The sequence below is a fragment of the Prinia subflava genome, chromosome 27 (assembly GCF_021018805.1).
Source record: "Prinia subflava isolate CZ2003 ecotype Zambia chromosome 27, Cam_Psub_1.2, whole genome shotgun sequence".
Taxonomy (NCBI): Eukaryota; Metazoa; Chordata; class Aves; order Passeriformes; family Cisticolidae; genus Prinia; species Prinia subflava.
The window spans coordinates 1,700,377-1,770,279 of NC_086273.1; the positions used below are offsets into that span (position 1 = coordinate 1,700,377).

Consider the following 69,903-nt stretch of genomic DNA (forward strand, 5'->3'; position numbering starts at 1 on the left):
AAAGAACTGTCCTTCTTCTCAAGGCACCCATGGCCTCAAGCACGAGATCACTATACAGGGACAAAGGAGCTCTGTGCTCAATGGAGTGGAGTTTGGGGACAAGAGACGAGAGACCTGGGAGTGCTCGAAGGGTGGTTTTAGAGATGGTGGATCCTTTGACATAGTAGAGAACAGCTAGAGAAAGAAAATATTAATGACAAGAGCACCTGGGGAAGCCCAGACTAGGAACAAAAAAAAAAGGAATTTCCCTCCCAAAGCAGGGCTGTGGTGCAACACATCCCCCAGCAGGAGTCTGGAGCAGCCCAAGGCTCTGTGTGCCCAGGCAGAGGCAGGCAGGACGCAGAGCTGTCAGCAAAGGAAGGGCCCAGCCAGGTGGGGCAGCCGGGGGATGACGACAGCCTGCAGGGACAGAGGCACAGGGCATGGACACCGTAGCACAGCCTGGGCTGCACAGGGCACAGCCATGGGCAGCAGCTGAAAGGCCCTGACACAGCCAACTCCTGCAGCACTTGGGCCATGGCTGCTGGCCCTGGGCCTGAGGCATCAGGAGGGGACAAGTGACCCTTGCAGGCCTGGGGCCTCATTGCCTCCTTGTCCCTGCTCAGCAGCCTGGCAGGGGCCGCGCCATGGTGCTGCCCTTGGCATTGCACATCCCCACATCCCAGTGGCCCGGGAAGAGCCCTGAGCAAGGAGGGAGGGACAGGATCTGCCTTGGCAGGGGCTGAGGCTGAAGCCTCGGCCCTTGGCATTCCTGAAACACATCCAGGTTTGGTCAGCATCAGAGACACCTTTGCCTTGTTTGCCCCACCTGTCCTCACTGCCTGCAGTGTTCTGCTCTAGCTGGAACCTGGGGAAACTTTCTTAGTTGTGTTTCTCTGTGGGGCCCATTAAAACCTCAAGAAATGTTAGTATTTCAATTTAATTTTACGTTCTTGAGAAATTTTTTGAACACTCTCTCAGGGACTGAGTCTGATGTAAACAACACCAAACCTCAAGAGACTCATTAAATTCCTTGTGCTGTGTCTGTGCTGCTGAGCTGGAATGGACTCCTAGCACAGACGCAGCTCCTGGAAACCAAGAGGAGCTTTAAAAAGACATTTCTCCTGAGGAGCAGCTCCTCTCCCAGCCCAGCAGGGCTGAGGTGCTGCCTGCAGGTACTTGAGAGCAGTGAAGGAGACAGAGGGTCAAAGCAGCTAGAAGGACAATTCTGAGCTCATTCATGGAGAACTCTTCACCACTTCTGACAGGGTAAGTGTGTGGCTGCAGGGTTCTCCTCAAGCTGAGCCAGGACAGCACTGAGGTGACTGTAAGGATGGCTCTGCTGCCCTTGCTGCTTTGGGGGAGGATGTGCTCCAGAGCGGGGCTGCCCTGGGCACCGTCAGAGGGACAGGGCAGGACGGCTCCTGCTGCCAGGGACGGCTGCAGGGGCTGAAGCTGGGGCTGCAGCCAGGGCTGCCCAGGGCTGTGGTGCAGAGCAGGTGCTGCAGCCCTGAGGGCTCTTGGCCAGCCCAGGGCATCTGCCACCTGCCAGGGGCAGCTCTCAGCCTGCCTGGGAGCTCCCATGGACTGTGGGGAGAAGTTGGAGGTGGAAGGAGCCACCCCCATCAGGGCAGATTCCTGCTGCTGTGGAGATGGTGCTGCATGGCCAGGGCTGCTCTCAGCTTTCTCAGGAAGGAAAGGGAAAGGGGCTGTCAGGGTTGTCTGTGTCACTGACACTCCTGCACTGTCAGCCTGGGGATCAGCAGATGTGCCTCAGATCTCCCTCAGAAAGTGCCTCCTCACCCTCCTCTAGCTACAGACAGCAGCAGCAGCACCTTGGCTTGCAGCATCTCTGTTTGTGTGAGCTGCCCTTAAGGCCCTGGTGCCAGGGAGATGCCCCTGGGCAGTGCCGTGAGCTGGGAGGGGTGTGCAGGGCAGAGCTGAGCCCCCAGGGCTGGGCTGGGCTGTGGGAGCAGTGGCAGGGACAAGGCTTGGTTAGAGAGGAACAGCTCCCAGTAGGCACAACTCCAGGCAGCAGAGAGCCAGACCAACCCTTGATATCCCTTCCTGTCCAGCAAGACAGAAAAATAAGGAGAGAAAAACTTAGGGAAATTTTTTTTAAAATTGCAGCTTTCAGATAGTTCACTTTTTTTTTCAAGCATGTTTTAAGTGTGATCACCCAGTAACAGAGGGAGGTGTACTTAGTAAAGGGAGCCTGTGGGAGGCCAGCAGGTCTGACTGCACTAGTGCACAGGGAGCTGTTTTCCCTTTGGGCTCCCCAGTGTTCTGGCCGAGAGTGATGCTGAAGATGAACCAGGAACTCAGAAACAGCAGATACCCAAACTTAGAAAAAAATAGCAAAGTTCCCTTACAAGAAGAGAAGTGATTTTGAGGGGACTCCAAATAAAATACTGTTGACTCAAAGAAGTTGGTCCCAGCTAATCAATGTGTTCTTTCAACAGTCCACCATGCCCAGAGTGAAGAAATGTCCAACAGCAGCTCCATCAGCCACTTCCTCCTGCTGCCATTGGCAGACACGCGGCAGCTGCAGCTCCTGCACTTCTGCCTCTTCCTGGCCATCTCCCTGGCTGCCCTCCTGGCCAACGGCCTCATCATCAGCGCCGTAGCCTGCGGCCACCTCCTGCACAGCCCCATGTTCTTCTTCCTGCTCAACCTGGCCCTCAGCGACCTGGGCTCCATCCTCACCACTGTCCCCAAAGCCATGCACAATTCCCTCTGGGACACCAGGAACATCTCCTATGAAGGATGTGCTGCACAGCTATTTATGTTTTTATTTTTCGTGTCAGCAGAGTATTTCCTGCTGACCATCATGTGCTACGACCGCTACGTGTCCATCTGCAAACCCCTGCACTACGGGACCCTCCTGGCCAGCAGAGCTTGTGCCCACATGGCAGCAGCTGCCTGGGCCAGTGCCTTTCTCACTGCTCTGCTGCACACCGCCAATACATTTTCCCTGCCCCTGTGCCATGGCAATGCCCTGGGCCAGTTCTTCTGTGAAATCCCACACATCCTCAAGCTCTCCTGCTCCAAATCCTACCTCAGGGAATTTGGGGTTTCCGTTTTCACTACCTCCTTTGCACTTGGCTGTTTTGTGTTCATTGTTTTCTCCTATGTGCAGATCTTCAGGGCCGTGCTGAGGATCCCCTCTGAGCAGGGACAGACAGCACAAAGCCTTTTCCACCTGCCTCCCTCACCTGGCTGTGGTCTCCCTGTTTGTAAGCACAGGGACATTTGCCAACCTGAAGCCCCCCTCCATCTCCTCCCCATCCCTGGATCTGTCACTGTCAGTTCTGTACTCAGTTGTGCCTCCTGCCCTGAACCCCCTGTAAGAGTCGGTCCGAAAATCCCTCATTTCTGCCTCACGACTGTCAGAGGCTGAGACCCCCCCTGGACCCTGGGCCACAGCACAGGAGAGATCCAAGCTTCTCCCTGCAGCTGCACCCACTGGACCAAGACGCCCTCCTCAGGGACCCGTGCAGGAACAATGGACACTGTCACGGTTCCTGGGCCGTGTTTGCAGAGGCCGTGTTTGCTTTGACTGACTGTGCTGTACCTGCTGCAGAGCCCAGACCTGCTTGCCCCAAACCTGCCTGATCTGAATGGTTGCACCTGATTCCCAGAGCAACGGGGCTCCTCACAATGACTCTTGGGTGCTCCCCCCACGCTGGCCAGGTGCCCCCCACTTCTGCCTGCATTGGCCAGGTGCCCCCTGCTTCTGCAATGACTTATAAAGCTTCCCCCTGCGACTCACATTTTGAGGCCTCCCCTTTGGACGACGGCTCCATTGACCTACGTGCCACGGAGACTGCGAAGGTGGTCTGTTGGCAACGACGTCACGAGGACTCCTGTCTGTCAGTTGGTAGCTATACCCTTTCTTTACCCCCCTTTCTCTCCCTCTCTCTCTCCCTCTCTTCTTTCCCCTTCTTTTCTATCGCATAACTGTGTGTATCAATAAAGATACAATTGATTTCACTTGAATTAAGTTATCACTGCCTCTTTTTGCACTCTGAAATCAAAACGAACCATCACGACCATCCTTTGGCTCGTGACATTAAATTGGCGTCACCGTGACAGGGTCCTGATTGACAGAGGGGTTGCAGGTTGTCTATAGTCTGTACTAGGAAGAGGAAGATTTGCCTCAGCCGCACCTAGCCCGTCACTTCAGTGAACGAAGCTAGAAAGCAAGGGGGGCTTTTCTGATTCTTCACACACTGTAGACACCTAGGTGAAAAGCATCCCTATACTCTATTGAGGTGTATCTGTCTTCAGGATTTCACAAAAGATCTCCTAGTGCAAAAAGAGAAACTGTTTTTTGTGTGTGAACTGTCTTGTTGAGAGAAGGGACACCTTGACGTAACTAAACAGTGCCTCAGCAGACAGATTTTGTCCCTTCACCCACCCCAGGGAAAGAGGGGAGACGCAGCGTAGCTGTGTGTGTGTACAACCAAGCATTACCTCCCTGTAGTGGTTTTCTGATCCCCTGTACAAAATGACTAATGATTTTATACATAAAACTGAATTTTATGCTCTACTAGCTAAACACAATGCCAGACCCTCTCCAGAGGTGGAATTTTGGGCTAATAATAACTGGTCTAATTTGGAAAGTGTGGTTGATAAAGTATGTTCTTTACAACATGAAACAAAATTTAAACTGGGCAAAAATAAAACCATACTGTGCTCAGTTCTGGGAGCCTGCCTTACCGCAGCTGTAGAAACTCGCTTTAAGCGAAGAAGTGAAGAAAATGCAATAATAGACTCCCTTCAAAATTTAGTTGAAATTTTGCAAAATGAAAATCATTTGCTGCGAGATGAAAATAATTTGCTACGGACTGCCTTGGGAGATGAATATTCTAAAAATTTAGAGAATGCTGACTTCCCAAAAAAGGCAGAAGAAAAAGAAACTCCTCACATTTATCAGATTTACCCCCAGAAAGAATTAGTGTTAGTAAAAAATTGTGAGGAACACTGCTGCCCTAACACAACACCTCTAGTTAAAACAGAATGCAACTATATTGATGAAAATTCAGACCCACAAATAATCACTAAAGAAATCCCAGACACCACCACTGAATTATCTAAGCTAAAAGGAGAGTACTCGCGGTTCCCTCATGAATCAGAGACAGGACATGTTTCCCGAGTTTCTCTCGGTGGTGGAGATCAAATTAAATTGACAGAACAAGAAGTTAGTGGGTATTGGGGACATGGAGTTTCCTTAAAACATAATTCATGGTCCCTGATTCAATGCTCAGCTCACTGGGCAGAGGGGTATAACCCCTTGGAAAAGGGAAACCATTTAACTTTAATTGGTACTCCCGAACAGCCCATGGAAAACATTCACCAAGCTGCCTGCCTGCAAATGATACATGATGACTCTCCAATGCAATTGCCTGTAAAGCCTGAAATTATGATTCCTTTAATTCAAAAGCCTTTGGAATTACTTAAACCTATAGCAATTGTTTTAAGTTCTGTAGAAAAGCTAGATAGATCCCTCGGAAACCCAAGTGAACCAACCGGATCTACAGATCGTGGTTTCAGTCCTTATCCTACCCCCTCCCAGCCCCCAGCCCCTCAATCTAATTCACCTGCTGGTGATCGTAATGTCTATGTATTAAGTGAAATTGCAGTAGAAGTGACCAACTATGTTAAAACTCCTAGTAGTGAAAAACCAGAGAAAAGTAAACAAATCACTAGCCGCCAACACTTGTTGCTATTAGATATTAAAAAAGGGGTCCCCAAACAAAACCCAAATTTGCCAGGGCAACCCCTCCCTAAAAAGTCACAGCAAATTACACACCTTTCTTCTGAGAATCTGGGCAGTGAGCCCAGAAACAGTCTAACAATCCAACCCCCCCCACCCTCCCCCTCTCAGCACCCAGGCAAGGAGCCAAAGCAAAGCCTTCCTTCTCAAGGGAACCGACATTCACCCACCCGTGCCCACCCTGCTTTGGCCCAAGAGTTAGAAAAAATACCCATAGCTGACAATGTAGCTGTTTACCAATGCATCGATGATATTTTTGTGGGTAGGGATGAAATAGAAGTGGAAGATCCTCAACAGAAAATAATCTCCAACTTAGAAAGCTTTGATCTACAAATTTCCCCTGAAAGTAAAATTTCTGGGAATTTGATGGAAAAGAAGCATGATACGCATTTGATAACCTCCTTCAATCAAATTAAAATGCCAGAATCTACGAAGGAACTGCAACAAGTTTCAGAATTACTAGTGCTTTGCAGAAAACACATCCCTGATTTTTCTATAATTGCCAGAACCCTTTACAGCCTGCTGAGAAAAGGAAAAATTTGGGAATGGGGTGATTCTCATCATGAGGCTTTAAAATTGTTAATTTTTGAGGCAACCGCCCACCAAACACTTGGTCCTACTTATCCTACAGATCCTTTCCACATGGAATGGTGTTTTGCTTTTTCAGGATTGTCAGTACAACAACCTGTTGTCCTGAGAGGCCCTTCTCCATATGCAACCCCCCCACCTGACGGGGTGGCCGAAGGAGCCTCATTTGGAGCTGTAAAAAATCTGACAATGAACTTGGATGGTAACCCATACAAACCTGCCTCAGTCACTGGAACAGCCCCTCCCTTTTGCCCCAAGCAGTCTCACTTTTCTGCAGAAATTGTCCCAGATTGGGCAAAACGTGAAAAGATCAAATGGGCTTCTCATACCTGTTATGGATGGGAGGCTAACAAATGTTCCAAAATCACTGCTTTTTGCCCGGCAGTTCCAAGCATAAACACACCCTGGATAATTCCTTCATACTAACTTTTCTGCCTTTGAAGGCAGATTCTGTTGTGTTTACTTTTCACAGGAGAACTCCGATGGACATAAAGACCACATAAAACCATGATAAAACTGGTGATATTTTAAACATTATTTGTGTTATAGGAACAAAATTAAGAATTTTAAACAGTATTGATTTAGAAATATTCGTTAATAAATTGGTTGTTACAATTAAGAATTTGACACCTTTTACGGTCGTCCTTATTGGCTTTGGGAACGACTCAGTGGCTATTATCAAACATATTATCAAACTGAGAACTGGTAAATGTGAATGATTATAAATTGATAATTGATCGCAAAACTAAATCTTTTAGCTCTTAGCTGCCTCCAGTCTCAGTAGTGGATGCAGTTAGTGGCTGCCTCAATTATAAAAGATGGCAGCTTTTTCTACTGAAATTTGGAAAGTAATTTGGAACAATGCCAATGATTTCAAAAGAGATTTTCAATTCTAGTTGAACTTAGTGAATTTTATTTATGACTCTTTTATAAACACAGCCACAGCTTTTGTATTGACCATATGTAATGCTTTGATACATTTGATATTCCCTATTATTGTGTTAAGATTAAAACATGATGGAGCTATTCTCTATCTTTTCCAGTATAGGGAGTGGGCCCGTCAAGTCGATAAAAAATGGCAAACTGTTAACTTAGAATCCTGCATAGTCCGAGAACAACAAGGCTTTATTTGTGAAAGTAATAAAATTACATTTGTTTAGACATAGAACAAAATATTTGTCATTTTAAAGTTTATCCTAACGAGACTCCTGAAACAGTGCTTTTATATGTAGGCAATGGATGTGTATGCTTTAGGACTGCTTGTGATGTTGTAACTGTAGAAAATGTTATACTAGAAACCAAAAATCACTCGAACTTTTGTGCTTGTAACTTTACTAAAATTACAGCTTTTGATTTTTCTTTTTCAGCTCCAGTTACTTCTTACCAGCTTTTACAATCTAATTACACACTGATCCACAAGCTACGGCCTACTCTGATTGGGATGAACCTCACTTTGGTAAAGTAATTGTTGCTCCATCAGGATCTAAGTGAAATTTTAGATAAAACCAAGACCTTGATAACAAATTATGTCATCCCATCGTTGTTCTTTTAACTTTATTTTGATTGGCTTTTGTTTTGCAGCAATCTCATTCTTTACTTAGAAACAATAGATATACTTAGAGATGTTGACACAAGACAAACTTTACAAGTAGGCCATAGCCGCGGACTGTGAAATGGATTTTGCCTAAGTAATACATATATTTTAAGAAAATTATGTATTTTGATTTTTGTGATTTGTGTTAATCATTTTTAAATTTGTTCATGCTACTTGAAAATTGTTTTGCAATAATTTTTTGCCTTGATTGAAAATTGTTTTAACTAATATTTTACTTAATATTGTTAAGATTTTGTCTTGATTATTTGATTTTATGAATCATTTATCATCATGATTTGTTTAAGAGTTTTATTAATCAACAATTATTTGTTTTGAAATTTTAATGTCATTGGATTTGTTTTGTCATAATGATTTGTTTTGAGATATTAACAATCAATATTAATCATTATGATGTCTCTTGTTTTTCCTTTTTCCTTCTATATTTCCTTTTTCCCCTCTCTCTTTCTCTCGACTCTATTTTCCGGGGTATACCACTGACACTGACAATGAGTCCTGAAGACTTCAGAACAACGCAACGAACTCAACTGATGGAGCTCTCCTGCCGACCAGTCGTGAGTCACGGGGTGGTGTAAGAGTCGGTCCGAAAATCCCTCATTTCTGCCTCACGACTGTCAGAGGCTGAGACCCCCCCTGGACCCTGGGCCACAGCACAGGAGAGATCCAAGCTTCTCCCTGCAGCTGCACCCACTGGACCAAGACGCCCTCCTCAGGGACCCGTGCAGGAACAATGGACACTGTCACGGTTCCTGGGCCGTGTTTGCAGAGGCCGTGTTTGCTTTGACTGACTGTGCTGTACCTGCTGCAGAGCCCAGACCTGCTTGCCCCAAACCTGCCTGATCTGAATGGTTGCACCTGATTCCCAGAGCAACGGGGCTCCTCACAATGACTCTTGGGTGCTCCCCCCACGCTGGCCAGGTGCCCCCCACTTCTGCCTGCATTGGCCAGGTGCCCCCTGCTTCTGCAATGACTTATAAAGCTTCCCCCTGCGACTCACACTTTGAGGCCTCCCCTTCGGACGACGGCTCCATTGACCTACGTGCCACGGAGACTGCGAAGGTGGTCTGTTGGCAACGACGTCACGAGGACTCCCGTCTGTCAGTTGGTAGCTATACCCTTTCTTTACCCCCCTTTCTCTCCCTCTCTCTCTCCCTCTCTTCTTTCCCCTTCTTTTCTATCGCATAACTGTGTGTATCAATAAAGATACAATTGATTTCACTTGAATTAAGTTATCACTGCCTCTTTTTGCACTCTGAAATCAAAACGAACCATCACGACCATCCTTTGGCTCGTGACACCCCCTCATCTACAGCCTGAGGAACCAGGAGCTCAAGGCTGCACTGTGGACACTGATGACTAGACAATTTCAGAAACATTAATATGCTCACCAATTTCTGCAAATTGATTATAATAAAAGTCATCTTTGATAGTTCTTGTCGGTTCGGTTGTAGAGTTTTATTTCATGTGTTTTAGTTTTTCAATGTATCCCACAAGTGACAAGTTTTTGTCCCATTTCTCATTTTGATTCTCTCCACCTTTGCTCTGACCCCAGACTGTGTCAATGAGGAGCTGTGCTCTTGGTAGCTTTAAATGAACTAAAGGCTCTCCCAGCAAAGTTTTCACTGGCAATCCTCCCTTTTGTTCTTTTCTCTGCAGATGCAGCAGCAATGTCTGTGTGCAGGGCTGGGGACAAACCAGGGGTGGCACAGGAGCTCTGCTCCTGCTCCACACCATTCCTGATCCAGGCCAGGAGCCATTGGCCTTCTTGCCCACCTGCCCACACTGCTGCCTCATGTCCAGCCTGCTGTCCAGCACTGCCCCACGTCCCTTTCTGCCTGCCCACTGTCCAGCCACTCTGTCCCCAGCCTGCAGCACTGCAGGGGTTGTTGTGGCCAAAGTGCAGCACCCGGCCCTTGGTCTTGTTCAGCCTTACCCTGTTGGATTTGGGCCCTGGATCCAGCCTGTGCAGGGCCCTGTGCACAGCCCTCCTACCCTCCAGCACATCCACACTCACACCCAGCTTGGTGTCACCTGCAAATTTGCTGATGCTGGACTCAGTCCCCTCCTGCAGATCCTCAGTGCAGATATTGCAATCCACACTGGCTGCCTCTGATCCCTGGGCCATCCTGGGGGTGCCCTGGGATGGCTCTCAAGGGGATCTGTTCCATCCCCTTGCTGGGCACCCAGGGCAGGCTGACAGGCCTGCAGTTCCCCACATCATCCTTGCAGCCCTTCTTGGGGATGGGCTCCCATTGGCACCTCCAGGCCTCTGGGACCTCCTTGCTGAGCCAGGACTGAGGAGAAATGATGGAGAGCACCTTGGGGAGCTCATCCAGCAGTTCATTCATGCCCCTAGGATGGATCCCATCTGGTCCCAGAGACACCTGTGGGCATCTGAGTGGCTCAGCAGGTCCCCAGCTGCTTTCTCCTGGATTGCAGGGGGGCTCTTCTGCTCCCTGTGCCCATCTACCAACTCAGGAGATCACCCTTCCAGAGGACAACCTCTCTTCTTGTTTAAAACTGAGGCAAAGAAGGGATTAAGTCCCTCAGCCTTTTCCTTATCTTTGGAAACACTGTACCCCCCCAATAAAGAATGGATTTTTTCTTTACCCCTCTTTTTACCATTAATATATTGATAAAATGATTTTTGTTATCCTTCACAGAAGCAGCCTGGTTAATCCCTAATTGAGCTTTCACCTCTCTAATTTTTTTTTCTGCATGAGCTACCAACATCCTTTTACACTTCCTGAGTTTCCCGCCCCTCTGTCCAAAGGTGATGCACCCGCTTCTTTTCCCCCCAAGTTCCTGGAACAGCTCCATGCGCAGCCAGGCCAGTCATTTTCCTCTCTGGGTCATCTTTCAGCATGAGTGACAGCCTGCTCTTGCTCTTTCAAGATTTCTTTCTTGAAGAATGTCTATCTTTCCTGGTCTCCTTTGTTTTTACAGGTTTTTTCCCCTAAAAACATCAGTACCTGTTTCCATATTCATCAAATCTGCATCCTGAATAGGTCAAAGGCTGCTCTCTATAAGTTCAGTGTGGAAGTTTTGTTAATGCCCCTTGTGAAAAATGCTGTTCACTTTCCTGGTAATATTAAAAATCAGTTTAATAAAAAATATAAGACAATTAGGGGAAGGAAATCGAGCAAACGATTAATGGCCATGTTACTTGGCATTTAGCCAAGTGACACTTGCTATTTTAGAGACATTCTTTAAATACCCTTTCTATTGCATCTGTCTATTGCATATTCAAACTTCTCCACAAACTAGTTTCCCTATTCCAGAAACTGTTTACCATGGTTCCCTTTTGTGTCTGCCTTTTTAGAGCTAGGTGTTTCTTGGCTGTGGTTTTAGTATCACCTCCAGTTTGGGCTGTGCTCCATACTTTCTTCAGGTGGCAGGTGCTGATAGGTTGGAATATCAATAGCAGGGTCTTCTTCACATGTTCATTGTGAAATGAACAGGGCATATGCCTTTATTACTATTCAGCTCTTTATTAAAGTGATCAGCTCTTTATTAAAGTCATCAGCTGGGTGGTAGGGTCCAACAGGAGTTTTTCACGCTGCTGTAGCAATCCGGAGGAGCAGAAACTGTCCCAGTTCATCGCTCAGCTGCCAGCAGTAGGTGCCAAATCCTTGTTCCCATGGGAACAGCTAGAAGCTCTCTCCGGTCAACCATCAGAAGGCAGAGCAATGGAGGTCTGTCACTGAAGTGTGGAGTAGCATATGTCAGATCTTTGCCCTCATGGAAAAACTTCTAGAGTTTCCTGCTCTCTGTCTCTGTCCTTTGAGCTGGCCCAGTCCCCACGCCCATCAGACCTTAGTAGATCATGGCGAGTTCTCAAACCAGGTCAGGGGGTGCATCCACCTCCTCCTTGGTGAGAGCATTACCTGGATCTTTTACCGTGTCCAGTCTTCCATTTTTGGGGTGCCTTTCATCCCCAAAGAACTCTCTCCCAGAGTGCTGTGTGTTTGTTGTATTTGCATATGCCCTCCCCAAGTAGGCACCATGTGGGAGGGCTAGGTGATCTCCGATTAAAGTAGGCACAGCTAGGACAATCAACTCGCTTTAACCATGCTAATTCAGAAATGCAGGACCAGCAGGATGGCTGCCCAGCCCCACCAGGCACGGGGGTCACCAGTCTCTGATGCTCCGGGGCACCGGCACCTCCCATTGCCCCCTCCAGAGCCCCACAGAACCACGCTCAGCACTCGCCCCGTTCCCAGCCGGCTGGCGGGGCCGCCGCTTCCCGGGGCCGGGGGCCGCCACACCAGCAGCCGCAGCGGCTCCGGCGGCCGCCAAGGCATCTCCCCAGGGCAGGGCCCTGCCTATGGCGGCAGGGGTCCGGCAGTGGATCTGTCAGGGCTGGGGGCGGCGGCAGCCATCTCAGGAGTTCTGGAGACACAACCCCGCCACACCTCAGGCTACTGCAGCTACACAGGGACAGCCTTTGGAGCATCCACACTCACTGAGAATTCGTTCATAACACCCTGTGTGTCCAAGATGCTTCCTCAGGCCTTCTCTGTCTCTGCAGGGGCAGTGCCTGTGAGCAGAGGTGCAGGGAAGAGACTCCCAGCACAGCAGCACAGCCAGGGACAATGGCCCTGCCTCTTCCCACAGCTGCTCTTCCCAGCTGCAGCCTTTCCTTGCCAGCCCTTGTGTGGCTGTAAGGCCCCAGGGCTGTGGCAGCTTGGTCACTGTCCTGCTGCGTGTCCCTGCTGTGCCCACAGGCAGGGACAGGCCATGGGCACTGCTGGGACACAGCTGGGACACAGCACAGCAGCTGCAGCAGCAAAGGGCATCTCCTGAGGGCAGGCCAGGAAGGCTTTGCTCTCCTCCAGAGCTGCTGTCAGCAATGTGCTCCAGGAATGGCCTGGCAAAGCACAGCCCAGTGCCTGGGGCAGAGGGGGAGTGTGCAGGGGGGCACACAGCAGTGTCCTGGCACAGCCAGAGCTGCTGGCATGGAGCTGAGGGAGCAGCAGAGCAGGGCCTGGGCTGTGTCTTTGTTTTGGGCACAGCCTGGGAAGGTGCCCCAGGGCAATTGTCCCACACCAGCCCCTGCAACCACCACTGCCAGCACAGGCATCTCACCTGTACCTGCAGGAGGTTGTTTGTCCCTGCATGGAGGGACACCAAGGCACCAGGCCAGCAGTCCATGTTTGCTGTGTGCTGAGGAGATTTCAGCAGTGCCTCGTGTGTGTGTGGGGAGATGAAGCCCAGGGAGCACAAACACCATCAGCAGCACTCGGGGTGGCACAATGCCAGTGGCACAAACAGTGCCTTGAGGCGCCTTCACTCTGAGAGTAACATCCTCTGGGAAACCACCTGAATTCTTTACTGGGCTGTGCTCAGGACTGCACAGAGAGAAACATCCAGGGCAGGGAGGCTCCAGGGAAAATGCTCAGGACAGCCAAGGAGTGCACAGAGAGACCACTGGGGTGGGGCTCTGTGTGGAGAAATCACAGCTGCCTTCCTTCTGAAACCACTCTGAGGACCTGGACAGGGCTGTGCTGTGTTCTGGGCACTGACCTGGAACTGTGGGATATGGAAAAGGCCTTTGGTGTCAGGGATGTTGAGAAGGCTGGGCAGGGTCACTGTGGGACCTCTCTCAAAGCCCTTGGAAAGGGAAGAGCCATCCCAGAGGGTCTTGGGCACTTGGGAAGGGCAGAGCTGGAACCAGTCTGCAAAGCGGGCAGGGAGGGGCACTGGAAAGGGGATGTTGTGTGCCCATCAATGTCATTGATGTACTGCAGGTGTTCTGGAGCCTCCCCCTTTTCCAGTGCAGTCTCAATCAATCCATGGCAGGTGGTGGGACTGTGCTTCCACCCCTGGGGCAGTGGGTTCCAGGTGTACTGCACTCCCCTCCACGGGAAGGCAAACTGAGGCCTGCATTCTGCTGCCACAGGAATGGAGAAAAATGCCTTGGCAATGTCAATAGCACCACTTGGCTGCCTTGGACTCCAGCTCCTACTGGAGCTCCAACATGTCTGGCACAGCAGAGCTCAATGGTGGAGTCACTTCATTCAAGGCATGTTGTAGTTTAAATTTTAGGGGGGTCCCCAGGGAGGGTCCCCCGGGAGACACCCGGGTCCTTGGGTTGCGGGTGTTCACTTGCTGGCAGGCAAAGAGACTTCAGATGCTGGTGGGGCGCTGATGAGATGAGGGTTTATTCAGAGTCTCACTCCGGGCAGGGAGCATGGTCCTGCGGGAGAGGGGGAAGGGAAGGGGAGAGGGGGAAGGGGGGAGAAGGAAGGGGAGTGTCTCGAGACCTCCAGGGGGAAGAGGGGCAAAGAGAGCAAGTCCCCTGCATTTGCATTCTTGACACAGAGGTTCAAAGTGGGCGCGGTAACATTCTCCAGCCAATGAGGTTACAGATACACGATAGTGCAGGGAGGGTACAGACTTGGGAGAAACCATACATTTTCCAGGGGTGAACAAGAGCAAACCATTTCCATAAAATGGAATTCCACAAAGGCACCACAGTCCACAGTCAATCTCCATTCTCTGTCAGATTTGCACACAGGCCAGATGGGGCTGTTGAAGGGTGAGTGTGTTTTGCTGACCACCCCTTGGCTCTCCAGCTCTGGGATCATCTTGTGCATGGGCATCACAGCATGTTCTGTACTGTTGTGCTGGTTTGAAAGCAAAACCAGTGAGAGACTCCAAGTCAGAAATCTGATTTAAGAGGAGAGAGAGTGAAAAAAGTAAAATAAAAGAAAAGCAGTAGCACAAATAAAACTACTGACAGAGTCAGATATATAACCTGACACCCTGTTAGTTAGGGTGGTGGTAGCAGTCCAGATGAAGCGGTCTTGGTGAAGCAGTGATCCTGTAGAAAGGTCTGGTACCCCTTGTCCTCTGGAAATCCAGTGGGTAAGGCCTGCTGTGCTGTCCCAAATCCCAGATTATATCCAGGTGGGAATGCTTGGCTCCTCACCCTGGGTAGAGCATCTCACAATGGAATGGTTTCATTCTATGAGTCATGCAGTGGGTCCTTGATTGCCCATTAAACATGGAGAGCTCCCAGAGGGAGTTACCTATGAGTCATGGGACAAGGCCTCGAGGGCCCATTAACAGAAGATAGTCTGGAGGGAAGGGGCAAGGGAAACACTGCCCCACCTAGTTTTAACAGCTCCTGAAGATGGTGATAGAATACATACTTGGGGCAATCTTATATTGTAACCTAGGACAACTGTCAGTGATGCACTGCTGAAGTGGCAATTGGCACTTCTTCCTCTTTCCCCTTCAGGAGTCCTACTGCAGATGGGTTCTCTGATAGTCCAGGCAAGGTGTTCAATTGCTTAACACCCTCTGTCTCTACAGCTGCTATCCCAAACACCCACTGGAGTCCCTTTGGGTCTTTGTAATATCCATTTTGGAGGAAGTCTATGCCCAAAATGCATGGGGCCTCAGGGCCAGTCACAATAGGGTGTTTCCTCCCCTCATTTCCAGTCAGGCTCACATCAGCTTCCACCAAAGGAAAATCCTGGGATCCCCCTCTCACACCAGCAACAGAAACAGATTCTGTCCCTACAGGCCTGGATGGGATTAATGTGCCCTGAACGCCAGTGTCAACCAAGGCCTCATATTTTTGAGGTTCTGATGTGACAGGTCATGAATCCACACAATCTAAAAAACAGTTTTTTCCTAGCCTCTACCTGGTTAGAGGCAGGGCCCCTCTAAGCCTGGTTATCCTTCTTTCCCTGGGTAACTGGAACAGCTTCCTTCTTGTTGGAACTTCTTCTCTGGGTCTTACCTTCCAACCATTCATGTAGCCTGTGTTTTAGAGCAGCAGTAGATTTTCCATCCCATCTCCTCATGTCATCCCCAGAACCATGCAGGAGAGACCACAATTCAGCTCATGGGGTGCCCCTTCTATACCTGTCTGGAAAAGGTCTGTTAGGTGCCAGAACCTCTGATCTGTACTGCAGAGATTTGGAGAATGTCCTCTTTCATCTCCTCCCTGAGTTTCTTGTGACTCTCTTCTCTCTTGTCTTCTAATTTTTGCAGACGTGTTTCCACAGCTGCCATTCCTGCATGTGTTGGGCCATGCACAGCATCTGCAGATGCTCAGAGCTTCTTCTCCATATCCAGCATGGTCTCCTCTGTGTCATCCCCCTTCATTCTTGCTAAAGCAGAAGAGTGTTCTTGTGGCCCAAGTCGTACAAGTTTTCACCACATCACAGGTGTCCATGGTACCAAGTCTGGGTTCCTGGTGTTTAGGTCATCTGAGAAGACAATCTCTGCCACTGCCATTTCTCTCAAGCCTTGAATCCCTTGTTCTCTGGTCTTCCACTGGGTTTGCTGCATCTAGAGATGGTCTGCACACAGATATCTTTGTGCCACCCTTGCCAGGACCCGTTCCCAGAGACTGCAAGGGTGAGCCTCCCTCATCATTCCTTGGTTGATAACGGGATCCTGTGACAGGGATCCCAAATGCCTCGTTTCAGTGCCCTCCAGAATTGTAGCCTGGCCTGCAGCATCCCAAAGATGGACTAACCAAGTAATTATAGATTCATCAGGTCATGGAGTGTAATCCTTCCTTAGGCCACAAAGGTCCTTCAGAGAAAAGGACTCAGTAGTGGCTTCTGATCTTCTGCCATTTCACTGGGTCTCTGATTTTTCTGCCAGTTGGTTCAGCTTGTCCTTTTGTGTCAGTTGGTTTGGCCTGTGATTGGGTTTTGGAAAACCTTGAGGGTCCTTCACCTTGATCACTGTCCATTGCCATAAGCATATGCCAGGGCCCAGCTTATTGCAATGAGCTTTTTCTTTTTAGAGTCTTCATGGCAGTTCTCTTCCAAATATTTCCCCACCTTGTCTGGGTTCTGAATTTGTTCACATCAAAATTCCCTGGCTGGAGGATCAGAAAATTCCTTCAATGTTCAGGTCATTCTCTGCCATTCTCCGCACCACTCAGGATTCTCCACACCTGGGTCTACTTCTGGGTCAGGGGTCCCATCAGCTCCTCTGGAAATCTCAGCCCTCACTCTAGAGTAGCTGCAAACCATATAGAGGAAGCTCACCAGATGAAATACCATGAAGGTGGACTGTTAAATAATCAGGGGAAACTGAACATTCACAAAAAAAAAAAAAAAAAGTAAGAGATTCAAAAGGGAATAGGGAAAGGAAAGGCTGCAAATCTTCATCCCCTACTCTTCCTTCATCCCCTATTCTTCCTCTAACAAACTGGGTGCAATTACTAATAAATCCTCAAAACATGCTGCTGGAACTAGGATGCAGGGTAGGACAAAGAAACTGTCAATCAAACATAGCTGGCACAAACTCCAGTACCTTTATAAACTTTCTATCAATCATTATTATTCAGCCCAAAAGGACAGCTATTTTAATTTGTGCACCTGAACCTTAAAAGCAATGTTTTAGGGAAAGAACTGGAGCAATAAGAAAAGAAATCTAGAGACCAGAAAGGTATTAAAACCTCAAAAAAGCCTAAGGAACAGAAACACAGGAAGGACTCCACCCCAAGGGACATTATGAATTCAAAGAGCAACGTGGCTACTGCCTGCTTTATCCCCACACAAAGTACAACCAAAATGCAACCAGTACAAGTTTTTCCACTTCCTCAAGTCCCCCGGCTCTCCGCCTGCTCGGTGCTGATGTCGGCAATGTCAAGGATGTCCCACAAGTGCTGCAGCTCCTGTGGGGACACCCCCGGGGTGACACCGCTGCCACCCACATCCCCACAAGGGGAGACCTGTGCCACAACCACCACCAGCACCTTGCAGCTGCCTGGGACAGGAGGCAGAGGTGTGTGGCGGGGTGTCCCCAGGGATGTCAGGCTGTGCAGGGGCTGCCAGGCTGTCTCAGCAATGCAGGGCTGTCCCTGTGGGTGTCCCAGTGTCCCCTTGGGTGCCAGGCTGTCCAGTGGCTGCCAGGCTGTCCCCAGTTATCCTGGGCTGTCCCTGTGGGTACCAGGCTGCCCTGACAGGTTCCAAGCTGTCCTGAGGGCTGTCAGGCTGTCTCAGGGGTGTGACACAGTGCCCATCTCGGCAATCTGGGGTACCCCGTGCCCACTGTGGGATGGCCATGATGAGCTGCAGGTGAGTCAGGGAAGAGGATCCACGTCCCGCAGGCAATGGTGGGCACTGGATGAGGAGGAGGAGGTGGAGAAGAAGGAGGAAGAGGTGGAAGGGGAGAAGGAGGAAGCAGCATGGCAGGGCTCACCTGGGCTAAAAGGGTAATCAGTGACAGGTGGGGTACTACAAGACAGGGCTGGCCTGGTTGTTCAGCAGCTGGAAATGGTGGGACTGTCCCAGTCTGCAGCAGCTGGGGAAGAAGAACCTGACAGGGACAGCAGAGGGGTCTCAGTGCTGCATCTCCAAGAGAGCACAACCCCAATCAGCCATCAGAGCCAGGCTGGGGCTGTACCTGATCCTGGACATCACCACCTGGCAGCAGGACTTGTTGATGGTGCAGCAGTGGCTGGGGGAAACAAGCAACTAAGATACTCTGTGGACAGGATGAAGAGAAGGTGGCACATGGACCAGATGCCTGGGGACTGAGAGTGGAGCTGGGACCCCCAGCAAAGATGGACAAGGAACACTGAGCCCACAGCCAGGACCTCAAGCCCAAAGCTGATACCTCAAACTCACAGCCAGGATCCCAAACCACAGATGAGATCCAGAGCTCATGGCCAGGACCCCTGCTGAAGACAAGCACAGGATCCCCTCCTTGCTGGAGCCACCACTGCTCCCAACCAGGTACCAGATACTCTGGCAACCACGAGGCAGTTGGGTGGGAGGACGTCTGGGTCCCCTTGCATCCTGCTCCCTTCAGCACCCCCGAGCCAGTGGGATTGAGCGGCTTCCAAAGGGTTTTGGAATCTCCCTGGGGCCCTGCCCCTTCTGCAGCCCCCTCCCTCCACACTCCATGCTCTGCCTGGTCCTTGACATCTCAGAGATGACCACAGGGCTGCCAGGGCTGTTCCTGGGCTGTGCCTCCAGCAGGACCCTCAGGTGAGGACAGGGGTCACCCCATGCCAGGGGACCCTGGGGAGGGGATGCAGCCCCTGCCCCACAGATCTGGGGCTGACGGGGCCCTGTGCCCAGCACAGCCTCCACCTCCATCAGCACCGTGGCCACCGGCACCGCTCAGGACTTGGTGAAGCCACGGCTGCCGGCGCTGTCCCCGTGGGAGCTGACACTCATCTCCAAGGGGATCTGGGAGTGCCACCGAGCCGGGACGTGCCAGGCTGTGCCATCCAACCAGTGACACACCATTCCACCCCCCTCTCTGATCCAAGAATTGCTGCTGCTCCCTGTTGTGAGACAAAAGTTGGAAGTTGATTTTCTCCCAGTGGCACTGGCCAAGCCCTGAGGCAGGGGCAGGACCTTTCCCTGGAGCTCTGAGGGCACTGGGTTTGTTCAGCTGCAGCAGAGCAGACGCAGCTCAGAGCTCCCCGGGGGCTGCGGCTCCTCCCGAGGGGCAGCGTGGGGGCAGCTCCGACCTCTGCCCCGGGGGAGCAGGGACAGCACCCGAGGGAACGGCTGGGGCTGGGCCAGGGCAGGGCTGGGCTGGAGAGCAGCAAAAGCTTCTTCCCCCACAGGGGTTCAGGCACTGACCAGGCTCCCCAGGGAATGCTCACAGCCCCAAAGCTGCCAGAGCTCCAGGAGCCTTTGGACACCGCTCCCAGGGATGCACAGGCTGGGATTGTTGGGCTGTCCTGGACAGGGCCAGGGCTTGGACTCCCTGATCCCCGTGGCTCCCTCCCAGCTCAGCCCATTCTGCAATTCTCACCCTTTGGCTCAGCCTTTGTGTCCCCTGCAGGCGCTGGCAGAGCTGTTGGCTGGGGCAGGAGCAGGGCAGCCCCAGCGTTCCCGTCTGTGTGACACAACAGGGACAGCCCCAACATTCCATCCCTGGAGACGCTCCAAGGGAAGTGTCCACACCCGTGTCCAGTCCACAGAACTGACCGGCCACTGACCCTGAGTGACCACGGCCCTGCCAGCCCGGAGGCACCGCTGGGGCAGCTGCATCTCAGCCGTGTCCCAGCTCCTGCAGCCCCTCCTCTGCCCTGAACCCTCCTGCACCACAGGGAGGGGCTCATTTCAGTGCCCCTCAGGGGTCTCCTCTTGGGGTTGGAGAACACCTGGCAATGGAACCTTGGGGTGAAAAGTAGAGATTTTGGTCCTCCTAGCAAGGCCAGAAGTGAAACTTTGTTCCTTTTGCCTTGGTGCCTTGGAGGCCCCCGGGTGTTTTCTGCACTGAGTTCCAGCCCCCAGCACTCGCTGAAGGGGCTCCCTGCAAATGTCACACTGCCAGTGCCCTGTGCTTGTGTCACCTGCTGTGGCTGGGCATGAACAGAGCTCCTGGACTTGCATTTCCAAGTGGAGACCAAAACTGAGGCACTGGGGATGCTTGAATGCAAAAACTGGAATGGGAGCATCTTTTGAGGGGGACATCTCCCTGTCCTGTGCCTGCCCATGTGAACTCTGGAATTCTCTTCTGCTGAGGAACTGAAGGTGTCTGGCGTGCAAGAAAGGTGAGCCTGAGACAGGCATTTTCCTTTTGTTATAAATAAAGGTCCCAAAACCATCCAAATTTTATTTTAGCAACAATTTTTTATTGAGATGAGTATAATCATGTTAAATGCGTACAAGTATATTTAGAATAAGGTCCTGATAAGGAATAAGCAAAGCTGTTTGGGGTACGGAGTGGGACAATTTTTCTTCTCAAAGACAAAGCAAGACCATCAAATCTTGAGTTTATATGTCATAGGCTGATGCATATGGATTTTTTTTTCCTATAGAACTCCTTCTATTTCCAATTCTTGAAATCTACCTGGGCGCATACTCCCCTTGTTGATAGGGGATCTTCTCTCATTCTGGTGGTCTTTTTCAGATGAAGGCTTGCAGTCATCCTCTTTGTCCTTCAAAAAACCTGACAGGTTGCATGTGCATATAAAGCGTTGTGTTACAGAAGTAAGCATAATGTTTCAAAAATTATTTTTGGTGATCAGTAAATCAAGCTACAACTTTAGAAGCCATTTCAACTTGGTTAATCTCAATGACAAACCTTGGGCTAACTCCGTTTCTTGGAACATTACTGATCTCAAACTCCATCCCGCACCGTATTTTAAAATATAACACCTTCAAAGAAGCCTATTTGCTTTGTAGCCTAATTTACCTTATTGCTTTGTAACAGTTATTTTCTAAAATTTTGCTATAGTTACAATTATCATCAGGACAGATTATAATCCATTTATAACACTTTGCAAAAAGAAAGCCTCAGCACAGAAAGAACATTTTGCCCTTGGCAAGGAGGGATTGTGCTAAAAGAGCTGTCACATCCCTGCTGGGTTAGACATGGAAAGTTGTGGTGCCATCCTTTCCTTCCCTGCAGCCCTCAGCTGGAACTTGGATTGAACAGGGACATGAGGAGAAAGGAATTTCCCTGCCAGGGCAGGGCTGAGGTGCAACACATCCCCCAGCAGGAGTCTGTGTCAGCCCAAGGCTCTGTGTGCCCAGGCAGAGGCAGGCAGGACGCAGAGCTGTCAGCAAAGGAAGGGGCCAGCCAGGTGGGGCAGCCGGGGGATGACGACAGCCTGCAGGGACAGAGGCGCAGGCCATGGACACCGTAGCACAGCCTGGGCTGCACAGGGCACAGGCATGGGCAGCAGCTGAAAGGCCCTGACACAGCCAACTCCTGCAGCACTTGGGCCATGGCTGCTGGCCCTGGGCCTGAGGCATCAGGAGGGGACAAGTGACCCTTGCAGGCCTGGGGCCTCATTGCCTCCTTGTCCCTGCTCAGCAGCCTGGCAGGGGCCGCCCCATGGTGCTGCCCTTGGCATTGCACATCCCCACATCCCAGTGGCCCGGGAAGAGCCCTGAGCAAGGAGGGAGGGACAGGATCTGCCTTGGCAGGGGCTGGGCCTCAGGCCTTGGCCCTTGGCATTCCTGAAACACATCCAGGTTTGTTCAGCATCAGAGACACCTTTGCCTTGTTTGTCCCCACCTGTCATCACTGCCTGCACTGTTCTGCTCACACTGGAACATGGAGAAACTTCATTAGTTGTGTTTCTCTGTGGGGCCCATTAAAACTTGAAGAAATTTCAGTATTTCTCTTTAATTTTGAGTTCTTGAGAAGTTTTTTGAACGCTCTCTCAGGGACTGAGTCTGATGTAAACAACACCAAACCTCAAGAGACTCATTAAAGTCCTTGTGCTGTGTCTGTGCTGCTGAGCTGGGATGGGCTCCTGGAACAGGGTCAGCTCCTGGCAACCAAGAAGAGCTTTAAAAAGACATTTCTCCTGAGGAGCAGCTCCTCTCCCAGCCCAGCAGGGCTGAGGGTGGTGCCTGCAGGTACCTGAGAGCAGTGAAGCAGACACAGGATCAAAGCAACATGAAGGACATTTCTGAGTTTCTTCATGGAGAAATGTTCCCCACTTGTGACAGGGTAAGTGTGTGGCTGCAGGGATCTCCTGAAGCTGAGCCAGGACAGCACTGAGGTGACTGTAAGGATGGCTCTGCTGCCCTTGCTGCTTTGGGGGAGGATGTGCTCCAGAGCGGGGCTGCCCTGGGCACCGTCAGAGGGACAGGGCAGGACGGCTCCTGCTGCCAGGGACGGCTGCAGGGGCTGAAGCTGGGGCTGCAGCCAGGGCTGCCCAGGGCTGTGGTGCAGAGCAGGTGCTGCAGCCCTGAGGGCTCTTGGCCAGCCCAGGGCATCTGCCACCTGCCAGGGGCAGCTCTCAGCCTGCCTGGGAGCTCCCATGGACTGTGGGGAGAAGTTGGAGGTGGAAGGAGCCACCCCCATCGGGGCAGATTCCTGCTGCTGTGGAGATGGTGCTGCATGGCCAGGGCTGCTCTCAGCTTTCTCAGGAAGGAAAGGGAAAGGGGCTGTCAGGGTTGTTTGTGTCACTGACACTCCTGCACTGTCAGCCTGGGGATCAGCAGATGTGCCTCAGATCTCCCTCAGAAAGTGCCTCCTCACCCTCCTCTAGCTACAGACAGCAGCAGCAGCACCTTGGCTTGCAGCATCTCTGTTTGTGTGAGCTGCCCTTAAGGCCCTGGTGCCAGGGAGATGCCCCTGGGCAGTGCCCTGTGCTGGGAGGGGTGTGCAGGGCAGAGCTGAGCCCCCAGGGCTGGGCTGGGCTTAGGGAGCAATGGCAGGGACAAGCCCTGGAAAGAGACAAAGTCTCTTCTCTCACAGTAGGCACAGCTGCAGGTAGCATAAAGGCAGATCAGTTCTGGATATACTTTCCTGTGCAGGAATCCAAATATAAAATTTTAAAAAAATAAAATAAATAAATAAAAAATAAAACCAATTAAAGCACAGAGAGAGAGAGAGAATGATAAGAGTTTAGGAAAATTTACTTTGAAATTGGAGCTTTCAGAAAGTCCCCTTTTTTCCAAGCACGTTTTAAGTGTTATCACCCTGAAATAAAAACAGTTGTAATGAATAAAGGGGACCTCTCTGGGACCAGGAGATCTGACTGCAGTGAGACACAGGGAGCCCTGTTTTCCCTCTGGACTCCCCAGTGTTCAGGCTGAGATCAGTGCTGAAGATGAGGCAGGAACTCAGCAGCACAAACCCGAACTCCTGAAGTCAAAAAAGTTTAGAAATATTCCTGCTCAAAAAGTGATTTTGATGGGAATCCAAATACATTATATAGGATTGACACAAGGAAGATGGTCCCAGCTTGTCAATGTCATCTTTCAACAGTGCACGATGACCAGAGTGAAGCAATGTTCAACAGCAGCTCCATCAGCCACTTCCTCCTGCTGCCATTGGCAGACACGCGGCAGCTGCAGCTCCTGCACTTCTGCCTCTTCCTGGCCATCTCCCTGGCTGCCCTCCTGGCCAACGGCCTCATCATCAGCGCCGTAGCCTGCGGCCACCTCCTGCACAGCCCCATGTTCTTCTTCCTGCTCAACCTGGCCCTCAGCGACCTGGGCTCCATCTGCACCACTGTCCCCAAAGCCATGCACAATTCCCTCTGGGACACCACGAACATCTCCTATGAAGGATGTACTGCACAGCTGTTTTTCTTTTTATTTTTCATTTCAGCAGAGTTTGCCCTTCTCACCATTATGTGCTATGACCGCTACGTGTCCATCTGCAAACCCCTGCACTATGGGACCCTCCTGGGCAGCAGAGCTTGTGCCCACATGGCAGCAGCTGCCTGGGCCAGTGCCTTTCTCACTGCTCTGCTGCACACAGCCAATACATTTTCCCTGCCCCTGTGCCATGGCAATGCCCTGGACCAGTTCTTCTGTGAAATCCCACACATCCTCAAGCTCTCCTGCTCCAAATCCTACCTCAGAGAACTTGGGCTTCTTGCTGTTAGTGCCTGTTTAGCTTTTGGTTGTTTTGTGTTCATTGTTTTCTCGTATGTGCAGATCTTCAGGGCTGTGCTGAGGATCCCCTCTGAGCAGGGACGGCACAAAGCCTTTTCCACCTGCCTCCCTCACCTGGCCGTGGTCTCCCTCTTTGTCAGCACTGGCATTTTTGCCTACCTGAAGCCCCCCTCCATCTCCTCCCCATTCCTGGATCTGGCAGTGTCAGTTCTTTACTCGGTGGTGCCTCCAGCCCTGAACCCCCTCATCTACAGCCTGAGGAACCAGGAGCTCAAGGCTGCACTGTGGAGAAGGATCACTGGATCATTTCAGAAACATTAAACTGCTGGCCAGTTTCTGCAATCTCTTCCAATAAAATACATATTTTATAGCAGTTGTTGATTTGGTTTTGGGTTTTTTCGGCTATTTTAGTTTTCATTGATGTTCACAAAGCAAGGCCATTGTTTTTGCACTTTCTTGTTTTGATTCTCTCCATGTTTTCTCTAGCCCCAGACTGTGTCAATGATGAGCTGTGATCATGGTGGATTTGAAACAAATTAAAGGTTCTCCCAGCAGTGTTTTCTGAGGAGCTCCTCCTTTTGTTCCCTTCTCTGTGGCTGCAGCAGCAATGTCTGTGTGCAGAGCTGGGGCAGATCAGTGCTGGCACAGCAGCTGTGCCCAGCAGCAGCAGCACTTGGTGTTGCCAGTGCTGCTGCCGTGGCCCTGCCCCGCTGCCCTCCTGGCCCTGCTGTTGCTGTAGGGCCTGAGTGCTCTCGGGGCCGGGCACAGGGCTGGGGGTGGCAGTGCCGGGGCTGCAGCAGGGACAGGCCATGGGCACTGCTGGGGCAGCGCTGACGCCTCAGGCCAGGGCCTGGGGGCTGCAGGCTCCTTGCCCAGGCTCTCTCCACAACACGGCCAGGCCAATGCTCAGCACAGAAAAGCCCCGTCAGCAGCCCCAGGCTGGCCGTGGGCAGGCTGGGGGCAAACAGCATCACACCATGGGAACATCCCTTGGGGAGCAGGATCATCCTCCAAGTGCTTCAGGAATTGTCTGCAGGCTCCTGCAGGGCCTCCTGCTGCTCCCTTGCCAGAGGCACCACAGGCCAGGGGGGCACATCTGCCCTGCTGTGTCTGCCTGTGGGGCTCCCTGCTCTGGGCAATGAGGAGGGGCTGCAGAGGCTCTGCAGGACTGACAGGATGGGCTTTGGGGCTGTGAGGAGAAGCTGAGGGACCTGGGCTGCTGCACCTTCTCAAGAGGAGGCCCAGGGCTCATCCTGCAACTGCTGCAAGGGTGGTTTCAGAGAATCACAGAATCAGACAGGTTGGAAAAGACCTTGGAGATCATCAAGTCCAACCTATGCCCTGACACCACCTTGTCTCTCCTGAGCCTCCTCTTCTCCAGGATAAACAACCCCAGCTCCCTCAGCCACTCCTCACAGGACTTGTGTTCCAAAACCCCTCACCAGCCTTGTTGCCCTTCTCTGGACACGCTCCAGCCCCTCCATGTCCTTCCTAAATTGGGGGCCCAGAACTGGACACAGCACTCGAGGTGCAGCCTCACCAGTGCCCAGCACAGGGGAAGAATCCCTGCCCTGCTCCTGCTGCCCACACCATTCCTGATCCAGGCCAGGAGCCATTGGCCTTCTTGCCCACCTGCCCACACTGCTGCCTCATGTCCAGCCTGCTGTCCAGCACTGCCCCACGTCCCTTTCTGCCTGCCCACTGTCCAGCCACTCTGTCCCCAGCCTGGAGCACTGCAGGGCTTGTTGTGGCCAAAGTGCAGGACCCGGCCCTTGGTCTTGTTCAGCCTCAGCCTGTTGGATTTGGGCCCTGGATCCAGCCTGTGCAGGGCCCTGTGCACAGCCCTCCTACCCTCCAGCACATCCACACTCACACCCAGCTTGGTGTCACCTGCAAATTTGCTGATGCTGGACTCAATCCCCTCCTGCAGATCCTCAGTGCAGATATTGCAATCCCCGCTGGCTGCCTCTGATCCCTGGGCCATCCTGGGGGTGCCCTGGGATGGCTCTCAAGGGGATCTGTTCCATCCCCTTGCTGGGCACCCAGGGCAGGCTGACAGGCCTGCAGTTCCCCACATCCTCCTTGCAGCCCTTCTTGGGAATGGGCTCCCATTGGCACCTCCAGGCCTCTGGGACCTCCCTGCTCTAGCCAGGACTGAGGAGAAATGATGGAGAGCAGCTTGGGGGGCTCATCCAGCACCTCCCTCATGGCCCTAGCATGGATCCCATCTGGTCCCAGAGACACCTGTGAGCATCTGAGGGGCTCAGCAGGTCCCCAGCTGCTTCCTGCTGGATTCTAGGGGGGCTGTTGTGCTCCCTGTGCCCATCTACCAGCTCAGGAGAACACTTGTCCTTAGGACAACCTGTCTTCTTGTTGAAAACTGAGGCAAAGAAGGGGTTAAGTACTGAGTTGTGGAAAAGGTCTTTACAATTTGAAATTCTCAAGCAGGTAGAGTATATTTTATTCCAGCTGGGATACTTAAGGTATATCTTCACCTGTTATGGTACGGGGTTGAGGCAGGTTCTGGGTTTAAATAATCATAGATCCCACAAAATCACACTTCCCTTCCTGCCCATTCCCCGTCAACTCTCCACCTTCTTGCACTTTAAATCATAATTAGTTTTTGGTGGTGCCATGGCTCCTGGTGGTTGCAGGCAGGGGTCTTCTGATGAAGTAAGAAGTCTCTCTCCATCTATGAGCAGGCGCAGTGGAAGTTTGGGTAATTCCCAGGTCAGTTTGTCCTGGCCAAAACCAGGAGCTTGGTTCTTGCTGGTTTCCTAATCAACTCATTCTGCTGTGTTTGGTCTTCACAATGCCTAAGTCCTGCTTTAGTGAGTTTTAACAATAAACATCTCTAAGACCTTTACCTAGCAACTCAATTCCTATGTGTTCTGTTAGTTGTTTCTACCTAACAAATGACACTCCTATGTGTTCTGCTACAAGTTGCTTCTCTACTTTTACAAAATTGCTAAATTAGCCATATATATTTCTGTTCTCCCCATCACCTGTTCTAGCATATTATATGCTTCTAAAATTCTGAATTTTCATATGCATCTATGTTTCCTATATTAATTACCCACTTTTCTTTTAAGGGATGAAAATTCTTTTGCTTCCTCAGGTACCTTTCATATTCTCTATGACTATCTTTAACTAGTTGATTAAAAACCACAATAGACCATTGTGGCCATTCTTCTGATTAGATTTAAATTTTAAAAAAATCATAACCAAGAAAACCACAAATTTAAACCAACTAGAATTAATAAAACTATTTTAGGATGAACCAATCAATTCAGAAGCCCTGTTGCAGTAGGAAACCTTTGAAAAAATACATCCCACAACTGGTGAGATATGTCTTTTTTCATCTTACCAACGACTCTCCTTAGAGTCTCTGTGTTATGGTGTATTGTAATTTTTAACACCTGCCTCAGAGATTTACAAGGGTCCCATGCAGTTTGCTCTCTGATCTTGATTGCAGTGAAGGAGGTGAGGAGCACTCGCAATGGTCTTTCCCACTGTGCTTCCAAAGTCTTTTCTACAAGAGACTTTACACAGACATAATCTCCAGGTTACACATTATGTACTGGTCTGTGCAGTCCCCTACACTGTGTTCCCAAGACATGTTTTTTAATATTGTTGAGTTGTTTTCCTAGGGCTAGTATATATTCTGTTATAGCTCCTTCCTCTCCTTGTGAGGATGTTCCCTTCTGCACCTCACAGGGTCGCCCATACAGGATCTCAAAGGGACTCAGTCCTTCCTTTGCCCTTGGCTTAGTTCATGTGTGTAAGAGAGCTAAAGGGAGAGACTGAGGCCAAGGCAGGTTGGCCTCCTGTCCTCATTTCACCATTTGCTGTTTGATCAGGTGCTTCATCTTTGCCACTTGTCCCCTTGATTGGGGACTCTATGGGGTGTGTCATTGCCAGTCTATACCCAGAGTATTGCTAATCTGTTGTACAACCTTTGAAATAAAAGGGGCTCTTCTGTCTGAGGAGGTGATGGCCGGAACCCCAAATCGTGGTACAATTTCTTTGATCAATACCTTGACCACCTCTCGAGCCTCAGCAGTTCTAGTGGGAAAAGCCTCAGGCCATCCTCAGAAGGTATCAGTTAATACCAATACATAACAAACCCCCGTGTTCTTGGGAGTTCTGAAACATCAATTTGCCATTGTTGGCCAGGTCCATTCCCTCTCCCAGTCTGACCCATTTCTGGCTTTGGAGTGTTTTTGGGCTTAGTCTGGAGGCAGAGATCACACTGTTGGGTTACCCGCCTTACTGTAGTGTGTCACTTTCTAGCTATGATGTCCCAAGTGCTTATGCAGGGCCTCTGTTCCCCAGAGCCTCTTCTTATGCTCCTCCTTTCCTATAGACCATATCAGATGGCTGGGTATGATTGCCTTTCCTTCTGGAGTGAAGGCCCAGCCTTCTTTATTGTATGTCCCCTTCAGATCTGTGATTTGTTTTAGATCCTCTTGCATAATTTGGCTTACCCTCAAGGGAAATTTTTCAATCCAGACTTAAAGCTTCTTCCATTTTGCCCTCTCTCTTTGCTGCTTCTTTCGCCTCTCTGTCCACCAGCTCGTTTCCTTTTTCTAATTCTGAGTTTGCTTTTTGATGTGCTCTCATGTGCATGATTGCTATTTTCTTTGGGAGCTGTACTGCCTTTCATAATCTCAGGATTTCTTTTGGAGCATCTTTTAGATCCAGGCAGTTTGAGCTCATTGCTTCAATGGTTTCCAAGCAGTCCTGGTGTCCTGTTCCCCTCTGTTTCCACTGAGGAAAGAAGCTGCATTGACAATGTTAGTGACCACAATCTCCACATCATCCTGTTCTACCATGATGGCTTGAGACCTCAGGAATCCCTGTGGAGGAAGCCAATGCCTGCCCTTCCCTTTGAATACTGCAGACCCTGTATGGGACACCAGCACAGTCATTTTCTGTCCCAAGGTGAATTTCCCTGCCTCTTGGATGTTCAGCACCACGGCTGCTACCGCACCCAAGCACCCTGGCCATCCTTCTGCAGTTGCATCCAACTGCTCAGAAATGTAGGCACTGCCCCACGGTGTGGTCCCAGATCTTGTGCTGATATTCCTGGGGTGATTCCCTGTTTCTCATGAGAAAGCAAAAAGAAAGGCTCACTCACATCAGGGAGCCCCAGGGCTGGAGCTGACATTAGGGCCTTTTTCAGTAGTTCCAAGGCCCGTGGAGCTGGTTTATCCCATTGGAGATGCTTCTGCTCGGTGTTGATCAGTGCATACAGGGGCTGAACAAGCAGTCCATAATTACAGATCCAGAGGTGACACGACCTGGTCATTCCCAGAGAAGTTCTCAGCTCCTTTACACTCTGTGCCTTTGGTGTTTGGCATGTAGCCTCCTTCCAGGCTCACCTTAAGGTCCTTTGCCTGGCACTAATCTCACAGCCCAAGTAAATGACTTCTCTCTGCATTATCTGGGCTTTCCTCTTGTGCACTCGGTACCCTTGGAGCCCTGAAAAATTGAAGAGACTCCCTGTCCAAGCCATGCAAGTATCTTCTGTTTCAGTGTCAATCAGGATGTCATCTAGGTCTTGTAGCAATCTTCTTTTCCTGGTGGGTATTCCCAACACTTGAGATCCTTGGCAAGTTGATTGCCAAATATGGTGGGGGAATTTATGAGGCAGTCCAGTCCAGGTGAATTGAGTTCTTATTCCACTTTTAGGATTTTCCCTTTCAAAGGCAAATATCTGGCTTCATGCAGAGGGAAGCAAAAGAAATCATCCTTCTAATCTGAAACAGTAAACCAAGGTAGTTCTGGTGTTAATACTGTTAACTAAGTATATAGATTCACTACTACAGGATATAAATCCTCGACTATTTTACTGACTGCTCTCAAATCCTGGACTACTCTGTACATTCCATCAGGTTTTTGGAGCAGTAATATGGGAGTGTTGAAATCAGATTGGCATTCTCCTAACAGGCCCCATTGTGAAAATATTTCCATTACCAGCTGGATTCCTTCCTTATCTTCTTTCTTTAAGGGATATTGTTTTACTCTTACCATTCATTGTCCCTCCTTAAGCTTTACCTCTCCCGGTGATTCACTTTTAGCTCTTCCTGGCTTCCCCATGGCCCACACAGCACACCTGGGCTGTGATGTCTTCACTGATTTTTCCTTCTATGGGAACATCAACTAAAAGTAAACTCATTATTTGAATGTATTGTTGAGTGTCTACCTCCAGAGGAATTTCCCCTTTTTACAAATCTGATTACAGCATTTAATTGTTCAAGTCAATCCCTTCCCTGGAGAGCATGTCGTGAATTAGGCATATCTAAAAATTTCTGTGTAGCTATTTGTTTTCCCAATTTATATTTCAGTGATTCACAAAAAGAAGCCTTTTCAGCTTGGCCAGTGCCTCCTTTAACTATAATATGAACTTCTCCCACTAGTGTTAAAGCATTGTTTACAAATTAATATATTGCCCCTGTATCAAGTACAAATTCCACTTGGTTTTGCTCCTCTCCCTCCCCACAATTTCCTTCCAATGGGTCAGTATCCATCCTAAAGGACTTCCCTTGGGCACTTCTTTACTCTGCTGGCTCCCCATTGCAATTGTAGTTATTGACACAAGAGGACAGTGTTACCACAAAAAGGCTCTAAAGTTCTACTTGGATATGTTTTCAGGAGGCACTCTAAAACCTAATTACTCAGAACCAAAATTCCTACCACCAAAAATAAAATGCAAGTACCAAAGACCGTATATCCCACCACCTGCTGATAGAATTCCCTGACAAACACAGTTTTGATAGCAGCAAGGATTATAGCAGCAAAATGATAGACAAAACTGACAATACCTTGGATTCTGCTCGAGCTACCCCAAAGCTCACAGCACCCACCCTGCGTGCTCAGCAGAAATCCCCTTTTTCCACCTTTCCAAGACCTTTTCCCAACCATCAGCGCTTTCTGTCAGACGTCTCTGACACGCTGCCTTCGCCAGGCGTGGCCGTTCCCAACGTCTCACAGGCGTCCCTGGGCCCTCCCTTCATTCCAGTCAAACACCCCTCACCTGCCCTGCAGAAGGTTCTTGTTGTCCTCCGCAGCAGCGGCCGGGGAGCGGAGGTCCTCCGGACAGACCCGGCCGCGGCTGGGAGTGTCCACTTCCCGCTGGCTCCTGCAGCCAGGCCCAGAGATCCGAGCCACGGCACCAAAACTGAGCTGCACAATGAGGACTTTGCAATTCAAACTGTAAAGCAGGTATGTTTTATTTCCAGCTGGGACACACGGGGGATTTTCCACCATACCTGCGTACCTGGTTGAGACAGGTTTAAGGTTTAAATACACTCAGATCCCACAAAACCACCCCTCCCTGCCCGCCCATTCCCTGCCCACTCTCTGCCTCCTTGCACTTCATATTATAATTAGTCTTCTCTGGTGCCATGGCTCCTGGTGGTGGCGGGCAGGGGTCTTCTGATGAAGTAAGAGGTCTTCCTCAATTGTTCACTGTTTGATCTCTGCCTCAGGGCAGGTGCAGTGAAGGTTTGGCTCATTCCCAGGTCACTTTGTCCTGGCCAAAACCAGGAACCTGTTTCTTACTGGTTTCTTAAGCCACAGGTTCTGCTTTATCGGCTTTCCACAATACCTAAGTCTTGCTTTACTGAGTTTTCACAATATACATCTTATCTCTATGGCCTTTACATAGCAACTAGATTCTTACGTGTTGTGTTACAAGTTGTTTTTTTGCTTTTATAAGATTGCTAAATAAGCTGAATATTTCTGCTTCTCCTCCATCTGCTTAAGCACATCATATACTTCCAAAATTCTGCATTTTCACATATATATGTTTCCCATATCAAACTGGCCTATAATTAACAGGATCCTCTTTCTTACCCTTTCTTTGAATGGCCATCACATTGGCCAGCTTCCAGTCCTCTGGAACCTCACCAGTGAGCCAGGACTGTTGGGAAATGATGGAGAGCGGCTTCACAAGCTCATCTGCCAGCTCCCTCATCACCCTGGGCTGGATCCCATCTGGGCCCATGGATTATGAACATCCAAGGGGCTCAGCAGTTCTCTGACTGCCTCCTCCTGGAGAACAGGGGCACCAATCTGCTCCTGACACCCCTCCATGATCCACACTGGGGAATGGCCAAATGAGTGTGGGCAATGTGGGAAGGGCTTCAGCTGCAGCTCCCACCTGATCACCCACCAGATGATCCACACAGGTGAGAGGCCCCACGAGTGTCCTGAGTGTGGGAAGAGGTTTCAGAGCAGCTCACATCTCCTCCTGCACCAGCAGATTCACACAGAGGAGAGGCCCTTCCGCTGTCCTGACTGCAGGAAGGGCTTCAAGCACAACTCCCACCTCGTCAGGCACCAGTGCATCCACACTGGGAGAGGCCCTGCAAGTGTGGGGAATGTGGGAAGAGCTTCAGCACAAGCTCCAGCCTGATCTGCCACCAGAGGATCCACACCAGGGAACAGCCCTACGAGTGTCTCCAGGGTGGGAAGAGCTTCACCCAGAGCTCTCACTTGACCACACACCAACAGAGCCACCAGTAAGGGAAGCCCTGCGAGTGCCCCGACTGCAGGAAGGGCTTTGTGCACTGCCCCAACTCCATCCCCCATCAGAGGACCCACACTGGGCAGAGCCCTGGTGACCCACATTCACTGTGAGCCGTGTTGGGAAGACACTTGGCTGGTTCTCCTTTTGGTTTGACCCTCATTTTCTTCTGATTTATCTCCATCCCTTAAAAACATCTGAAACTGGACTGAAAAAGAAAGAAAATGATCAAAGATGTGTATAGTCCCACTGTTGGAGGCGTCATTTAGGGTTTGGGGACATATTCTGGAAGATTTGTGTGTCCTTGAAGGATTTCAAACTTTATTCTCCATCTCTTTGCATTCCAAAAGCCCAGATGGATTGATCTGTCACCTCAAAAGGACTCAGTCCCACTGAAAACAACTCAATCTTACCCCAAAAGGTCTTAATCCCACCTCAGAATGGCTTGTTCCCACCTCAAAAACATCAGTCCCATGCCAAAACAACTCAGTTCCACAGCCTCCAGGGTGTGATGGGGTTGGAAGGAGACTGGGAGACATGGGATCCAAATTTGAGGGTGTGGGATGGGGACTGTGTGGGGCTGGGTGGGTGGGATGTATTTTGATAGTAAAGAAAACTTCCAGAATTATTGACTTCTGTCCTGTTCATTTTACATCAGTTCCAGTTTGTTTTTCAGAGCGCCACCTTCTCAGCTCATTGTGTTTGTGTCCTCCTTTTTCATCTGCCTTTTTTTGCCTCCTCTGTTTCTCTCACAGTGTCTCTCTTGACCCAGGGCAGCTCCCACCAAAGATCCCTCCCCATTTCATTCCCAATCCATGAGCTACAACAACCATGGGAGAAGTTATGAAGGCTGGCAGTGAAATGTCACTGTAAGATCTTGCCTCACTTGTGTGGAGAGTCTATCTGATGCATGGTTGTCCAGCAAAGGCCATGATATTGCTAAGCTAGTTAAGATTTAACTGTGTGTACATGCTAGACGTGAAAGAAGCAGCAGGGTGGACGTGAAGAAGTAGCAGAGACATAAGCATAAAATTATGCTAGAATAGGGAAAATTGTAGCTACAGTGTAAACCACAAGGCCAGCTGAACAAAGAACATGCGTCAAGATGTTGTAAACCAATCATGAGCTGTAATTTTGCAATATGCATAAGCTAATTAACAATACTATATAAGTGCAAATAGATCCAAATAAAGCTGAGACTTGCTGACCATTACAGAATGAGGCTTGTCTTCCTTTGCTTTTCCCACAAATGGTGACCTCGCGATGTGATATCACGGCGATACCACGACTGGAAAGCAAAGTAGGGGTTTGGGTCCTGCAAGCAGAGGGACGGCTGAAGAGCAACAAAACGTGAGAGTGCTCCGTCCCCTAAGAGCAACAAAACGTGAGAGTGCTCCGTGCCCTGAGCGACCACAGAGGTGGGCTTGGCCGATACGTGCTGCCAAGACCTGGAGAGGCTGCAACAGCTCTGACATGAGTATGGACAGGCAAGCGGCATATGATTTATTTACAGCGCTTTTGAAAAAGCACCAAATAAAGGGAGTAGATTTAGATAAAGAGTTGCCTGAGCCTTTAAAATATGGCTTCTCTCAAGGATTTTTTATTAACCCTCATACTGTTCATGAGCTAGTAGAATGGAGGAGGTTTGGGGATAAATTATGGGAGTTAACTTTAGGCGATGATAAGACAGCAAAGAAAATGAGTAAGCTATGGAGAGTAGTACATAATGAGTTGTTGTTATTGCAGGCAGAAAAGAGGGCAGCACGGGAGATAGTGACAGCTCAGGAAAAGAATAAGGATTACAATCCAGACTGGGGCTCTAGTACTCCCAACCCTCCCGTATTTAACACCATACACATACCTGCCTCAGCACCTCCTTTAGCGATAGAAGAATCTGACCGGGGAGCTGACAACAGAGGGGAGCCTCCACGCAGCCCAGGGAATGCCACATCCGTATTACCTCAGCTGGCTGCATTCCCAGACAGCCAGGAGCCTATCCCTAGGGCAGAATCTGACCTTGCGGGGGCCATGGCTAGGGAACGCCGCGAGGTATGGGCTGCTCTGGCTCGGCAGGGAGCTGAGCAGGGTGATAATGACATGATGGAGGCTGCCTCTGGCTGTTTAGCTTTTCCAGTTACTTTTTCACCAAATCCAGCAGGAGGTTTGCAGGCAGCAGTTACAGTTTTAGATTGGAAAATATTAGCGCAGTTGCGCTCTACGATAGGGCAATATGGGGTTACTAGCGAGCCTGTAAAACAGATGCTGGAGTATCTTTTCAATGCTCATGTTTTGTTGCCGAATGATATAAAAGGGATAGCTAGACTCATTTTCACACAACATCAGCATCTGTTGTTTAATGCACATTGGCAAGTGGAGGCACAAGCTTCGGTAGCTGTACAGAGGGGACAAGGTGATCCGTTACAAGGTATAACACTGGATGAATTGTTAGGATTGGGAAATTATCAAACTATGGAGGCTCAAGCACTTATGGGACCGCACAAGTGTCGGGAAGCTATGACAGTAGCTAGAAGGGCTATTGCAAGGGTTAAAGCTCCGGAGGGAGTGCCCATATATATGGGAAAAAAGCGGGGTCGTGAGGAAACTCTGGGATCTTTTGTAGACAAAGTTGCAGAAGCTATAGATAGAGCGGGTGTTCAGGATTACATGAAAGAGGCATTGTTAAAACAATGTGTCCTTCAAAATAGCAATTCACACACTAGGTCTATGATAAACACTATGGCAGGGGACTGGACAATAGCTGATTTGTTAGAAAAAGCAGCAACTGTTCCATCAGGGACTCAGGCATTTTTAGTGGATGCTATAAAGCAATTAGGCTTAGGATTACAAGAGCAGGCAAAAGCTTCACAGACGCAGGTGATGGCAGCTCTTGCTCCTCTCCAAGCGGCAACGGCTAGCGCTGGTCCTCGCTCCGGACACAAGTAGCAGCTGCAATGCCAACCAGCAATTACGACCAGCCACCAGCGGGAGCCTCAGCATGGACGTGGCAGCCTCAGTAGATGTTACCATTATGACCACGCACCCTCACAAGATCCCCACTGGACTTATAGGACCTATTCTAATTAATGGACAACCAGTAGGTGGACTTTTGCTGGGACGCTCTTCTACGACCATGTTAGGATTATTTGTTTTACCTGGTGTCATTGATGTGGATTATTGTGGGGAAATCATGATTATGGCTTATACTCAATTCCCTCCCCTACAAATAAAAAAGGGACAGAGACTGGCACAATTGATACCTCTTCCTCAATTGGCTAAACATATTTCTCCTATGCGACATGAAGCAAGAAATCAAGGGGCTTTTGGCTCCACAGGAGGACTAATATTATTGACTATAGATCTTTCTACGTGACCTCGGAAGGCAGTCAAGTTCCATCTCAATGGACAGGACCTGAGTGGATCCCAGCTTGGTGGACGAAGCCAGCATTAAAACCCCATAACGGAGGACATCAAGAATCCTCGGTTATGCCTGGATGGTCTGGTTCACCCTTATCGGAAGTTTCTATAGACAGTGATTGAACCTTCTATCTGTTATATATATACAGTGGAAAATTTTGCATATTTGATAGCTTGTTTAGCAAATTATCAATTAGGAGACAGTAGATTTCCCTGTTGTTATTGTTGTTTGGATCAAAAGCATGGTGCTTGGGTTTTAATTTGCTGTGGAGGATATAAACAACAAAAGTGGGTATATCACAAAGAACTGCAGGGTGATCCATGGTGTACTGCATGTAAAGGAGCTTGGAGGAGAGAAAACCATCGCCAAGCACTTGAGAGTGAAACTCGGTTACCTTATCATCAAGCACTAACATTATTTGAGAGAGTAGAACAACAGCATCTTGCTTTTGCTCGCTGGCAGTTGCAACATTTAGTGAAGAGAGTAGCAGCTGTAACCAGCACGCATATAATTCAAAAAAGGTGTGATATAGACTGCTATATTCCTCGCTTGTGGGCCGTTGCACCACAAGACTGGGAACATCTCAATAGGAGATTTAAACAACTTAGATGCGAAAGCAAGAGCAAGAAGGGTAAGAAGCAAACATGAAGGTTTTACACCTATTGATCTTTTATTCTTGTGTAACAAATTCTTGGTGGATCCCCCCACAGCCAAAAACAAACATTTGGGTCACTATGGCTAACCTAACCAATCAGAATACAATATGTCTTTCTCTTTCATCTCCGGGAAACCCCTTTTCTACATGTTTGGTAGGATTACCTGTTGATGACTGTCCTTGTCCTTCCTTTGTCCCTCCTTGTAAAAGGAACAATTCTCGGTCAGCAGTGGATACTTGGGATATGTGGGTGCCTTATCTACCTTCAGCACCTTTAGAGCCACAAGAGATCGAGTTGTTAGGATCAGTTCAGGCTGATGGATGTGTTGTTTTTAATTTTACCAGTAAAACTTTACGTTTTGGGAATGATCATGCCACAATAGTTAACTCTTCCCTAGCAGTTTATCGAAATTCTACATTTTGGTGCAACTATACTTCTCCTAAAGTTTCTGTATCTACCTTAGCACCACGTCAGTTACCATCTGGAATGTTTTTTATTTGTGGTGACAGAGCCTGGGCAGGTATTCCTTCTAGGATGAAAGGTGGTCCATGTACATTAGGACGATTATCGTTGCTTACCCCGAACACATCTATGATCTTAAGTCGAGCACGTGCTCAAAAGCGAACAAAAAGAATGGCCCATCAGTTTACATCAAAGTGTAAATCAAACATAGAATTTTGGTCTCCGGATAAAATAATTGTTGCATCTATTTTTGCCCCAGGAGTAGCATCAGCTCAGAGCTTGACTATTCTCAATAAATTAGGGTGCTGGCTGGCAAAACAAACCAATGCCACTTCACTCGCTTTAAGCAACTTGCTAGTAGATGTGGATTCAGTCAGACACGTGGCTGTTCAAAATCGGGCTGCGATCGATTTTTTACTTTTAGCACAAGGTCACGGCTGTGAGGAATTTGAAGGAATGTGCTGTATGAATTTATCTGATCATTCTCAATCCATTCATGCTCAAATCTCAAATCTACGGAAATTGACAGGACAATTAAAATTGCAACAGGGATGGGGCCTAGACGGATGGCTTGCTTCTTTGGGATTAGGTCCTTGGCTGACCTCAATGCTGAAAATAGTTATCACAGTAGGCATAGTGATTTTCTTGTTAATTATTTCTTTGCCTTGTATCTGTATCTGCTTACAAAATTTGATGCACCAAATTGTTCAAAAAATGTTTAATCAGCAACTCCTTGTTCAATTTAAAGAAAACGGGGGAAGTGTGGAGAGTCTTTCTGATGCGTGGCTGCGTAGCAAAAGCCATGATACTGTTGAACTAGTTAAGATTTAACTGTGTGTACGTGCTAGACGGGTAAGAAGCAGCAGGGTAGACGTGAGGAAAAAGCAGGGACATAAGCATAAATTTATGCAAGCATAGAGAAAATTGTAACCATATTGTAAACTGCAAGGCCTTCTGAACAAAGAATATGCGTCAAGATGCTGTAAACCAATCATGAGCTGTAATTTTGCAATATGCATAAGCTAATTAACAATACTATATAAGTGCAAATAGATTCGAATAAAGCTGAGACTTGCTGACCATGATAGCATGAGGCTTGTCTTCCTCTGTTTTTCTAACAGCCATCCTGTAAATGCTGCGTGATGACACCCAGTATAAACTGCTCCAGTACCGTACTGAGGTCAGGCTGACTTGAGTTGTGGAATGAGGACTTTGCAATTCAAACTGTACAGCAAGTATGTTTTATTTCCAGCTGGGACGCACGGGGAATTTCCCACCATACCTGCATAGCTGGTTGAGACAGGTTTAAGGTTTAAATACACTCAGATCCCACAAAACCACCCCTCCCTGCCCGCCCATTCACTGCCCACTCTCCGCCTCCTTACACTTCATATTATGATTAGTCTTCTCTGGTGCCACACAACCTGGTGGTCACAGGCAGGGGTCTTCTGATGAAGTAAGAGGTCTTCCTCAGTTCTTCACTGTTTGACCTCTGCCTCGGGGCAGGTGCAGTGAAGGTTTTGCTAACTCCCAGATCAGTTTGGCCTGGCCAAAACCAGGAGCCTGGTTCTTACTGGTTTCTTAAGCCACAGGTTCTGCTTTATGGGGTTTTCACAATACCTAAGTCTTGCTTTACTGAGTTTTCACAATATGCACAATATACATCTTATCTTAATGGCCTTTACCTAGCAACTAAATTCTTACGTGTTCTGTTACAAGGTGTTTTTCTGATTTTACAAAACTGCTAAATAAGCAGTATGTTTCTGCTTCTCCTCCACCTGCTTAAGCACATTAAATTCTTCTGAAATTCTGAATTTTAGATATGTTTCCAATATCAAACTGGCCTATAATTACCAGAATCCTCCTTCCTACCCTTCTCATGTAGGGGTCACACAACACATTGGCCAACCTCCAGTCATCTGGAACCTCACCAGTGAGCCAGGACTGTTGGGAAATGATGGAGAGCGGCTTCACAAGCTCATCTGCCAGCTCCCTCATCACCCTGGGCTGGATCCCATCTGGGCCCATGGATTATGAACATCCAAGGGGCTCAGCAGTTCTCTGACTGCCTCCTCCTGGAGAACAGGGGCACCATTCTGCTCCCTGACACCATCTACCAGCCCAGCAGGGCAGCTGTCCTGAGGACAAGCCGTCTTCCCACTAGAGACTGAGACAAAGAAGGCGTAAAGCACTTCTGCCTTCTGCAGTTGCATCCAGTAGAGAACAAAGGTTGATTTTACCCTTCTTTTTGGCATTAATATACTTGTAAAAACATTTTTTATTATCCTCTATAAAAGTTGCCAAAATATCTTCAAACTGAGCTTTGGCTTCCCCAATTTTTTTTCCTACATGTTCCCTTAAATACTACCTGAGAGACCTGACCCTCCCTCCAAAGATGAAACATCCTCTTTTTATTCCTAAGTTCTTGTGAAATATCCTTGCCCATCCAGGCTGGACATTTGCCTTGTCAGCTCATCTTTCAGCACACAGGGACAGTCTGTTCCTCTGCCCTCAGGATCTCTGCTTTGAAGCACACCCACCTCTCCTGGACTCCTCTGTTTTTAAGGGCTGCTTCCCAAGGAACTCTCTGAAGAAATCTCCTAAATAGGCCAAAGTCTGCCCTCCAGAAGTCCAATGTAAAAATCTTATTGATGTTCCTCTCGATTTCACAGAATATTGAGAACTCTGTAATTTCATGATCCCTGTGCCCCAAGCAGCCTCCAACCACCACATCTCCCACCAGCCCTTCTCTATTTGCAAACAACAGGTCAAACATAGTCCCTCCCCTGGTGGCCTCACTCTCCAGCTTTCACAAAAAGTTGTCCTCCACCCACTCCAAAACCTTCCTGGACTGCCTCTTTTCTGCTGTATTGAGTTCCCAGCAGATGTCTGCTAGGTTAAAGTCACCTACAAGAACAAGGGCTGGTGATCCTGAAACATTCTCCAGCTGCTTCTAGAAGAAGTTGTTCGCCTCTTCTCCCTGCTTGGGTGGACGATAACAGACTCCCAGTAGGGACCCCTGGTAGCCTTTCCTGTTTTCTTAGGGTAGAACAGGAACAATGAAAACCTTACCAATGGCACAACTCCCCAGCCCACAAGGGGAAAGGAAAGAAAATGTTGTCAAATTCTCAAAACCTTTCTCCTGCTTTGCTGAAAGACTCCTGCAGCACACATGGTGTGGAATGTCAAGAGAAGCTGCATTGGTGGGATATCTTGTGACAGAAGCTGCAACTCGTTCTCCAGGAAAGGTTACATGAAAGAGCAGACAGGACTGTGGAGAAGATTCTGGAAAAGCTGAACAGCTTTTAGGAAATGAAATGAAAGTGGAAAGAAACAATCCAAGATGTTTTTCTCTGTTTATTTTTGTGCTCCTCTTTTCCATCTTAAACTCTTCTCCATTTCATTATTCCAAGTGGCTCTCACCTCTAAGATCCATGACTAGTCAAGTTTTAGACACTGTAAAATACCATGATGTACATCCAGTTTGCCTTGCCCTGTTTTTCTTGGAAAGCAATGCTGGAGACACAAGTGCAGTGCTTGGGTCAGGTACAAATTCTGCATTCAGGGAATGTGCTGTGACAGTGTCTGACCCTCAGCAGGGCCAATGCACAGCAGCAGCCAAGGGGATTCCTCTGTCACTGTGCAGGAGTCAAGACTCTGGGTCTTGGCTGAACACGGCCAAGTTCCCGTGTTTGGACAGGCTCAGGGGTTGCCCGGGGGAGCGCTGGGCTCAGCGCGAGGCCAAGGGGGCAACGGAAAAAACTGACACGGAAGCAAACAGCCCTGGGGCTTCAGTTGCAGCAGCAGCAGCGGCAACAGCAGCAGCAGCAGCAGCAGCAGCAGCAAAGAAAAAAGCGGCTTTGCCGACCAACCCGTGTTTCCCCTCTCCCTCTCCCACAGTCCTGAAACCTCTTCCAGTCTCCCTTTCTCAGTGTCCCCTCCTTTCCCAGTCTCTCTCTTCCCTTCCAGGCTGGGCCATGCCCCCTACCCGCCCTCAGCCCCAAGCGGGGCTGCCCCGTCCCTGCCCCCGGGCATCTCACCGTGGTCTCGCCTTCGCCCAGCTCTGGCCATCATGGCTGGGGCGCTGCTGGGCGGGCATCAGTGCCTGGGGCTGGGGTGGCATCGCCGGCCTTTGGCTGCGCCTGTGCCGAGCCTGGCCCCGACCCCGGCCCCGGCCCCTGCTCCGGCCCCGGCCCCTGCCCTGGACCCGGCCCTGGACCCGACCCCGGCCCCTGCCCTGGACCCGGCCCCGGCCCTGGCCCCAGCCCTGGCCCCAGCCCCTGCCCTGGACCCGGCCCCGGCCCTGGCCCCAGCCCTGGCCCCAGCCCCTGCCCTGGACCCGGCCCCGGCCCTGGCCCCAGCCCCAACCCCTGCCCTGGACCCGGCCCCGGCCCCGACCCTGGCCCCAGTCCCGGCCCCGGCTCTGGCCCCTACCCCCGCTCCTCCCAGGGCCCGCAGGGGACACAGGCACTGCGGTCACTCCCGCCGCCTCCGCTGCGGCTTCCCCGGCCCGAGCTCCTCCGCTCGGCAGCGCGGCTGCCGGCCCTGAGCCGCCGCTGTCCCATTGCCAGGAGCGAACCCCTGGGGATGCCCAGCCCAGGCCGCTCGAGGCACCCTCAGGGGCCGTTCCTGGCCCCGGGCCGAGCGCTGACAGCCGCGTCTCGCCGGCAGGGAAGGCGCAGCAGCCCCTCCAGGAGCAGAACCGCCTGGGGTCACTGCTGGGCCGCGGCGGCTTCGGCAGCGTCTGGGCGGCCACACGGATCTCAGACCGTGCCCCGGTGAGTGGCGGGGCCGGTGGCCAGTGGACGAGGAAGGGGACAGGAGGAGGAGGAGGGCGGAGGAGAAGGAGGCTGGGGCTGGGCAGGGCAGGCAGTGAGCTCAGACTGCTGCTCCCCTTGCCTTGCAGGTGGCCATCAAAAGGGTGCCACGGAACCGCATCCAGCACTGGGGCAAACTGGTGAGTGAGCGGGGCCAGCAGGAGAAGCTGGGTCATGCCGGGCGGGGATGAGCTGAGGCCTGGCAGGGTGGAAGCTGCCAGGACGCCTGCAGGGAGAGCGGGTGTGAGGCCAGCGAAGGGCACAGAGCATCCCGGGCTGGCTGAGGGGTCCCCGACCCCTGGCACGGCCTCAGCCCCACTGATGGCATCGTGCTCCTCCCACAGCCCAACGGCACCAGCGCACCACTGGAGATCGTGCTGCTGCACAAGGTCTCCACTGGCTTCCCTGGTGTCGTCCAGCTGCTGGAGTGGATGGAGCTCCCCAATGACATCGTCATCATCATGGAGCGCCCGGAGCGGTCTCAGGACCTCCAGCACTTCATTCAGGCACGGGGGTTCCTGAGCGAGGAGGTGGCACGGGAGCTGTTCCGCCAGGTGCTGGAGGCCGTGCGGCACTGCACCAGCTGCGGGGTCCTGCACCGCGACATCAAACCAGAGAACATCCTGGTTGACCTGGCCACCGGGCAGGCCAAATTGATTGATTTTGGCTGTGGCACCTACCTGCAGGACACAGCCTACACACGCTTTGCAGGTGAGCCCTTGCCGGGGTGTTGTCCTTGTTCTAGACATCTCCTGGCCCAACATGTCACAGCACAGCTTGGGTGTGGCACTGGAGATTCTCCCTTTCCCTGCCACTCATGGCACTAAGTTTTCCGCCCAGTTGCCTTTGAGCAGGTGTGGGTGTGGGTTCTAGCAGCTTCCAGCCCTGCTGGCAGCCTTTGCCAGCAACTCTGCCCAGGACTGCGGCTGGGGATAGGTCAGCCACCCTGACAGAAACACCCGTGGCTGTGGGTAGCAGAGAGTGGGGGAGCCAGAACCTGTGCACCAGCCAGTTTGGTGTGCAGGTGAGAAAGGGCTGGGACTGCTGTGCTAGCCCTGTTTGCTTTGGGTTCATAATGTTTTTGGGGCAATGCAGACAGGGAGGAAGAAGGCATGGTTTTATCCAGCCCTGAGTGGGGTTTTCCTTGTCATGGTTGGGTCTTGCCAGGGCTTCCCCTGCCCTCTTCCAGCACCAGTGGCTTCTTTTCCAACCCCTAAGTTTGCACACAAGTCCCAGGTGCTGGCCAGAGGGCAGCAGGTCACACCACGTGCCTCTGGGTCAGCCCCTGCATGCCCAGGGATGCTGGGGCCAGGCTCTGGGAGCAGCAGCATCCCCCTGATGAAATCCATCTGTATTCCATAGGAACACCATCATACAGCCCCCCGGAATGGAACAACTATGGCTGGTACTATGGACAGCCAGCTACCGTCTGGTCCCTGGGCATCCTGCTGCACCAGATGGTCTGCGGGGAGCACCCTTTCAGGAGGGGCCACAGGATCAGCTGGGACCATCAGCTCTCGCTGCCACCACAGCTCTCTCAAGGTGGATCCTCATCTCTGGGCATGGGGGGAATACCAGTGATGGGAGACAGCAGCGGGCTCGTGAGCATCCTGCTCTGGCAGCTGATCAGGAGGTGGCACATGTCCTGCTGTCCTGCTCTCCTCCAAAACAGGGAATTCCTGGGAAGTTTAGGCCCAGCTCTGAGCAAATGCAGCATGGCCTGGGAATGGGAACAGTGGGGTAAAGCGGACAGGAGCCTTCTCCAACTGACCGGGGGTTTCTGGTTTCTCCCCCAGAGTGCCAAGATGTCATCAGGCGGTGTTTATCCATTCATGATGTGGACAGGCCTTCAGTAGAAGACCTGTTCTGTCATCCTTGGATGCAGGATATTCATCTGCCATAGAAGAAGGGAGAGAGCCACAGGCACACTGATGCAGGGCTCTGGTAAGTTCCAGCTCCACACATGCCTTGGCAATCAGAAGCAAAGAAACCCAGACGTTTTTGTCCTGCTTGTGTCACTGCACAGGGCTCATCAGATGGGAACACACAGCCCCTGTGCTGGAGCTGAGCTGCTCTGCCCAGCACTGCTGGCTGCCATCCCAGCTGGTTTGGCTTGTCCTGGGTCACTGCCAGCTGGGGCCCTGGGCAGAACACTGACAGCCTGGTCTCACCCCAGGGAAGGAGAAGGAGCCCCTGGAGAAGCTGTACCAGGTGGGGCTGCTGCTACTGGAGACAGCCAGGACGACATCAAGGATGACAACCTCTTCCTTGACCAGGCCACCACAAAGCTGAAGCTGATGGACTTCAATTCTGGCACCTTCTTCAAAGCCAGGCTCCGCAGCGAATTTGCAGATGAGTGCACACACAGGGAGATGCTCCCAGATTTGGAATGGCACAGCCTGGCTAGGAAACAAAGGTTTCTCTTTGCTGGGGTGGATGCATTTGATTCTCCAGTGGGCTGCCAAGCTGCTTTTTGTCAGGGCTGGGGCCATGGGCTGGGGTGGGTATGAAATGGGAGTGGGGTCCTGGCCCTGCCAACAGCCCCCACTATCCACTGTGCCTTTTCCCTCATTTCCCCTTTTTGTCTGTATTATGTTTTTGTTAATTTGCTGTTTGTTTTTCTAAAGGAAGTGTTCTAGGTGGTGTCCAGTCTGGATCAGGAAGTGCTTGGGACCAGCCGTGCCGTGGATGGGCCGTGCCCTTGGAGAAGGCTGAGGACATCGTTTGGGAGCAGCTTTTCTTCCAGCGGCAGATGGCGTCAGGTGGGTCCCGTCTTCTTGGCCTGGGTGGGATCAGAGCTTTTGGGAGATGGCAGCCAGCACAGGAGCATCCTGCTGTGGGCAGCTGCTGAGGAGGTGGATGTGCCACAGCTGGCTGCAGGCTGGGCACATGTCCTGCCCTCCTGCTCTGCTGCCAAGGGCAGCAATGATGGGCAGCTCTGGGCACCGCTCTGGGCACGGCCAGCATGGCCTGGGCACGGCAGGCACTGGGACAAGGGGGACAGGAGCCTTCATCTGACGGGTGGGTTCTGGTTTCTCTCCTTGCAGCCGGGCTCTGCGGGTGCTGAGGCTGCTCTGGGCTCTGCCAGGGCTCTGCTGGAGCTCAGCCCCGGGCCAGAATCAGCCAAAGAAGAAATGGTGTGACCTGCAGCAGAGACTTGCTTGAGCATTTTGGCAATGCAGCTCAAGTTTGTAGAGTGTACATCTCTGAGGGAAAACATCACACCCTCCAAAAATAAACTTGTTCAATAACTTCGTAAATGCAATCAATCTGTGATGCCCCCAGATGACATTTATCAGCTTGCCAAAGCTTTAGCTCAGCCATTCTCTGAACATTTCTCTCTCCCACCAGCTATTGACTCTCACAACTGCTCCCTCCTTTCCCCCAGTGAATTCCCAGCCCATCACAGTCTCCATCAGACTGTTGCCTTCCTTGATGCCCCTCCCCACCAGAAAGACCAAATCCCAGGTTTAGGGCCTCATCCTGTCACTGGCTGAAGAGCAACAATGTCTCAGAAGTCCTGTGGCATTTTAGTGTCATTCAGAGCTGCTGTCCAGCCCTCAGCTCTTCTCAGTGCTGAGTTCCTGCTCCCTTTTCCTTGTCCTTCCAGCAGGATGAGCTCTGGGAATCCCTTTCAGCCTCCCCACTCTTCCCTGCCCACCCACCCACCTCACTCAGGTGAAGCTGAAGCTTCTTTGTCTCCTCTGGCACACCAGTGCAGTCCCCTCTGCAGGGAGCCCCAGCCCCAGGGCACAGCACACAGCAGTGCAGTGCGGGCTGGAGCAGCTGCCCTGCACCCCTGGCTTGGCTGTTTGTGGCAAGGAAATGCTCCCTGTTTGCAGCTCTGCCTGCAGGATGGCCCCAGGGCAGAGCCCAGCCGGGCTCCCACTGCATCCCCTGAAGCTTGGGGCAGACAGTGGTGCCAGGGCTGGGGGTCATGGGGAGCACCCAGAGCTGTGGCTTGCACTCAGTGTTTGCAAGTGTTGTGTTCTCATCTCCTGCAGCCTGTGGGGGAAACAAGCTGTGCTGCCAGGCCAGCAGTGCCCCTGTGGGCAGGGACAAGGCTGAAGGGCTTTCCCATTGCAGAGGAGCCAGCACTGAGCCTTGGCAGGGCCTGGCAGGGCTGGAGCCGGGTCTGGCCTGCAGTGCGGGACTCGCTGCCACCAACCGGCCCCACCCGCCACACTGCGTCCTCCAGGGACAGAAGGGTCTGTGTGTGCCAGGGGCTCTGGGATGTGTCTGTATGCATGGACAGAAGGGTCTGTGTGTGCCAGGGGCTCTGGGATGTCTCTGCATCCATGGCCAGAAGGGTCTGTGTGTGCCAGGGGCTCTGGGATGTGTCTGTGTGCATGGACAGAAGGGTCTGTGTGTGCCAGGGGCTCTGGGATGTCTCTGCATCCATGGCCAGAAGGGTCTGTGTGTGCCAGGGGCTCAGGGATGTCTCTGCATCCATGGCCAGAAGGGTCTGTGTGTGCCAGGGGCTCTGGGATGTGTCTGTATGCATGGACAGAAGGGTCTGTGTGTGCCAGGGGCTCTGGGATGTGTCTGTACCCATGGACAGAAGGGTCTGTGTGTGCCAGGGGCTCTGGGATGTGTCTGCATCCATGGCCAGAAGGGTCTGTGTGTGCCAGGGGCTCAGGGATGTCTCTGCATCCATGGCCAGAAGGGTCTGTGTGTGCCAGGGGCTCTGGGATGTGTCTGTATGCATGGACAGAAGGGTCTGTGTGTGCCAGGGGCTCTGGGATGTGTCTGTACCCATGTACAGAAGGGTGTGTGTGTGCCAGGGGCTCTGGGATGTGTCTGTACCCATGGACAGAAGGGTCTGTGTGTGCCAGGGGCTCTGGGATGTGTCTGTATGCATGGACAGAAGGGTCTGTGTGTGCCAGGGGCTCTGGGATGTGTCTGTATGCATGGCCAGAAGGGTCTGTGTGTGCCAGGGGCTCTGGGATGTGTCTGTATGCATGGACAGAAGGGTCTGTGTGTGCCAGGGTTTCCATAATGTCTTTGTGCCCATGGCTATGGAATCAACACCAAGAGTGAAAGTGTCAGTCACATTCCTTGCACACTCCTTCCTTTCTGTACAAGGTTCTTTACACATCCATGCACAACCTGACGTATAAATATATTAAAAGGATAGGGATGGATAAGGATTTCCCACAGAGCTCTAACTTTGGCATAACTCACTTGTAAGCCAACAGGCAAGGTTTTGTTTTTTTTTTTTCCCAGCTCTGTTTGAGTAGGTGTCCAAGAGCTGAAGGGAGCAGCATTTGAGAAGCAGTTTCAGGATTTCTAGGCAGCAAGGGGAGCTGACAACCATCCGTGTAACTCACGTATTCATGGGGATGGGCTGCTGGTTCTTTAGGAATATGGCACAGTGGAGACATGAGACTTGGGAAAATCCCAGCTCTCTGTGGATCTGTGCAAAAGTGGAGCAGCAGAAACACTTTGTGTCTGCTTTGGGAGACATAAGGTCTAAGGAGCTGGGGTGGCAGAGGGTGACTTGGGCTGGTGGCAGGTGAAGTCCTGTTTCATGACATCCCAGAGTGGCACAGAACAGAGCTCAAGGTACCCCCAACCCCACTGATGAAGTCTTTGTGATGCTGCACATCCTCGAGGAAAGGCTGCTGTCAAACAATGTATTGGGATATATAACTTTTTTTGCAACATTTCAGGTCCAAGTTTCAAACGGCAAAATTTTTACACTCAAGACACAGACATGCACAATACATACTTGAATTTCCTACTGCTTCAACCACAATATAAAGTATCTTAACACTGGAAAAAAACCCCAAAATTTTAAAAGATGGCAGCTTTTTGGTCCTTGCCACTAGCACATTTAGCAAGTAACAGTTTTTCCTTTTCAAAAGGTCACTTAATCCGAAGTTTCAGAAGCTTTCTCACTACACATTCGAGTACTGTTTCTTTAGTTCGTTTTGTTTTGGGTTTGGTTTTTCTTTTCTGTTTTTTTCTTCTCTTTTTTCTTCTTTTTCTAAAAAAGAAACCATGACCTAAAAAAGGCATGTCCTTTGCTGCTGGTCACACAGCCCCCTGTGATGTCACACAGCTGGTTTTTGATGTCATAACCCACTTTGTGATGTCACACAACCATCCTGCGATGTCACAGCCAACTCTGTAATGTCATAATCTGTGCTGTGATGTCATATCTCTCCCCTGTGATGTCATAGCTGGCTCTTTGATGTCACAGAGATGCCCTCTGATGTCACAGCATCTCAATGACCTCGCATAACCCACTCTGTGATGTCATAGCCCACTCTGTGGCCTCATGTTACCAGATGATAAATGTTTTACACCTGGTGAGCTCACACAATGTTTGCTCTCCAAAACCACTGGCCCATGGAAACCACACAGTGCCCATTGTGTAAGAAGGGGAGCTGGAAGTTCACCAGCCTTAGTGTCCTGCCAGCTCAGCCAGGCCAACTGGAACACTGGGGTCTGTGACCAACAGGGACCACCAGAGAGACCCCCAGGACAGAAGAGTGCAGGCAAAAGGGGAGGGGAAATATGTTACTGATTTCAGGGAAATGATTATCATATGCTGTTAGTCTGGGGCAATCAGTGAACATGTATCCAAAATACAGAATATAAACAGAAACTTTCCTGTACTCAGCATGCACAGCTTTGGGTGGAGCTATCCCCTATGCTACCAGCTGAATAAAGAATGCTGCTTCTTAAAGCTACATTGGTGTTAAGGAGCTTTTTAATTTATTAAATTTTTGGTAACACTCCCACTGCCAAGGAAAGCTCTGTCTTCTGCTGTTCACAACCAGAGAAGGGCTGGTGGGAGATCAGTGTTGGTCAGAGGCTGCCTAGGGTACACTGACTATGAAATAATCAAGTTTCCAGTATTCTGTGAATGAAGGAGGGACATCAAGAAAACTACACTGCAGTTTCAGAGGGCAGACTTTGGCCTATTTAGGATGCAGATTTGGAGAGCACAGAATAAAGTACTGGCTTTTTTAAAGGAAGAAAAGCTCTTCACAACAAAGGGATCCAGGAAGGATGGACAACCTTCAAGAAAGTAATTTTAAGGGAGAAGGAGCAGCCTATCCTTGTGTGCCAACAGATGAGCCAAAGTAGAAAATGACTTCTAGAAGACAAAGAAAAAGACTCTTTTTGCTGGGCATGGAGCTTTTGTAGAATCTCAAAGGTAAAAAGGGGATGCATCACATTTGGACAGGTCCGGAAACACATGAAAGGTTTAAGGATGTTTTGAGGTCATGCAGAAAGAAAATTAAAGAGGTGAAAGCTCAATTTCAGCTTAATCTGGCACCGTCTCTGAAAAAAATTTAAAAAATGTTTCTATAATTTAATACCAGAACATGGCATATGGAGAACCTCTACTCTTTTTTGGATGAAGTGTGGAATACATTTATTAGATATGAGGAAAAGGCTGAGGTAGTTTTCACTTTATTTCCCCCACTTTTCAACAATAACCGAGGTTGTCCCCAGGACGAGCAATCTCCTGAGCTGGTAGATGGGCACAGGGAGCAGAAAAGCCCCCTGGAATCCAGGAGGAAGCAGCTGGGGACCTGCTGAGCCACTCAGATGCTCACAGGTGTCTCTGGGACCAGATGGGATCCATGCTAGGGCCATGAGGGAGCTGCTGGATGAGCTCCCCAAGCTGCTCTCCATCATTTCTCCTCAGTCCTGGCTCAGCAGGCAGGGCCCAGAGGCCTGGAGGTGCCAATGGGAGCCCATCCCCAAGAAGGGCTGCAAGGAGGATGTGGGGAACTGCAGGCCTGTCAGCCTGCCCTGGGTGCCCAGCAAGGGGATGGAACAGATCCCCTTGAGAGCCATCCCAGGGCACCCCCAGGATGGCCCAGGGATCAGAGGCAGCCAGCGGGGATTGCAATATCTGCACTGAGGATCTGCAGGAGGGGACTGAGTCCAGCATCAGCAAATTTGCAGGTGACACCAAGCTGGGTGTGAGTGTGGATGTGCTGGAGGGTAGGAGGGCTGTGCACAGGGCCCTGCACAGGCTGGATCCAGGGCCCAAATCCAACAGGGTGAGGCTGAACAAGACCAAGGGCCGGGTCCTGCACTTTGGCCACAACAAGCCCTGCAGTGCTGCAGGCTGGGGACAGAGTGGCTGGACAGTGGCCAGGCAGAAAGGGACGTGGGGCAGTGCTGGACAGCAGGCTGGACATGAGGCAGCAGTGTGGGCAGGTGGGCAAGAAGGCCAATGGCTCCTGGCCTGGATCAGGAATGGTGTGGGCAGCAGGAGCAGGGCAGGGATTCTTCCCCTGTGCTGGGCACTGGTGAGGCTGCACCTCGAGTGCTGTGTCCAGTTCTGGGCCCCCCAATTTAGGAAGGACATGGAGGGGCTGGAGTGTGTCCAGAGAAGGGCAACAAGGCTGGTGAGGGGTCTGGAACACAAGTCCTGTGAGGAGTGGCTGAGGGTGCTGGGGTTGTTTATCCTGGAGAAGAGGAGGCTCAGGGGAGACAAGGTGGTGTAAGGGCACAGGTTGGACTTGATGATCTCCAAGGTCTTTTCCACAGACCTTTCCAAGGTCTTGCTGATTCTGTGATTCTCTGAAACCACCCTTGCAGCAGTTGCAGGATGAGCCCTGGGCCTCCTCTTCAGCAGGTGCAGCAGCCCAGGTCCCTCAGCTTCTCCTCACAGCCCCAAAGCCCATCCTGTCAGTCCTGCAGAGCCTCTGCAGCCCCTCCTCATTGCCCAGAGCAGGGAGCCCCACAGCCAGACACAGCAGGGCAGATGTACCCCCCTGGCCTGTGGTGCCTCTGGCAAGGGAGCAGCAGGAGGCACTGGAGGAGCCTGCAGACAATTCCTGAAGCACTTGGAGGATGAACCCCCAGGGACATTCCCATGGTTCTCTTTGCCCCAAGCCTGCCCACAGCCAGCCTGGAGCTGCTCACGAGGATTTTCTGTGCTCAGCACTGGCCTGGCCGTGTTGTGGAGAGAGCCTGGGCAAGGAGCCTGCAGCCCCCAGGCCCTGGCCTGAGGCGTCAGCGCTGCCCCAGCAGTGCCCATGGCCTGTCCCTGCTGCTGCCCCAGCACTGCCACCCCCAGCCCTGTGCCCGGCTCCGAGAGCACTCAGGCCCTACAGCAACAGCAGGGCCAGGAGGGCAGCGGGGCAGGGCCACGGCAGCAGCACTGGCAACACCAAGTGCTGCTGCTGCTGGGCACAGCTGCTGTGCCAGCACTGATCTGCCCCAGCTCTGCACACAGACACTGCTGCTGCAGCCACTGAGAAGGGAATAAAGGGGGGATCTCCAGTGAAAACTCTGCAGGGAGATCCTTTTTGTCATTTAAAGCCACCAAGAACAGTGTTCCTCATTGACACAGTCTGTCGCCATAGTGTAGGTGAAGAGAATCAAAATCAGAAATGGCACAAACAATGCCCTTTTTTATTGACAATACTGAAAAATTAAAACAGAGCAAAAAAAGTACCACGACCAAAGCAACACGTGCTATCAAAGATGACGTTTGTTACAAATGATTTGCAGAAACTGGCCAGGAGTTAAATGTTTCTGAAATCGTCCAGTGATCAGTCTCCACACTGCAGCCTTGAGCTCCTGGTTCCTCAGGCTGTAGATGAGGGGGTTCAGGGCTGGAGGCACCACCGAGTACAGAACTGACACTGCCAGATCCAGCGATGGGGAGGAGATGGAGGGTGGCTTCAGGTAGGCAAAGGCTGCAGTGCTGATAAACAGGGAGAGCACGGCCAGGTGAGGGAGGCAGGTGGAAAAGGCTTTGTGCCGTCCCTGCTCAGAGGGGATCCTCAGCACAGCCCTGAAGATCTGCACATAGGAGAAAACAATGAACACAAAACAGCCAAATACCAAACAGACACCAACCACAATAACCCCAAGGTCCCTGAGGTAGGATTTGGAGCAGGAGAGTTTGAGGATCTGTGGGATTTCACAGAAGAACTGGCCCAGGGCATTGCCATGGCACAGGGGCAGGGAAAATGTATTGGCTGTGTGCAGCAGAGCATAGAGAAAGGCACTGGCCCAGGCAGCTGCTGCCATGTGGGCACAAGCTCTGCTGCCCAGGAGGGTCCCGTAGTGCAGGGGTTTGCAGATGGACATGTAGCAGTCGTAGCACATGATGGTCAGCATGGAAAACTCTGCTGAAATGAAAAATACATACAGAAATAGCTGTGCAGCACATCCTTCATAGGAGATGTTCCTGGTGTCCCAGAGGGAATTGTGCATGGCTTTGGGCACAGTGGTGAGGATGGAGCCCAGGTCGCTGAGGGCCAGGTTGAGCAGGAAGAAGAACATGGGGCTGTGCAGGAGGTGGCCGCAGGCTACGGCGCTGATGATGAGGCCGTTGGCCAGGAGGGCAGCCAGGGAGATGGCCAGGAAGAGGCAGAAGTGCAGGAGCTGCAGCTGCCGCGTGTCTGCCAATGGCAGCAGGAGGAAGTGGCTGATGGAGCTGCTGTTGGACATTTGCTGTGTCTGGACATTCCAACCTGCAGCAGGATGAAAGCTTCATTTGAGGGGAGATTTCATACAGAAACATCAAAGCCCTTTCTCATAGACCATTCCCTGCAAATATAAACACCTCCCCCTTCTCTATGTCAAGGAGATCTTCCTTCACTTTGGTTTCTAGAGCCCTGATTGCTGCTGGCCAATGTTCATTGAAGAGCCAGTCCTTAAACTGCAGGACACCTGGCAGTCAGCCTTGCCCTCCAGTCAGTGCAGGGGAACACTGAGGGCAGGGGCCAGTCCTGGTGTTTGAACCTGGACAAAGAACCTCCTCCTAAGGCATGGGAGCTGCCAGGGAGAAGGGATGGGGATTGCAAGTGGTAGAATGAGAGATTCTGCTGCACCTGGGGAGGACAGAGAATCCAGTGAGGCAGGAGGATTGTCTGAGGCTTAGTGCAGGCTGAGGGGAGCTGCTCTGTCCCTGTTCCCATCTGCCATGGACTTGCACCTTTCCAAGCTTCACTCCCTTGTTACCCTAGAAAGCCAGGAGACCCTGCTGAGAGCAGAGGGATCCCTGGCACACAAAGTGGCTCCTGCCTTTCCCCAAGTCAGGGAGAGTCAGCTCAGTCAGGGAGAGTCAGCTCATTCCCAGCCTGGCAGCCTGCCCTGCCCAGAGCTCCCCGGGGCAGAGGGAGCTGGGACACCCCATTGCTGTGCTCAGCCTGCACAGGAGGAGCCCCAGGGCTGGGCCTGAGCCTGCAGCTGGAACTGCCATTCCCAGAGAGCCCCTCAGCAATGCCAGGAGCACCTGGGCAAGGCAAGGAGAGAGAGAGGCAGGCCCTGAGGAAAAGCCTTTCCCTGGCCAGCCCTGCACAACCCCTGCCAGGCGGCAGCAGTGCAGGACAGTGGCCCTCAGGCCCTGGTCAGCAGGGAATGGGCACATGGCAGGAGAGATGCCCTTCATCTCTGCTGCTGCTCTGCTGGCCCAGGAGGGCACTGAGGGCCCCGAGCCCCTGGGCTGAGGGCTGTGCTGGCTGGGAGGGGACAGCAGAGCTGTGCTGCTCAGGGCAGTGTCTGCCCTGCAGGGCAGGGCCGGCAGGTGCCACATCTGCCCTGCAACAGGACTTCCCCCAGCACTGCCTCCCTCCTTCCCTGCCCAGGGCTCTGCTGGTGGAGCTGTCCCAGCCCGAGCTGTTCCTGTGGCCCCGGGCTCCTTCCCTGCCAGTGCTGCCAGAGCCCAGCCCAGCCCTGGGCCAGCTCTGCCCTGCAGCTGCTCGGGGCTGCAGGGGTTAAAGAACAGCTCCCCCAGGCTTGGGCACCATGGAAAGGGGATGCTGGATGGATCTGGAGGCTGGGGAGGTGGAGGCACTTGCTGAGCTTCTAAGGAATCCTCAGTGTAATGGTTTCACTGCATCAGCGCCTGCTCTTGCCTGCACAGCTGAGTTTCAATTTTCACTAGTTTGACCAGTGGAAAATTGGGAGCACAGATTCAGGAAAGCAGAGACCAAGCAGGAAACTCCTGCCCTAAATGTGCTCATGAAAATTCCCCTCAGAAATGATCAGGGCATGAGCTGGAGATCTGAGCAGCCCTGGTCCACACAGCACCCTCTCCACAGCAGCAGGACCTGCCCTGGCAGGAGTCATTTTTTGTACCCACATCTCCTCTCCAGCATCCAAGGGGAGCTCCCAGGCAGGCTGAGAGCTGCCCCTGGCAGGTGGCAGATGCCCTGGGCTGGCCAAGAGCCCTCAGGGCTGCAGCACCTGCTCTGCACCACAGCCCTGGGCAGCCCTGGCTGCAGCCCCAGCTTCAGCCCCTGCAGCCGTCCCTGGCAGCAGGAGCCGTCCTGCCCTGTCCCTCTGACGGTGCCCAGGGCAGCCCCGCTCTGGAGCACATCCTCCCCCAAAGCAGCAAGGGCAGCAGAGCCATCCTTACAGTCACCTCAGTGCTGTCCTGGCTCAGCTTCAGGAGATCCCTGCAGCCACAGACTTACCCTGTCACAAGTGGGGAATATTTCTCCATGAAGAATCTCAGAATTTTCCTTCCAGTTTCTTTGAGCCTCTGTCTGCTTCATTCCTCTCAGGTACCTGCAGGCAGTGCCCTCAGCCCTGCTGGGCTGGGAGAGGAGCTGCTCCTCAGGAGAAATGGCTTTTTAAATCTTTTCTTGGTTTCCAGGAGCTGCCTCTGTGCCAGGAGCCCAGCCCAGCTCAGCAGCACAGACACAGCACAAAGATTTAATGAGCCTCTGGCGGCTTTGATATTTTTCACAGAAGACTCAGTCCCTGAGAGACTGTTGGAAAACTTTTTGAGAACTCAAAGTTAAATTGAAACCCCAAAGTTTTTAGAAGTTTTAATGTGTCCCACAAGAGACACAACTGAGTAAGTATCCCCATGTTCCAGCTAAAGAACGTTGCAGGCAGTGATGACAGGTGGGCACAAACAAGGCAAAGGTGTCTCTGATGCTGACCAAACCTGAATGTGTTTCAGGAATGCAAAGGGCCAAGGCCTGAGCCCCAGCCCCTGCCAAGGCAGATCCTGTCCCTCTCTCCTTGCTCAGGGCTCTTCCCGGGCCACTGGGATGTGGGGATGTGCAATGCCAAGGGCAGCACCATGGCGCGGCCCCTGCCAGGCTGCTGAGCAGGGACAAGGAGGCAATGAGGCCCCAGGCCTGCAAGGGTCACTTGTCCCCTCCTGATGCCTCAGGCCCAGGCCCAGCAGCCATGGCCCAAGTGCTGCAGGAGTTGGCTGTGTCAGGGCCTTTCAGCTGCTGCCCATGCCTGTGCCCTGTGCAGCCCAGGCTGTGCTACGGTGTCCATGGCCTGCGCCTCTGTCCCTGCAGGCTGTCGTCATCCCCCGGCTGCCCCACCTGGCTGGGCCCTTCCTTTGCTGACAGCTCTGCGTCCTGCCTGCCTCTGCCTGGGCACACAGAGCCTTGGGCTGCTCCAGACTCCTGCTGGGGGATGTGTTGCACCACAGCTCTTCCCTGGCAGGGAAATTCCTTTCTCCTCATGTCCCTGTTCAATCCAAGTTCCAGCTGAGGGCTGCAGGGAAGGAAAGGATGGCACCACAACTTTCCATGTCCAACCCAGCAGGGATGTGACAGCTCTTTTAACACAATAACACCTGGCCAAGGGCACAATGTTCTTTCTATGCTGAGGCCTTGCTTTAGCAAAGGAAAACTCCTGTCTCAGGCTCAACTTTCCTGCTCACCCAGACACCTCAAGTTCCTCAGCAGAAGAGAATTCCAGACTTCACATGGGCTGGCACAGGATGGGGAGATTTCCCCCTCAACAGATGCTCCCATTCCAGTTCTTGTATTGAAGCATCTCCTGTCCCTCAGTTTTGGTTTCCACTTGCAAATGCAAGTCCAGAAGCTCTGTTCATGCCCAGCCACAGCAGGTGACACAAGGACAGGGCACTGGCAGTGGGACATTTGCAGGGAGCGCCTTCAGTGAGCGCTGGGGGCTGGAACTCAATGCAGAAAACACCCGGGGGCCTCCAAGGCACCAAGGCAAAAGGAACAAAGTTTCAGTTCTGGCCTTGCTAGGGAGGACCAAAATCTCTACTTTTTACCCCAAGGTCCCATTGCCAGGTGTTCTACAAGCCCAAGAGGAGACCCCTGAGGGGCACTGAAATGAGCCCTCCCTGTGGTGCAGGAGGGTTCGGGGCAGAGGAGGGGCTGCAGGAGCTGGGACACGGCTGAGATGCAGCTGCCCCAGCGGTGCCTCCGGGCTGGCAGGGCCGTGGTCACTCAGGGTCAGTGGCCGGTCAGTTCTGTTGAGTGGACACGGGTGTGGACACTTCCCTTGGAGCGTCTCCAGGGATGGAATGTTGGGGCTGTCCCTGTTGTGTCACACAGACGGGAACGCTGGGGCTGCCCTGCTCCTGCCCCAGCCAACAGCTCTGCCAGCGCCTGGAGGGGACACAAAGGCTGAGCCAAAGGGTGAGAATTGCACAATGGGCTGAGCTGGGAGGGAGCCACGGGGATCAGGGAGTCCAAGCCCTGGCCCTGTCCAGGACAGCCCAACAATCCCAGCCTGTGCATCCCTGGGAGTGGTGTCCAAAGGCTCCTGGAGCTCTGGCAGCTTTGGGGCTGTGAGCATTCCCTGGGGAGCCTGGTCAGTGCCTGAGCCCCTCTGGGGGAAGAAGCTTTTGCTGCTCTCCAGCCCAGCCCTGGCCTGGCCCAGCCCCAGCCCTTCCCTCGGGTGCTGTCCCTGCTCCCCCGGGGCAGAGGTCGGAGCTGCCCCCGCGCTGCCCCTCGGGAGGAGCCGCAGCCCCCGGGGAGCTCTGAGCTGCGTCTGCTCTGCTGCAGCTGAACAAACCCAGCGCCCTCGGAGCTCCAGGGAAAGGTCCTGCCCCTGCCTCAGGGCTTGGCCAGTGCCACCGGGAGAAAATCAACTTCCAACTTTTGCCCCACAACAGGGAGGAGCTGCAATTCTTGGATCAGAGAGTGGGGTGGAATGGCGTGTCACTGGTTGGCTGGCACGGCCTGGCTCGGTGGCACTCCCTGAGCCCCTTGGAGATGAGTGTCAGCTCCCACGGGGACAGCGCCGGCAGCCGTGGCTTCACCAAGTCCTGAGCGGTGCCGGTGGCCACGGTGCTGATGGAGGTGGAGGCCGTGCTGGGCACGGGGCCCCGTCAGCCCCAGATGTGTGGGGCAGGGGCTGCACCCCCTCCCCAGAGTCCCCTGGCATGGGGTGACCCCTGTCGTCACCTGAGGGTCCTGCTGGAGGCACAGCCCAGGAACAGCCCTGGCACCCCTGTGGTCATCTCTGAGATGTCAGGGACCAGGCAAAGCATGGACTGTTGAGCGAGGGGCCTGCAGATGGGGCAGAGGGCCCAGAGGGGGATTCCAAAACCCTTTGGAATCCCCTCAATTCCACTGCCTCATGGTTGCCAGAGTAGCTGGTACCTGGTTGGGAGCAGTGATGGCTCCAGCAAGGAGGGGATCCTGTGCTTGTCTTCAGCAGGGGTCCTGGCCATGAGCTCTGGATTTCAGCTGTGTGTATGGGGTCCTGGCTGTGGGTTTGGTGTCCTATAATTGTGTTCATAAGGGGGTCCTGGCTGTGATCTATGGATCCCATCTGTGGTTTGGGATCCTGGCTGTGAGTTTGAGGTATCAGCTTTGTGCTTGAGGTCCTGGCTGTGGACTCAGTCTTCCTTGCCCATCTTAGCTGGGGGTCCCAGCCCCACTCTCAGCCTCCAGGCATCCTGTCCGTGTGCCACCTGCTCTTCATCCTGGCCATGGAGGATCTGAGCTGCTTCTTTCCCCACAACCACATCTGCACCAGCAACAAGTCCTGCAGCCAGGTGGTGATGTCCAGGATCAGGTACAGCCCCAGCCTGGCTCTGATGGCTGATTGGGGTTGTGCTCTCTTGGAGATGCAGCACTGAGACCCCTCTGCTGTTGCCATCAGGTTCTTCTTCCCCAGCTGGTGCAGACTGGAACAGTCCCAACATTTCCAGCTGCTGAATGACGGGGCCAGCCCTGTCCTGAACTACCACATCATTGATTAACCTTTTGCCCAGGAGAGCCCTGCCAGGCCTTCTCCTTCTTCTCCCATTCCACCTGTTCCTCCTCCTTCACCTCCTCCTCCTCATCCAGTGCCCACAATTGCCTGTGGGATGTGGATCCTCTTCCCTGACTCACCTGCAGCTGATCATGGCCATCCCACAGTGGGCACGGGGTACCCCAGGTTGCCCAGATGGGCACTGTGTCACACCCCTGGGACAGCCTGACAGCCCTCAGGACAGCTTGGAACCTGCCAGGGCAGCCTGGTACCCACAGGGACAGCCCAGGATAACTGGGGACAGCCTGGCAGCCACTGGACAGCCTGGCACCCAAGGGGACACTGGGACACCCACAGGGACAGCCCTGCATTGCTGAGACGGCCTGGCAGCCACTGCACAGCCTGACATCCCTGGGGACACCTCGCCACACACCTCTGCCTCCTGTCCCAGGCAGCTGCAAGGTGCTGCTGGTGGCTGTGGCACAGGTCTCACCTTGTGGGGACGTGGGTGGCAGCGGTGTCATCCCGGGGTGTCCCCACAGAAGCTGCAGCTCTTGTGGCACATCCCCGACATCGCCGACATCAGCACCGAGCAGGCGGCGAGCCGGGGGCGGCCCCGTGGAGAACCGGCTCGGCCCCCTCCCTGTGCTGGGGTGACTTGATGGTGCTTGTATCCCCAATGGTCTGTTCTGGTTGTGCTGTACATTGAGTTCTGCACCTTTCAGACTGGTTCTAAGAGCCAAGGGGGAGAAAGAAGCAGCGCTGAGTTTGTTTGGAGAAACAGCACTCCCTCCTGCACATTGCAGCTCCTGGACGGTGTTCGTCTGAAGCACGGACAGACTGCGGGACAGAGATTGCCTTTGCTTTCAGTCAGTTTGAGCTCGCTGAGGCAGAGAATTTCCCTGGACTTGGTTTTTTTTTTGGTTTTTTTTTTGACTGTTTCAGCCTGTCGTGGCCTGAAAAACCCAGAGAGACACCGGGATCTCACACCTGTGGCCCACCGGGGCCTGGACCTCGGCATTTTCCAGCGCTGGTGGATGTGATAAGGGACTGAGCAAGACGAGATACACCCACAGCAAGGACTCTCAATGTTACCATCTCTCTTCAGAGCAACCAGTGGTTTTATTGCTTCATATTATTCATTCTTTATACTTGTGGGCACTTTGTATGTTAAATAGTTTTTTCCACTTTCTCTAAGGAGATTTTTTTGCCTTGGACCAATCCGTGGGAGGCCGCTTGGGTTTGCTTCTCCAGAGGAACCCCATTCAGATATTTCTTATCAGATTTGTCCTAAGCCAAGACAAATACATTTTTAATGATGCCCCGTGTGTGGCTTGAGAAAATGGAAACAACTTGTACTGTTTCCATTTTGGTTGTACTTTGTGTGTGGATAAAGCAGGCAGTAGCCATTTTGCTGCTTGAATTCATAATGTCCCTTGGAATGGAGTCCTTCCTGTGTTTCTGTTCCCTAGGCTTTTTTGATGTTTTAATACCTTTATGGTCCCTAGGTTTATTTTCTTATCCAGACATAGTTCCAGTATTGTCCCTAAGACTGATCTTTTAAAGTAGGGGAGCACCAATTAGGATGCTGTCCTCCTGGGCTCAGTAATAATGATTCATACAAAGTTTGTAAAGGGACTGGAGTTTGTGCCAGATATGTTTGATTGATCGTTTCTTCATCCTACCCTGTGTCTTCGTTCCAGCAGCATGTTTTTGGGATTCATTAGTAATTGCACCAAGTTTTTTGAAAGAGGCATAAGGGATGAAGCTTTTCAACCTGTCGTTTTCCTCTTCTCTTTTGAATCTGTGAAATAATTTTTTGAGAATGTTCAGTTTCCCACTGAATGTTAAAGATACCCGTCCTGGTATTTCATCTGGTGAGCTTCCTCTGTATGGTTTGCAGCTTCTCTAGAGTGAGGGCTGAGATGTCCAGAGGGGCTGATGAGACCCCTGACCCAGAACTAGACCCAGGTGTGCAAAATCCTGAGTAGTGTGGAGAATGGGAGAGAATGGGCTGAACCTTGAAGGAATTTTCTGCTCCCCCAGCTTGGGACTTTCCACGTGAACAAAATCAGAACCCAGCTGAGGTGGGGAAATATCTGAAGGAGAAGTGCCAGGATGACTGTAAGGAGAAAAAGCTCATTGCAATAAGCTGGCCCCTGGCATATGCTTATGGCACACTGCTGGATACTGTAGGGCAGCAGATGGAGGCAGGGGGGAAGGGAGATAAATCAGCAGCTACCCCAGTCACTCAGGCTGCAGCCAACAGCCCAGCTACTCAGGCTATAGCTAAACCAGACAGTGAGCCTAAGCCAGCAGCTAAACCAGACAGTGAGCCTAAGACACTGGCAGTTGCAAAATCTATCAACCAGTGGACAGAGATCCAGGTCGAAGACCCCCAACACTTCCCAATACCCAGTCAGAAGCCAAAGCAACTGACACAAAATGAGAAGCTGAAGCAACTGGCACAAAAGCAGAAGTGCAACCAACTGACCCAAGATCAGGAGCCACTATTGAGTCCTTTTCCCTGAAGGACCTTCGTGGCCTAAGGAAGGATTACACTCAACGACCTGATGAATCTATAATTAGTTGGTTAGTCCATCTTTGGGATGCTGCAGGCCAGGCTACAATTCTGGAGGGCACTGAAACGAGGCATTTGGGATCCCTGTCACAGGATCCCGTTATCGACCAAGGAATGATGAGGGAGGCTCACCCTTGCAGTCTCTGGGAATGGGTCCTGGCAAGTGTGGCACAAAGATATCTGTGTGCAGACCATCTTGAGATGCAGCAAACCCAGTGGAAGACCAGAGAACAAGGGATTCAAGGCTTGAGAGAAATGGCAGGAGCAGAGATTGTCTTCTCAATGACCTAAACACCAGGAACCCAGACTTGGTACCATGTACACCTGTGATGTGGGGAAAACTTGTACGACTTGGGCCACAAGAACACTCTTCTGCTTTAGCAATAATGAAGGGGGATGACACGGAGGAGACTGTGCTGGATATGGGGAAGAAGCTCTGAGCATCTGCAGATGCTGTGCATGGCCCAACACATGCAAGAATGGCAGCTGTGGAAACACGTCTGCAGAAATGAGAAGACAAGAGAGAGGAGAACCAAAAGAAACTCAGGGAGGAGATGAAAGAGGACATTCTCCAAATCTCTGCAGTACAGATCAGAGGTTCTGGCACCAAATGCAGATGTTCCCCAGACAGAGAGAGAAGGGGAACCCCATGAGCTGAGCTGTGGTACTTCCTGTGTGATTGTGGAGACAACATGAGGAGATGAGATAGAAAATCTACTGCTGCTCTAGCGCAGTGGGTGTCTGAATTAGAGGACAGCAAGACTCAGAGAGTAAGTTCCAGCATAAAAGGAAGCAGCTCCAGTTAGCCAGGGAAAGAAGGATAACCAGGCTTAGAGGGACCCGACCTCTAGCCAGGTAGAGGCTAGGGAAAACTGTGATTTTTAGACTGTGTGGATTCATTGGCCTGGTAGATTAGACCCACAAAAAAATATGAGGCCTTGATTGACACTGGTGCACAGTGCGCATTAATCCCATCAAGACATGTAGGGACAGAATCTGTTTCTATTGCTTGTGTGACAGGGGGATCACAGGATTTTCCTTTGGTGGAAGCTGATGTGAGCCTGACTGGAAATGAGGGGAAGAAACACCCTATTGTGACTGGCTCAGAGGCCTCATGCATTTTGGGCATAGACTTCCTCCAAAATGGGTATTACAAAGACCCAAAGGGACTCAAGTGGGTGTTTGGGATAGCAGCTGTAGAGACAGAGGGTGTTAAGCAATTGAACACCTTGCCTGGACTATCAAAGAACCCATCTTCAGTAGGACTCCTGAAGGGGGAAGAGCAACGAGTGCCAATTGTCACTTCAACAGTGCATCCCTGAGAGTACAGAACAACTGGAGATGCTGTGATCCCCATGCACAAGATGATCCGAGACCTGGAGAGCCAAGGGGTGGTCAGCAAAACACACTCACCCTTCAACAGCCCCATCTGGCCTGTGCCCAAATCTGACAGAGAATGGAGATTGACTGTGGACTGTTGTGCCTTGAATGAAGTGACTCCACCACTGAGCGCTGCTGTGCCAGACATGTTGGAGCTCCAGTAGGAGCTGGAATCCAAGGCAGCCAAGTGGTGCTATTGACATTGCCAATCCATTTTTCTCCATTCCTCTGGCTGCAGAATTTTTCCATTCCTCAGGCCTCAGTTTGCCTTCCTATGGAGGGGAATGCAGTACACCTGGAACCCACTGCCCCAGGGATGGAAGCACAGTCCCACCACCTGCCATGGACTGACTGAGACTGCACTGGAAAAGGGGGAGGCTCCAGAACATCTGCAGTCCATCAATGACATTGATGGTCACACAACATCCCCTTTCCAGTGCCCCTCCCTGCCCTCTTTGCAGACTGGTTCCAGCTCTGCCCTTCCCAAGTGCCCAAGACCCTCTGGCATGGCTCTGCCCTTTCCAAGGGCTTTGAGAGAGGTCCCACAGTGACCCTGCCCAGCCTTCTCAACATCCCTGACACCAAAGACCTTTTCCATATCCCACAGTTCCAGGTCAGTGCCCAGAACACAGCACAGCCCTGTCCAGGTCCTTGGAGTGGTTCAGAAGGGAGGCAGCTGTGATTTCTCCACACAGAGCCCCACCCCAATGGTCTCTCTGTGCCCTCCTTGGCTGCCCTGAGCATTTTTCCCTGGAGCCTCCCTGCCCTGGATGTTTCTCTCAGTGCAGTCCTAAGCACAGCCCAGTAAAGAATTCAGGTGGTTTCCCAGAGGATGTTACTCTCAGAGTGAAGGGGCCTCAAGGCACTGTTTGTGCCACTGGCATTGTGCCCCCTGGAATGCTGCTGATGGTGTTTGTGCTCCCTGGGCTTCATCTCCCCACACACACACCATGCACTGCTGAAATCTCCTCAGGACACAGCAAACATGGACTGCTGGCCTGGTCCCTTGGTGTCCCTCCATGCAGGGACAAACAACCTCCTGCAGGTACAGGTGAGATGCCTGTGCTGGCAGTGGTGGTTGCAGGGGCTGGTGTGGGACAATTGCCCTGGGGCACCTTCCCAGGCTGTGCCCAGAACAAAGACACAGCCCAGGCCCTGCTCTGCTGCTCCCTCAGCTCCATGCCAGCAGCTCTGGCTGTGCCAGGACACTGCTGTGTGCCCCCCTGCACACTCCCCCTCTGCCCCAGGCACTGGGCTTTGCTTTGCCAGGCCATTCCTGGAGCACATTGCTGACAGCAGCTCTGGAGGAGAGCAAAGCCTTCCTGGCCTGCCCTCAGGAGATGCCCTTTGCTGCTGCAGCTGCTGTGCTGTGTCCCAGCTGTGTCCCAGCAGTGCCCATGGCCTGTCCCTGCCTGTGGGCACAGCAGGGACACGCAGCAGGACAGTGACCAAGCTGCCACAGCCCTGGGGCCTTACAGCCACAGAAGGGCTGGCAAGGAGAGGCTGCAGCTGGGAAGAGCAGCTGTGGGAAGAGGCAGGGCCATTGTCCCTGGCTGTGCTGCTGTGCTGGGAGTCTCTTCCCTGCACCTCTGCTCACAGGCACTGCCCCTGCAGAGACACAGAAGGGCTCAGGAAGCATCTTGGACACACAGGGCAGAGCAGGACACTTTATTTTACATCAGTGCACAGTGATCATGGCTCCTCACTGTCTCTGCTTAACACAAGCATGGTAGACGTGGTTGTAGCAATACTGTAACTAATGGCATCCCCTTATGGAAAATGTTATCAAAAATTTAAAAAGAAAAAAAAAGGAAAATTAGAATACACCAAATAGAATAACAAAAAAGACAAATGGCACAAAGCAGTCTGGAATTAGGGGGCCTGGAATGAGTTCCATTTTGAATGCTATGCAGAAAAAAACAGGCATTTTATTGTTTCTGAAAAGCACAGAGGGGTCATATTCCTCAGGGCATCCTCATGCTCCTCGTCCCTCAGGCTGTAGATGAGGGGTTCAGTGCTGGAGGCAGCAGCGAGTCCAGAAGTGACAGTGGCAGATGCAGGGATGGCCCCAGGCTGGCACAGGTGACCTTGAGGCTCTGCAGGGCCCAGGCCCAGCGGCTGTGCCAGAGTCAGGGCTGAGGTCACACTCTGTGGGCTGGGGCAGAGCCCAGGCACAAATCAGCCCTGGCCCAGCAGCTCTGCAGTGGTGGCCACCAGGCCGGGTGCCCAGGGAGCCTTCTGGCCATGGCCTGCAGGGAGCTGCTGCTGCTGCCAAGGTGCCTTTGGTGTGCCAGGCTCTCCCTGCACAGCTCCCAGCACGGCCCTCTGCCCTTGTGCCCAAGCCCTTCCCTGTCTTGGGGCTGGCCTGGGGCTGTTCCTGCAGCAGGGCCTGGCCTGGCCATGGCACAGCAAAGGCAGTTCCTGCTGCAGCAGGAGGCTCTGCCTGCAATGGGCTCAAACAACCCCAACAAGGCCCTGCTTGCAAAGCCCCCAGGGGGAAATGAAGAGCAGGGTCATGCTGCTTTTGGGGTGAATAATGCTGAACCCAGCCTGACTCCTCCATCCCAAAGTTCCACATCCTGAGAGGGAGCTGAAGCTGTGGCAGAGCTGGTCAAAGCCCCAGAGAAAGGAACAACCAAGGGACACCACTGAGAGCTTCTGCAGAGCTGCTGAGCTGGCACAGCCTGGGCACATCTGACTGACAGGGCAGCACTGCAGACTAGAAAAGCCCTATCCCAAATTTTCACTGCAGCATCTCCTGACATTTCCCTTCTTGGAGGGTGTGGAGATTCCTCCCTGGAGTGGGGACATCCCTCAAGGTCACTGCCTGAGGCTGAGCTAAAGACATTTTCCCATGGTCATTGGTCTGGGGCAGTGACACCCATCTCTACTTAATAACTGGATTTGCCTAAATACAATTGCTTCAAAATTGCTTCCTAGAGCACTATATTAAAATAGATATTACAGCTCCTATTCTGTAGAGTAAATGATTCTGATTAACACATTTTTGTCTAATCATCATCATCAGTCATATCCATATTTATATAAATACTTCTGGTTTGCCATCCGTAATGTTGTGGGACAAAGTTGTACAAAGATTCAATTCCACCTCTATAATCCTTTACACATAAATACTTGACAAAGTCTGGGGCTGGGATTGGATCCAGGCACTCCCAGGCTCCTCTCACAGAAGAAGTTTAGAAAGCCTGGGGCTCCTGCTTTGGGGGAGCTTGGGGGTATAATTGGGGTGTTGGGGCTCCTTTCTGCACCTCATGACCCAACAAGAGCCTCTCTACTAAACTGTGCCTGAAGCTGCCACTCTGCCCATGACAGGAACCCCTGTGAGTGTCTGTGACATCCCAGCTCTTTGGCAGCCTGGACACTCCTGGGATGTCCCCTGGAACCCCTGTGAGTGGCTGTGACATCCCAGCTCTTTGGCAGCCTGGACACTCCTGGGATGTCACCCTGGAGCCCCTGTGAGTGTCTGTGACATCCCGGCTCTTTGGCAGCCTGGACACTCCTGGGATGTCCCCTGGAGCCCCTGTGAGTGTCTGTGACCTTGCTGTTCTTCAGGAGCACAGGGATGTCACCACTGCACTCCTGACACTGCCTGTGACAAATTGGCTCCTTGGCAGTGTAGAGACACCTCTCTTGTCACTGTGCAGCCCTGTGACTGTCACCTCATGACCCTTAGGAAGATTAAGGACCCCTGGGATGTCACCGTGGAACCCCTGTGACTGAGTGTGACCAAACAGATCTTCAGGAGCCCAGAGACCCCTCAGATGCCACCATGGAGCCCCTGTGCCTGCCCGTGAGCTCACAGCTCTTTAGCAGCTGGAAACCCCTGGAATCTATTCAATCTGTCCCGCTGAGGAAGGATCCTCAGCAACTTGGAGGTTCCCTGATGAATTTTATTTCTCCACAGGTTTGTTCATTCTTCAGCTCTTCAGTTCAGGAATTCAGTGCAATAGACTCATTAAAATTTAAAAACACCCCAAACAAGACAAACCCCTGGGAAAAATTTAATTATAAGTCTTCAGTTCTTCTGTGGTTAATTGTATAGATTTCCAAAGTGTATTCAAAGAAAATGTACTATATTTTTCTAAATGCAGTGTGGTTTTTTTACTATTTAGTTTAGTTTTCCTGTTTATAGATTGATATCAGCAATCCTCAGGTAATATGATCAAGAGCACCTCCTAAGGCACTCTAAATAGATATGAAAATTAAGATCCTTCATGGCTGGCAATCAATCACACTTTGTCCTTACCTCCATGCCACTTTTCCTTCATCCAACCCCTGGGATTCAGAATAGCCTTGTACAAATCTAAGCTTTCTCCACTCAGGCTGTGCCTGCAGCTTTCAGCTCCTTGGCACCCACTCCCACCTGCTTTCCTGGAAGAAGGAGCTGCCTGAGACACAGAGGGATGTTCATTTATTGTCAGCCAATAAAACCAAGGGGAGGCACAGTTCCATGAAAAACACAAGTCCAGCCAGTGACACAGACAGAAGATCAGGATTTCTTCTCCTTCCACTGTACAGTTCCAGGAAATTCGTGGTGTCTCCTGGTGGGAAAATATTGACATTTCTTAAAAGTACTGAAAGGACCCAGCCAATGAAGATGTGCTTATGTACCTCACAAGCCGCAGATTCCCTACAGCTTTGCAGGGTTTCTGTCCCATCTGCTCTGCCCCAGTCTAAAACAGGGACCAGCATTATCCCAGGATCAGTAGAGAGCTGAATTGGAAAGGACCTCAACAAGTCAGCAACCCTGGCTGTCAGAAACTGGGTCAGACCAAGTGGTTCAAGGCTTGATTTGGTATGGATTGGAAAATCCCAAAGGACAGGGAGGAGGCAGCATCTCAGCACCTGGCTGAGCCCATGGGAACAAAGGTTTCCTCCTGTCCTGGCTGAACCTCCCCTCTTTCACCCCATCCTCATTGTCTTTTGTCTTCCACCAGGCCCCCTGGTGAAGAGCCTGGCACTGTGTTCTCCATCCCCTCCTGGGTGGCACTGCCAGGCTGGCATGAGGAGCCCCTCAGCCTTCCCTGCTCGGGGCTGGACAAGCCCAGCTCCCTCAGCCTCTGCTCACAGCCAAAGGGCTCCAGCCCCACCTTGGAGCCCTTCCCTGGCCCTGCTGCAGCTGCCAGACATCTTTCCCGCCCTGGGGAACCCAAGCCAGGCCACAGTGCCCTGGATAATGCAGGTCCTTGATGTCCTGATGACACAGCCCAGCCCCTTGTGCCCGTGTCAGGCTCTGGGGTGGATCCTGTGGAACATCCATTGGTGGAGGCTGTGGCTCCAGGGGCACCGGGGGGATACCGGGGGACAGGGGAGCCCACTGGGCATGAACAGCATTGGACTTGTCTGGGGGGAACTGTGAGGGGGTCTGGGGCAGAGTGACCAACCCAGTGACCTCACGCAGCCCCCTCTGATGTCACACAGCCCCCTGTGATGTCACAGCCAACTCTGTCACCTCATGTTACCAGATGATAAATGGTCTGCACCTGGTGAGCTCACACAATGCTTGTTCTCCAAAACTACTGGCCCATGGAAACCACACAGTGCCCACTGTGGTGGTCAGAGGCTGTTTAGGGCACGGTGGCCATGAAATATTTGAGTTTTCAAATATCCTGTGAAAGAAGGAGGGGCATCAACAAAACTTCTACATTGGACATAGAGAGAACAGATTTCGGCCTTTTCAGGATGCAGATTTGAGGAGTACCAAATCAGGTACTGACCCTTTTAAGGGAAACAGCACTTAAAAACAAGAGGGTCCATCAAGGATGGACACACTTCAAGACAGACATAGTGAAAGAGCAGAAACAGCCTGTCCCTCTATGCAAAATATGAGCCAGCAAGGAAAAAAATTGGCCTGGCTGTGCATGGAGTTTTGCAGGAACTCAGGCAAAAAAAGAGGGTACTGTTGCCTTTTGATGGAAAGGCAGGCGACCTGGTTCCAGAAAGCCAGCATGGCAGCTCGACGTCCTCGAGCTACTCGGGCCACTGACACGCTGACACCAATGTGGTGGACGGCAAATGGCATTTATTGGATTAGCAGGTGGGGTTAAATAGTCTAAGAGGTCTTTACTATGTCAGGGGGGGGCGGAGGGTTCAAGGTGAGAGGCCAATGGGGTTAGGAGGGGTCACCACAGGAGAGACGGGGGGAGGGTCCTTATCTTTCCGTGACATCGCGAGATCTTCCGGTCACCTTTCCTTATCTAACACACACAGGGTACATCACATTTGGACAGAGGACCAGGAACTCAAAAAGGGTTAAAGGACGTCGCTTGGTGATGTAGAAAGAAAATTACAAAGGTGAAAGCTCAATTAGAGATTAACATGGCTGTTTTTTGAAGGATAATAAAAATGTTTTAATCCATACATTAATGGCAAAAGGAGGGGTAAGGACAACCTCCATTCCTTATTGGAGGTGGTTGCCCTGTGTCTTGGTTTGAAAGACAGATATCTGCTAGGAAGGGGCAGGACCTCCCTAGAGATGGAGAATTCAAATCCCCTCCCTCCAAATTATTCCAATTAAAAAAAATTAAAGGAGATTTCAGACAGAGGTATGGGGGTAGGAATAACAGTTCTTTACTAGTATATATGACAAAACGACAAACAAACAACAACTATAGCATCAATAATAAACAGAACCAAGGACCTTGAGGGCTTTCTTTTACAAAAGCCCAGAGCAGTTTGATCTCGGCGCCCCTGCAGGACTCCGAGAGGCCGAGCTGGAAGGAAGGAAAGTCCCGGACCGGTGGATGAGATGAGGAGCTCTGCGCTGGCAGCTGGAGCAGCAGGGGTGTCCCGGCAGGGCTGGGCAGTGCAGGGCTACAGAGTAGCAGGGGAACCTCAAAGCTCCGAAGAAGCAGCGGCGGTGGGGGGAGGCTGGAGAAAACGAGCTCAGGATTCCCGGGTACACAGCAGATGACGATAGATTTCCCAGGACGAGGCAGAGGCAGAGGGCAGCCTGACTGTCCTCCTCTGCGCTGAGAGCAAGAGTGCTCTCCCCTCCCCCAGATCTGTCTTTTTGCCTTTCCCAAAGCTCATCCTCTCTCCCCTCTGAGGGACACTCACAGGGACTCATAAACAATAGGTGTAGCCTCGTGCTGCCATATCCCTCAAGTACTCCCTTTTTGTTCTGACTAAGTAGTCATCAAGGCTTCTTGGAAACTTACGGGAAAAAATTCTGTGAGAAGAAAAAAACCCAAATCTAACCCCCAACACCCTGGTTTTTCTGAGTTTTTTTAAAGCCTTCTACATGTTCATAAGATGGAATCAGTTCTTTAGTTTCTGTAAAATATTAAGGGTCAGTTTTTCACTTTCTCACACTTTGGACCATAAAAAACCTTTCTTGTTTTTGTTCACTGACCTTTGTCTACACATTTCTAGCCTGAAAATAATGTTGGTTGAGAGCTGGTCTGGCCAGTGGGGTGAAGGGGTAGTAACTCCAGAAGCCAATCCATAACCAGACTCACAAATGTATAAAAATGGAAGAAATACACAGCCTTGCCCTCTTTTTGGGGAGCAGCTTTCACTGAAAACCTCGTGCCTCCATGTTGTTGTTTTGCATGCCGATTTCACAGGAAGTGATATGGTTACCAAAGATGAAGAAAAGGCTGAGGTACTTTACCACTTCTTTGACTCATTTTTCAATATAAAACAGGTTGTCCTCAGGACAAGTGTTCTCCTGAGCTTGTAGGGAGCAGAAGAGCCCCCCTGGAATCCAGGAGGAAGCAGCTGGGGACCTGCTGAGCCACTCAGATGCTCACAGGTGTCTCTGGGACCAGATGGGATCCATCCTAGGGGCATGAGGGAGCTGCTGGATGAGCTCCCCAAGCTGCTCTCCATCATTTCTCCTCAG

General features: G+C 51.6%; 4 protein-coding genes across 4 annotated transcripts; 3 read left to right on the forward strand and 1 right to left on the reverse strand.

The window, feature by feature from the left end:
* The first annotated feature begins 2,809 nt into the window (after positions 1-2,809).
* Positions 2,810-3,329, forward strand: LOC134562314 (olfactory receptor 14J1-like). Its single transcript, XM_063419697.1, is given in 2 exon segments — positions 2,810-3,157; positions 3,159-3,329. Coding segments are annotated over 2 exon segments (519 nt in total).
* Positions 3,330-22,333: 19,004 nt separating this feature from the next.
* LOC134562419 (olfactory receptor 14J1-like) lies at positions 22,334-24,589 on the forward strand. Its single transcript, XM_063419813.1, has one exon. The coding sequence runs from the start codon at positions 23,600-23,602 to the stop codon at positions 24,587-24,589; it is 990 nt and encodes a 329-aa protein (XP_063275883.1). The 5' UTR covers positions 22,334-23,599.
* Positions 24,590-31,072: 6,483 nt separating this feature from the next.
* On the forward strand, positions 31,073-45,400 carry LOC134562315 (serine/threonine-protein kinase pim-2-like). The gene is made up of 9 exons (XM_063419698.1): positions 31,073-31,495; positions 35,704-35,895; positions 41,744-42,112; positions 42,241-42,291; positions 42,496-42,862; positions 43,514-43,693; positions 43,948-44,095; positions 44,328-44,913; positions 45,199-45,400. Exons 1-7 carry the CDS (start codon positions 31,073-31,075, stop codon positions 44,052-44,054), a joined length of 1,689 nt encoding a protein of 562 aa, XP_063275768.1. The 3' UTR covers positions 44,055-44,095; positions 44,328-44,913; positions 45,199-45,400.
* Positions 45,401-51,607: 6,207 nt separating this feature from the next.
* LOC134562316 (olfactory receptor 14C36-like) lies at positions 51,608-52,606 on the reverse strand. The gene has a single exon (XM_063419699.1). It carries the CDS (start codon positions 52,586-52,588, stop codon positions 51,608-51,610), a length of 981 nt encoding a protein of 326 aa, XP_063275769.1. The 5' UTR covers positions 52,589-52,606.
* Positions 52,607-69,903: the final 17,297 nt, after the last annotated feature.

Bases quoted from the DNA above. Each gene is read 5' to 3' on its own strand.
- LOC134562315 (XM_063419698.1), top strand. From the start codon at position 31,073: ATGATAGACAAAACTGACAATACCTTGGATTCTGCTCGAGCTACCCCA. The intron at 42,292-42,495 runs GTGAGTGAGCGG...CTCCTCCCACAG, and splicing joins TCCAGCACTGGGGCAAACTG to CCCAACGGCACCAGCGCACC. The intron at 43,694-43,947 runs GTGGATCCTCAT...TTTCTCCCCCAG, and splicing joins GCCACCACAGCTCTCTCAAG to AGTGCCAAGATGTCATCAGG.
- LOC134562419 (XM_063419813.1), top strand. From the start codon at position 23,600: ATGGTCCCAGCTTGTCAATGTCATCTTTCAACAGTGCACGATGACCAG.
- LOC134562316 (XM_063419699.1), bottom strand. From the start codon at position 52,588: ATGTCCAACAGCAGCTCCATCAGCCACTTCCTCCTGCTGCCATTGGCA.